The 69217-nt window shown below is 36.5% G+C and overlaps 11 protein-coding genes and 1 non-coding gene across 15 annotated transcripts in view; 7 read left to right on the top strand and 5 right to left on the bottom strand.

Moving 5' to 3' along the window:
• The first annotated feature begins 1916 nt into the window (after nt 1–1916).
• On the top strand, nt 1917–3203 carry LOC147534105 (putative F-box protein At5g62060). Its single transcript, XM_086650096.1, has one exon. It carries the CDS (start codon nt 1917–1919, stop codon nt 3201–3203), a length of 1287 nt encoding a protein of 428 aa, XP_086506222.1.
• A 4265-nt stretch (nt 3204–7468) lies between these two features.
• On the top strand, nt 7469–8398 carry LOC147534104 (putative F-box protein At1g46840). The gene has a single exon (XM_086650095.1). The coding sequence runs from the start codon at nt 7469–7471 to the stop codon at nt 8396–8398; it is 930 nt and encodes a 309-aa protein (XP_086506221.1).
• A 5043-nt stretch (nt 8399–13441) lies between these two features.
• LOC147534103 (putative F-box protein At2g02030) lies at nt 13442–14800 on the top strand. Its single transcript, XM_086650094.1, has one exon. It carries the CDS (start codon nt 13442–13444, stop codon nt 14798–14800), a length of 1359 nt encoding a protein of 452 aa, XP_086506220.1.
• A 1112-nt stretch (nt 14801–15912) lies between these two features.
• LOC147534102 (putative F-box protein At1g47730) lies at nt 15913–16925 on the top strand. The gene is made up of 2 exons (XM_086650093.1): nt 15913–16786; nt 16885–16925. Exons 1-2 carry the CDS (start codon nt 15913–15915, stop codon nt 16923–16925), a joined length of 915 nt encoding a protein of 304 aa, XP_086506219.1.
• Nucleotides 16926–18723: 1798 nt separating this feature from the next.
• Nucleotides 18724–20164, top strand: LOC147534101 (putative F-box protein At5g50220). The gene has a single exon (XM_086650737.1). The coding sequence runs from the start codon at nt 18796–18798 to the stop codon at nt 20035–20037; it is 1242 nt and encodes a 413-aa protein (XP_086506863.1). The 5' UTR covers nt 18724–18795; the 3' UTR covers nt 20038–20164.
• Nucleotides 20165–25179: 5015 nt separating this feature from the next.
• LOC147534100 (COBRA-like protein 8) lies at nt 25180–28497 on the top strand. Its single transcript, XM_086650745.1, has 2 exons — nt 25180–25967; nt 26813–28497. The coding sequence occupies exons 1-2, from the start codon at nt 25427–25429 to the stop codon at nt 28237–28239; spliced, it is 1968 nt and encodes a 655-aa protein (XP_086506871.1). The 5' UTR covers nt 25180–25426; the 3' UTR covers nt 28240–28497.
• Nucleotides 28498–28824: 327 nt separating this feature from the next.
• Nucleotides 28825–28898, bottom strand: TRNAT-AGU (transfer RNA threonine (anticodon AGU)). Its single transcript has one exon. It is a non-coding gene; the product is annotated as a tRNA-Thr (tRNA).
• Nucleotides 28899–29454: 556 nt separating this feature from the next.
• LOC147534098 (syntaxin-43-like) lies at nt 29455–34175 on the bottom strand. 2 transcript variants are annotated; one of them, XM_086648753.1, is made up of 9 exons: nt 34101–34175; nt 33670–34021; nt 32257–32533; nt 31691–31783; nt 30883–30957; nt 30645–30722; nt 30289–30354; nt 30132–30212; nt 29455–30047 (listed from the first exon to the last, which is right to left on the bottom strand). In XM_086648753.1, exons 2-9 carry the CDS (start codon nt 33864–33866, stop codon nt 29940–29942), a joined length of 975 nt encoding a protein of 324 aa, XP_086504879.1. In that variant the 5' UTR covers nt 33867–34021; nt 34101–34175; the 3' UTR covers nt 29455–29939. The 2 variants fall into 2 exon arrangements, with proteins under 2 accessions (XP_086504879.1, XP_086504878.1); XM_086648752.1 differs by lacking the exon at nt 34101–34175 and having other exon boundaries at nt 33670–34098.
• Nucleotides 34176–37674: 3499 nt separating this feature from the next.
• On the top strand, nt 37675–40765 carry LOC147534097 (protein DEHYDRATION-INDUCED 19 homolog 4-like). Its single transcript, XM_086650018.1, has 4 exons — nt 37675–38043; nt 38147–38295; nt 39752–40014; nt 40445–40765. The coding sequence occupies exons 1-4, from the start codon at nt 37983–37985 to the stop codon at nt 40554–40556; spliced, it is 585 nt and encodes a 194-aa protein (XP_086506144.1). The 5' UTR covers nt 37675–37982; the 3' UTR covers nt 40557–40765.
• Nucleotides 40766–43047: 2282 nt separating this feature from the next.
• Nucleotides 43048–46904, bottom strand: LOC147534096 (uncharacterized). 2 transcript variants are annotated; one of them, XR_015228023.1, is made up of 7 exons: nt 46302–46788; nt 45912–46138; nt 44418–44694; nt 44224–44309; nt 44048–44139; nt 43430–43794; nt 43048–43318 (listed from the first exon to the last, which is right to left on the bottom strand). XR_015228023.1 is itself a non-coding variant. In XM_086649476.1 (6 exons), the coding sequence occupies exons 1-6, from the start codon at nt 46641–46643 to the stop codon at nt 43559–43561; spliced, it is 1260 nt and encodes a 419-aa protein (XP_086505602.1). In that variant the 5' UTR covers nt 46644–46904; the 3' UTR covers nt 43048–43558. The 2 variants fall into 2 exon arrangements, 1 of the variants encoding a protein (XP_086505602.1); XM_086649476.1 differs by having other exon boundaries at nt 43048–43794; nt 46302–46904.
• Nucleotides 46905–56282: 9378 nt separating this feature from the next.
• Nucleotides 56283–64501, bottom strand: CHR18 (chromatin remodeling factor18). 2 transcript variants are annotated; one of them, XR_015227192.1, is made up of 24 exons: nt 64034–64391; nt 63867–63930; nt 63704–63795; nt 63551–63606; nt 63314–63389; nt 63119–63185; nt 62860–62926; nt 62636–62702; nt 62084–62167; nt 61929–61970; nt 61134–61289; nt 60665–60742; nt 59987–60055; nt 59821–59886; nt 59604–59732; nt 59455–59511; nt 59059–59148; nt 58831–58896; nt 58401–58469; nt 58228–58332; nt 57584–58114; nt 57391–57537; nt 57267–57303; nt 56283–56609 (listed from the first exon to the last, which is right to left on the bottom strand). XR_015227192.1 is itself a non-coding variant. In XM_086645269.1 (24 exons), exons 1-24 carry the CDS (start codon nt 64187–64189, stop codon nt 56445–56447), a joined length of 2043 nt encoding a protein of 680 aa, XP_086501395.1. In that variant the 5' UTR covers nt 64190–64501; the 3' UTR covers nt 56283–56444. The 2 variants fall into 2 exon arrangements, 1 of the variants encoding a protein (XP_086501395.1); XM_086645269.1 differs by having other exon boundaries at nt 57391–57449; nt 57989–58114; nt 64034–64501.
• A 4340-nt stretch (nt 64502–68841) lies between these two features.
• LOC147534094 (putative protein phosphatase 2C 34) overlaps nt 68842–69217 on the bottom strand; it is a 9345-nt gene continuing 8969 nt past the window's right edge. Inside the window, exon 5 of the mRNA XM_086650362.1 lies at nt 68842–69217. This exon is cut by the window's right edge and continues 30 nt beyond it. Coding sequence (XP_086506488.1) covers nt 69047–69217 — 171 coding nt within the window. The 3' untranslated portion in view covers nt 68842–69046.

Genomic DNA, 69217 nt, shown 5'->3' with positions numbered 1-69217 from the left:
TTCCATTACTTTTACGCTTCCGCAACAATCTACATCAGCTGGTATTCAGAGCTTTAAAAATCTGGGAACAAAAGATGAAATTTTTTTCATGGATACATCTCTCCTTGAGTGTTGGAAATTTTTTCCACGTTTAGATTGGGATCCCTTTCGAGATTCAAAACAATTTTATATTGATCGAAAATATCCAGAAAAAATTAATACCGTTTCTAAAATTCCTCTATTCGACGGTCAATATCATATAAATTTTTGGATTCAACATATGGAAGATTGGTTCATAAACCAAGATATCCACGACGAAGATAAGGTTTTTCTCATCGAACAACATATGTCCGAAAGAATCTATGAACAATTCAATGCAATGCAATGGGGACCCATTAATCAAGGGAAAAAATTCGTAGACGATTGGACTACATTGAAAAGCATCTTCAGGTATGTTTTTCTTCCTTTAGATGAATATTTTTCATATGTGGAGACAAAGATTGAATCAAGTAGACAGTTCTCCAATGTTACTTCGGTCACCGTGTTCGATAGTATTGAAGAAGAAGTTCTTGACAAAAAGAACAAAATTTTCTCAATAACTGAGGAAAAAGAAGAACAAAGTGAATTATCCGAAATTCTTTCGACTACCATGGTCGATACTGTTGAAGGAGATTTTCTTGATAAAATAAATCCTAGTTTTTCAATAATGGAGGAAGAAAATTTCGATGAGACAGATTAAGAAGAAGAAATTCAACTGACTAACACAAGCTCGAATAAGTTGTTTGATCCATATATGATTCCGGGAGACGAATTAGTTGTGTCGAATCATAAAATAATTTCTCCTCTATTGATTTCTTCATGGCTTTCAACTTCAAAGAATCATACAAACGAATCTTCATGGCCATCCATTGTTTTTCCAAGAACAAGACAGGTTGTATATGTGACCTCTTTCGTCAAACTAAAAGACGACGGGCGATGTCGCAATTTACTAGACGTATCTATGTTGGTATTGCTTTTGCGAGTATCTTGGCAATATATGTTTCACATTATAATTGGTGATATTGTTAATATTTTTCTTCTTCGGATTTTCGTCAATTTTCGTGAAAAGTGGGAACTAAGGATTGCCTTCAAACTCGTCGCCGAAGTTACCTTCAACATCGCTGATATATATCCTCATTACTTGGACGATCCGCTTTATGACAACACCAACTTGGGGGCAAGTTGTTCCGCAACGGGGGAGTATGATGGAGACCATCTTCCTATTGGGCCTCACGGCCATGGTGATAGTGGGCCTCACGGTCAAGAAGCTACATTAGCGTAGTTTCTATAATTAAGTATTTAGGGTTTCCATAATTATGAGTCTTAGCAATCAAGGAAAGTATTATTAGTAGTTATCTTATTTCCTTATTTGAGTCTATCTAGGAAAGTACAATCTCTATATAAGAGAAGTCTAGTCTGTCTTTGTTAACCAGATCAAAGAATATTATCAACCAAGTTTATTATTAATCAAGTTTATTGTTTATCGTTATTTTATCAGTTTTATTTCGTTAGTTTAGTTTATTAACAATGGTGGATTCCATTACTTTTACGCTTCCGCAACAATCTACATCACCACACATGTTCCACGTCGCCGAAAAAGAAATAAATATGTGTTAAGATTAACGTACGTCACACTTGTGAGAATAGTCCCATAGAAAAAAACGGTGACAGTAATCAAGAATAAAATGTCTAGGTATTTGAGTTGTACGACCGCAAATTTAACGCGTGTAATTTTAGAATGTTTAAGAACAAGGATAATTTGGTCACTAGATGGAACTAAAGCTAGGGTTTGGTGTCTCTCCGAGTCTATGTATGCCGGCCTGTTTTTCTACTGCCTTTTGTCTCTAAAGTCTAACACCTCCACCCTACACACACCCAATTTCATGTTCTCCCAAAACATGGAAAGCACACTGATAATTGGATGTCCACCAGCACCACCACCGCCACCACCACCAGCAACAATGCCAAAACTGGGGGATCTTGGTGTATTATGTGATATACTGAGCAGATGTTGTGTAAAATCATTGATGAGATTAAAGTGTGTATGCAAAGATTGGTGTTTCTTAATAGAACAAGACTCACACTTCATCAATCACTTACACTTTTCTCAATCAACAAAAAATCCATATCTTCTTCTTTATACAAGTCCTACATATTATGAGCATAAAACTAGTATCTTGTTCATCCATGGAGTAAGTTGTTCATCTTTTCAAACACTACCAATTTCACCAGGTTCATGTTATATGTTGACACCAATCAATGGTTTAACATGTTTTGGATACTATAACCTAGTTGATTTTGGTGTTAGTATCTTTAATATCAACACTCGAAAATCAACGCCAATTCTTGAAACATCACTACCAAACGAATTAAAAAATAATGAAGATCATGAAGATGAAGATGGCTTCTTCAGTGTTACTCATCCTCGGTATGGATTTGGGTACGACCCTGACTCTAAGGAACACAAAGTGGTATGCATATTGGACAGGGTTAGATACACTACTTCTCCTCCAAGGGTTGATAGAGTTTGTCTGGTCTTAACTGTAGGTGACAATAAATGGAGAAGTATCGTCGATGGTGCCCCTCTGAGTCACGATAGGCCTCGCAAAAATTCTGTCTATGTTAATGGTTCTATTTACTGGTCCATGAAGGACAATCTCATGGAACTAGTCTTATTGGTATTTCATGTGGGGAGTGAGAGATTCAGTTTAATCAAAATTCCTGCTAACATCCTCCCCCGTGTAAATACTAATGAAAGTCTAAATGATTTAGGCGTCCGATTATTAAATGTGGATCGTCGTCTAGCTCTAGTACACACAACCAGACATGAAAATAACAATGCGACAACTATCAAGATGTGGATAGTTGACGAAAAAGATAACTGGATTGAAGAGACTGTTTCAGTTATTATTGGAAAAGAAGAAGATCGGTTTCATTGTTTTCGAGTCATGAACGATAAAGTTGTGATAATTACAACCCCCAGAGGCAGAACTACCTTTGATAATAATCTCTTCTTCAACTTTTACTATTGCAACTGGGATAGAAATGCTACTTGCAGGAAGATTGAAATCACAAAAAGTACTATTGGTGGTAGGATTCCTATTACTAAATCTCATGGTTTATATAAGTTTACAACTTCAGTCCAGACCCTTTTCCCTCTTGATCAACATACAAGGATTCCTTAAATAACTCAAAGTTACTATTATGATGCTTACTTTTGATTTGAATATATATTAGTCACTTATAATGTTAATATATTTTAGGTTTTTGTGTAGATAGTCCATATGGAGATCATTCTTGTATCCAAAAGCCCTAAGTTGGAGAGGCCCCAAATTTGATTTTGGCCCTATATTTCTCTTGTTCTAGGCGTTACTGGTCCATACACTTTGTTCTGTTTTGGGTCATTGACTACGAAGTCGTTACAAAGGCATTGATACCCGATCAAGATGTGGCACGATAGCCGTCTGAAATTAAACATTCTAACTATTGGGCCTAGAGCCTATCTAAACTAGAGGCCTAAAGTCCATCAAAATAATTCATTTATAGCCAAGTTCAATAATCATGGCTTTGCACTTCCATGAGATTGAACATGAGACATTCGCGGAGTAAATGTACTACAAATTGGGCTACCAGTTGTTGACTCTAAAACACCGGGTTTCTGCTTTATTATTTTATATTGTGGTCAATTCCACTTCCGCTCCTAATTTATGAACCATTAGAAAATTTGGTCCTCACATTTGTTTACTATTTCGATTTCACTCACAAGACAAAGTTTTTATTAGTTATACGTAATAGTCAATATTGTGTTTTCCTTTACACTCTTCCTTTCAAAATTAGACAAGTAGTACCTTCATATTACTTTATCTTTCTCTAACCGGAAACTAGTCGTCGGTTGATGGTCAGTCGACCGTCATCGACGACTAGTTTAAGATCCGCCCTCCTTTTCTCCTTAAGCCCACCACTACCGTGCCGCCACTGCTATCTTATCCAACTCTATCTTTTTCTTTCCTCTCACCACCAACACCATCATCATCCTTTCCATCTTGTCCCCTTTTCTTTTTAACGAAACGAGAACGCAAGGGACTGAAGAGGAGCTCCTTCTTGATGGCGATGAACCTTGGAATTAGCCTGCCAGCCCGGATTTCATATCAGAGACTCTGCCTGACGCTTCAAGATTGACGCTTCTGTTAGGAAAAATAACCTAATTAACTTGTTTAGTAATATGAAGATAAACGATGCGAAAGTAAAAGTAGAGACACCAAGATTATTTAACGTGGCAAAAAACCCCTCCAAACTAGAAGGTAAAAAACCACGGGACCTAGTCCAGAAATCTTCCACTATAATTAAATAATGGGTTACACAATTCTTCAAGATGTGTAGAAACACTCTTGGACAACTCTTCACCAAACCTATGGTGGATAAACTGAACAAAGAAACAAAGAAATCAAATCTCTTACTCCTTAGGATTTGAACAAATCCTAGATTCCTAAAGGTTGAAGAAGATAACCACAAACTAAATTGCTTCACAAGATTAATAATCTTCTTTTCTTCAAACCAATATTCTGCTCTTTCAATCTCTCTTGAAAGAACCACTTCAGAAATCTCTCTTTCTCTTACTTCTCTTTGTTCTGGAAGTTGTTGTCATCTCTCATATCTCTCTCTAACCTGAGAAGATATATCTGAGAGGATTCTCTTGTAACTCTCCCAACTGGGAGGATACTCTCTAACCTGAAAGTATGATACTCTCTAACATGAAAGTATGAATATTTCTTCCCTTTCATTCCCTATTTATAATGATAAATAAGGAGGTATTCTACTAGAAATAGGATTCCTTTTTAGGCTAGAAATAGAAACTTCTATTTCTCCCTAAATAAGGAATAAGGGAAATCCTATTCTAACTAGGAATCCTTTTTATATAAGGAGGGACCCCAACAGCTTCAAGATCGTAGTTGTTTTTAACCAAAGATAGAGAAAAAAAAAATATCTTTTTGTCAAACCAGTTGCCCACCGATAGATAGCTGGCAATCGGTAGAGAAAAATTGTAACTCTTTGAGTATTTCTTTCTAATCTCCTGATCGGGACAACCATTAACCATACTACTTAAGCGTTCACTCGATTTTCTTCTTTCGTCTCCAAATAGCTTCGGTACTCTTATACAGGTAACTTCTCTCTTCTTCCTCGTCACTCAATTTTCTCTCTTTAACTAAGTAATGACTTCATAAATTGCATGTTTATGTTGTTTGATGTTAAAAGATACAAACACAAAAAACCACAAGTAATAAGGTCCCAAACAATCATCAACTAAATCTCGTCAAACTTAGATATATGAACTCAAATCTTTTTCTACAACAAAGTTAAATCTCATAAATAACTACTAACCTTTAGAAGTAAAGAACACAAGAACACCATTAAACTAAAGAGTCTTGTTCTATTAGATTATCTCTTTAAAATAGCATCTCCCTTGCAAAGAACCACCAAGAACACACTTTTCTTTTTTAGTTTCTCTCACTAGGTTTCTCTTGATCTACAAAAGAAGCTCTACATCGTTGTATTTAATGTAACTCCACCAACCCACTTTTCTTCTTCTTACCCATTTTTATTTTATGACTCCAATTTAGTCAAGCCCACACTTACTTATACTCCATGTTAAGCCCAAGCCCAAATTTGGTTTAGAGCCATTTTCAACATACTCCTTAAACCAAATTTCTATAGCTTCTCATACCTAACATCCACTTCAATCGTCTAAAGACATCAAGTTTCAAAGACTTCGTAAATATATCCGCTATTTGATCTTGAGACATGCAATACATCACTTCAATATCTCCTTCTTTAACATGCTCACGAATAAAATGATATCGTGTATCAATGTGCTTGCTTCTTTCGTGACAAACGAGATTCTTGGCTAAAATAGGAAGATTAAAATCACAACAAGTACTTTATCCTAGGAATTGTTTTTTTTTTTTAATTCCAAAACAATAATACGTGGGAATAAAATGAACTTCTTCAAATCAGAAAAGTAGGCTTGGAGAAATAATATCAATTCATACAAGCTAAATCTTCTGATCGATAATGTGGCCAAAGAAATAATTTCAATATATAGACTGAATTGTAGAGCGTCACTATTCCATATGATTTATTGGACCCAAATTTTTTTTTTTTTTAATTTAAAAAGACAAGTTATACTTTTTGGGGGATTTGTATTTTTTTTTGTTAAAAACTCAAATAATTATTTTGTTTAGTTAAAAACTCAATATTTCTTGCAAAGTTGTTGTAGGTGTTGCAAACCTTTCGCAAAGTGTTGCAAATTTAAAAATTTGTATTTACTATCTTACGTGTAAAAACTTCCATTGAATTCGTTTAAAACACCACAACCAAAATTTGGCAATGACCCCTAAATTGTCATTCACAACCTTGCCTACTACTATGGATGAGAGAGAGAGAGAGAGAGAGAGAGAGAAGAAGTGGTAGTGGTGGTCGGAATGGTGGTGGACAATAGTCGGAAATCGTGGTTGTGGTCGGAAGTTGTGGTGGTGAAGGTGACGAGAAGATGAAGATTATGAGGCAAAATTCAATAAAATGAAATTTTGAATTAAAAAATAAATATGTCTCCTAGGTCAATCATGATTAAGTTTTTATGCTCTGGGGATTTTTCTTGAAATTGCGGGGGTGTGAATTGACAAGAAGGGTGGTTAGGTCAGTGGCTGTAGTGATGTTATAAAGGCCAGGCCGGCCCGGGTTGGGCTCGGGACCGGCCCGTTCTGTACAGGCCCGGGTCGTACAGAAAACGGGCCTGGCCAACCCGAGTTCTATTACGAGTCTGGGTTGGGCCTATGGTTTGGGCCCGACGACCCGACCCGGATTCAACCCGGCCCGGCCTGGGTCTATACCCAATCCCGGGCTGGGGCCTTTGTATAGCCAACCCGGGTTGAGGCCCGGCCCAGGACACTTCAACCCGGGTTGGCTAGGCCCGACCCGGCCTTTTATGCATCACTAACTGGATGGAAGTAAAGCTAGGGTTGCGTGTCTCTCTTGAGTCTATATATGCCGACCTGTTTATTACACCCTTTTGTCTCTAACCCAAAGCACACCAACTTTCGTGTTCTTTTTTTCATTCTCTCAAAACATGGAGAGCAGAATGGTAATTAGATGTCCACCACCACCACCAACAATGCCAGAATTGGGAGATGGTGTATTGTGTGAGATACTGAGCAGATGTTATGTAAAATCGTTGATGCGATTCAAGTGTGTATGCAAATATTGGTGTTTCTTAATAAAGCAAGACTCATACTTCATTCATTCACACTTTTCTCAATCAATAAAACATCCATATCTTCTTCTTTATACAAACAATAACTATTTTCACGGTAAAACTAATATCTTCTTGTCCGTCCATGGAGTAAGTTGTTCATCGTCTTTTCAAACACAAACAATTTCACAAGATACAGGTTATATGTTGAAACCAATCAATGGTTTAACATGTTTTATATACCGTGACTCAGTTCATCATGGTTGTAGTATCTTTAATATCAACACTGGAGAATCAACACCAATATTTCTAAAAACATTGCTGAAAAATATTGTAGATGAAGATGGTTGCTATTATTCCCAGTATGGATTTGGATACGATCCGGAGTCCAAGGAACACAAAGTCCTATGCATATGGCATAAAGATAGATACAAGGCTTCTCCTCCCAGGTATGATAGAGTTTGTGAGGTCTTAACTATAGGTGACAATAAATGGAGAAGGATCGACGATGCCCCACTGAGTGGTTACTACGGAGCTTTGGATGATGCTTGGGAAGGTTCTGTTTATGTTAATGGTGCTATTTACTGGTCCATGAAATACAATCTCATGGAAGTCTTATTGGTATTTCACGTGGGGAGTGAGAGTTTCAGATTAATCCAAGTCCCAGCTGCTAATATCCTCCTCCCCCGCTCGATAATAAATAATAAACGTCTCTATGATTTAGGCGTTCGATTATTAAATGTGGATCATCGTCTAGCTCTAGTACACACAACCAGACACAACAATAACACGGTGACTATCAAGATGTGGATCGTTGACGAAAAACATAACTGGATTGAAGAGACTGTTTTAGTTATTATTGGTAGGAGAGAAGATCGGTTTCATTGTTTTCGAGTCATGAACGATAAAGTTGTGATAATTACAGCCCCAAGAGCCAAACCTGCCAGTGATAATCTCTTCTTCAATGTTTACTATTGCAACTGGGATAAAAATTCTACTTGCAGGAAGATCCAAATCACAACAAGTACTATTGGCTGTCGGATTCCTATTACTAAATATCATGGTTTCTATAATTTTACAACTTCAGTCGAGACCCTTCTCCCTCTTCAAAATCAACATACAAGTATTCCTTAAATAACTCAAGCTTACTGTATATTATGATGCTTACTTTTGATTTTATTGTATATTAGCTTCTTCTAATATTATTAATATACTAGGGTATAACTTGAGAGGGAGATTTTAATTAGTTATTATTTTATTGAGAGAGAGATTTTTATTAGTTATTATTTTGTTGTATTACATTTTTGTTTATTTTCTCTTAAATTAGTTATTATTTTATTGAGAGAGAAATATTTTAATTTCTTTTTTTAACCCTTGAAATTTATTTTGTTTCTTTTTTTCTTAAATTAGAATTTTTATTTCTAAGAAAGAAAAGATTATTATCTTTTAAATAGGTAACTTTATTTCTACGAAAGACTATATTTTAAATTTTGAGAAAGACTTCTAGACGATATCTTTTATTAAAAAAAGACGTTTGTCCCAGTCATCGTTTTCCCTTCTATTTTATTATATAGATTATAATTGAAATTTCTATTTTATTAAAAAAAGACTTCTAGGGTATATCCCGTGCCCTAGGGCACGGACACTTGTATCAATCAAATGTTACGAAATTTATTGTTATATTTTATTGAGAGAGAAATTTTTTTATTAGTTATTATTTTTTTGTTTCTTTTCTATTAAATTAGTTATTATATTATTGAGAGAGATATTTTAATTTCTTTTTAACCATTGAAATTTATTTTGTTTCTTTTTTTCTTAAATTAGAATTTTTATTTCTGAGAAAGAAAGGATTATTATTTTCTAAATAGGTAACTTTATTTCTACGAAGGACTATGTTTTAAATTTTGAGAAGGGCTTCTAGACAATATCTTTTATTAAGAAAAGATATTTATTTCTAAGAAAGAAACGATTATTATTTTTTAAATAGGTAATTTTATTTCTACGAATGACTATATTTTAAATTTTGAGAAGGACTTCTAGACAATATCCTTTATTAAAAAAAGATGTTTGTCCCAGTCATCGTTTTCCCTTCTATTTTATTATATAGATTATGATTGAAATTTATTTTGTTTCTTTTTTTCTTAAATTAGTTATTTTATTTCTAAGAAGAAAAAGATTATTGTTTTTTAAATAGGTAACTTTATTTCTAGGAAGGACTATATTTTAAATTTTTAGAAGGGCTTCTAGACAATATCCTTTATTTAAAAAAGGATGTTTGTCCCAGTCATCGTTTTCCCTTCTGTTTTATATAATAGATTCTAGGTTTTGTGTAGATAATTCATCTGGCTTGTATCCAACAACCCATAGCTAACTCTTATACTTCCCCATTTTTATTAGTATTCATAACCAATGAAGTATTAAAGACTTCACTTCATTCTCTCTATCAAATATTGTCTCCTTATCAAAATTATTATATCCATTGCTTCTAATTCTATATTGTGTGCAAGATAAAGACTAAAATTATATTTTGGATATCACACATCACACATGGTAAAGGTGAGAAACTTAATTTTCCACTTTCTTTCAAAATACTAACATTTGGTTACTTCATAAAAATGTTGTGTTTCCTTCCTTGAAAAAAAAGTTCGATTTTTTTTTTGGATTTCTTTTCACACGAGCATAATAAAAACCTAAGCGTTATGACTTTATCTTAAGAGTTAGTTTCTTTTGGCCAGCGCTTTGGGGAAAGCTAAATAGTTTCCGGGGTGTGAAATTTTAAAGGGAATATGTAAAATTTTTAAAATTTTCCGGGGAAATATATTTTATGGGGAAATTTTCCACCTCACTTCTCTCTCACCACCTCACCTCTCTCTCTTCTCCGACAAGGTCGCCGGTCGGAAATTTTTTCCGGCCGGCGACTTTTAAAACTAAAAAAAAAAAAAAAAAAACTTTTTGCTTTCTCCTCTCTCTCTCTCTAAAACTCTTTTTTCTTTTTTTTTCCTCTCTCTCTCTAGATCTAGAGAGAGAGAGAGATGAACAGATCCGTTCAAGGTCCCGGCCGAACCTTGAACAGATCTGTTCAAGGTCCCGGTCGAACCTTGAACAGACTTCCTCTCTCTCTCTAGATCTAGAGAGAGAGAGAGAGGGGAAGAAAAAGAACAAAAAAAAAAAGAAAAAAAAAAGAGTTCTTGAGTGAGAGAGGAGAGAGATTTTTTTTTTTTTTAAGTTTGAAGGTTGCCTGCCGGAATTTTTCCGACCGTCGAATTTTGCCAGAGAAGACAATGAGGTGGCGAGAAGGTGAGGTGGCAGAGAGAGTGAGGTGGTGAGAGAAAGGTGAGGTGGAGAGAGAGAGAGGTGAGATGGAGAGATAGTGAGGTGAGGTGGAGGGAAGTGAGGTGGAGGTTTTTATTTCCCTCTAACAACTTACAAAATAAAATTGTCAAACAAAGTTGACCAATTTTTGACCAAGTCTTCACACCCCGGAAACTATTTTGCTTTCCCCAAAGCGCTGGCCTTTCTTTTTGGGTTATTTCTCAATAGCCCCCAACTTTGTGACCAACTTCCTGCCTAGCCCCCTACTTTATCAAAAATATCCAGATGACCCCCTTTTTCAGATTCCGTTATAATATCGTTAACTAGTCATCATCTCTCTCTCCTCCATCTCCTCTCTCTACCACCTCATCTTCTCGCCACATCATCATCTTCACCGGCGAAGGTCGCCGACCGACCAATTTTCCGGCCAGCGACCTTCAAAAATTAAAAAAATAAAATAAAATATTTTCTCTCTCTTTTCTCTAAAAAAGAATTTTTCTTTTTAAAAAAACTCTCTCTAGATCTGGTTCACCAAATCTGGTCTGCGAACAGTTCGTTGAAGGTCTGTTCGCAGGCCTTTAATGGTCTATAAATTGAGATGCATTCTGAAAGTTCTGTTCCGGCGACCTTCAAAAAAGGAGTTACAGTAAAATCGAAACTGGAAGCATCACTCACTGGTTGAGCTACATTTGTATAAGTTGTGTGTATTCATAGAACTTATGGAACTTAGGGTTTTTTTCTTCTTCTGAAAGGTAAGGGAGGCACAATTTTTTATTCCATGAATGAATTGAATGAGTAATACTTTTAAAGTTAAGGTAGGAGTTGAACTTGTTAAACACAAATGAACCCACTAACCCGAACTCGAGAAAATGCGAAAGAATCTACATGGGTAGCAATAAAGATATAAACTTCAGTGTGATGATATTATCATATTGATCAGATTTGGCAATTGGGATTCCACATTATAAAGTTTTAGATGATTTAAGTTTCATAGTTTAATCTAAATAGAAAACTAAAAGACTATATAATAATATACAAAACTAAGAGATGAAATTTAACAAGAACATAAACACATTAAGAGTAAAATGGAGAAGAAGAAAAAGAATGAGAACTCATAGTTCTGGTTGAGTTTCTGAAGCGGCAATAGCAGCTCGAGAGCTAAAATCATGGAGACTAGGACCATTAGAGTTTCTGGTAGAGAGAGAAGGGGAGTGAATTTGTGAATCTCAATTTGAACCACCAGATCTAGAGAGAGAGATTTAAAAAAATATATTTTTTTTAGAGAGAGAGGACAGAGAAAACAATTTTTTTTTTTAATTTTTGAAGGTCGCTAGCCGGCGAAAACTAGCGACTTTCGCCGGAGAAGATGATGAGGTGGCGAGAAAATAAGGTGGCACTGAGAGGAGAGAGAGATGATGACTACTTAACGGTGTTATAACGGAATCTGAAAAAGGAGACCATCTGGGTATTTTTGATAAAGTAAGGAACTAGGCAGGAAGCTGGTCACAAAGGTGGGGGCTATTTGAGAATTTTCTTTTTATTGAATTCCAAAATAATACTACGTGGGAATAAAAACTTCTTCAAATCAGAAAAGCGATAGTTGATTCCTGGAGAAAAGCGATAATTGGTAATTTGGACAAAGAAATAATTCCAATATATAGACTGAATTGTAGAGCATCATTATTCCATAATATTTATTTAAACTTTTTAAAAAGACCAGTTATATATTTTTTGGTTAAAAGAATAATATTTGTATTTTTTTTGTTAAATACCAAAATATTTGTATTTTGTTTGGTTAAAAATCTAATCTTTTTTTTTTCAAAATTGGCACAAGGTGTTGCAAAGTTGTGGCAAAGTATTGAAAAGCTATCGCAATGTGTTGCAAAGTTGTCGCAAAGCTGTTGCAAGGTGTTGGAAATATAAAAGTACCTACGGAGATGAAGACTGAAAAAAATTGAATGATCCTTTTTCACCAAAACAAAAAAGTTATAGGGGGTTTTGACCAAATTTGTATCTGTAATTATTAAAAAAAATTATTTACTGTCTTGCGTGTAAAAAAAACTTCCATTGAATTCGTTCAAATCCCCAAATCAAAATTTGGTAATACGCTTAAATTGTCATTCACAACTCTGCGTACTACTATGGAAGTGTGGAGGAAAATCTAACTTCTTTTTCTTCTCCTCTTTCCTCTTTTCTCTTTTTGTGGTTAAAAGATATATTTTTTTGAAGAGCGTAAAATAGATTTCATTAATTGCAAAGTTGCAACTAGAAAGAGAGACAAAAGAAAAAAGAAAAAATAAATTATATGAAAATTAGAGCATCCCAACTAAAAACAAAGTTTGAAAAAGTGGTGGAAGTCTTCCATTATGGTCAGAAAATATGGAAATGGATCTAGGTCTTCAACCCTTATATCCAGAAGAGATTTCTCTTCGTTTGGGTTTCAGACGAAGAGATCTGGATTATCCTGACCAAATTCAAGCGAAGGGGAATCCCCTTCGCCCGAATAGAGGAAGAGAGATGAGATGAAAAGAAATTTTGTTTTAACCATGTCTTAGGGTGAATAACAGATAATCTTAAACAACTTTAGACATTCCTTTAGAATTTTCCTGGGAAAGAAGTACCAAGAATAGAATGTCAAACTCTTGTCCCAATTAGTATTGAGTTTGACCAACTACAAACTTAACATGTGTAATTAGAATATTTGAAGAGAAGGGTAGTTTAGTCACTATATGGAACGAAAACTAGGGTTTCGTGTCTCCATGAATCTATGCCAACCTGTTTTTTTACTGCCTTTTGTCTCTAAAGTCTAAAATCCCAACCCCACACACACCCCCACTGTCGTGTTCTTGTTTTTTCTCTCAAAACATGGAGAGCACAATGATAATTGGATATCCACCACAGCTGCCGCCACCACCACAGCTGCCGCCACCACCACAGCTGCCGCCACCACCACCACCACCACCACCACCACCACCAACAAGAACAAGAATGCCAGAAGTGGGGGACAATGGTGTATTGTGTGAGATACTGAGCAGATGTTGTGTAAAATCATTGATGAGATTAAAGTGTGTATGCAAAGATTGGTATTTCTTAATAGAGCAAGACTCACACTTCATTAACCACTTACACTTTTCTCAATCAAGAAAAAATCCATATCTTCTCCTTTATCCAAATCCTCACGATTTTATGAATAAAACTAGTATGATCTGGTCCATCCATGGTGTAAGTTCTCCATCTTCTCAAACACTGCAAATTCCACCAGGTACATGTTATATGTTGACACCAATCAATGGTTTAACATGTCTTGTATACATTAACGACCCAGTTCATTATGGTGTTAGTATCTTGAATCTTGACACTCGAGAATCAACACCAATTCTTGAAACAAATATGTCAAAAGAATTGAAAAATAATAAAGATGAAGATCATGAAGATGGTTTGTATTGTCCCCGGTTTGGATTTGGATACGATCCCGAGTCCAAGGAACACAAAGTCGTATGCATATGGGATAAAGATAAATACACTCGTCGAAGAGTGGCTGCTGCTGCTGCTCGTCCAAGAGTTTGTGAGGTCTTAACCGTAGGGGACAATAAATGGAGAAGGATCGACGATGCCCCACCCAGTGATTACTTCGGATCTTCCCGTAATCATGTTTATGCTAACGGTGCTATTTACTGGCCCACGGACTACAATCTCGTGGAAGTTTTATGGGTATTTCATGTGGGGAGTGAGAAATTCAGATTAATTCAAGTCCCTAATCTCCTCTCCCGTGTATCTGATTTACATATACATGACGATTATTTCCATGTTGGATTACTAAATGTGGATCATCGTCTAGCTCTAGTACACACAATTAGACACAACAATAACAGGATGACTATCAACATGTGGGTGGTTGATGAAAAAGATAACTGGACTGAAGAGACTGTTTCAGTTATTACCGACAGGAAAGAAGATCAATTTCATTGTTTTCGAGTCATTAACGATAAAGTTGTGATAATTACAACCTCCCCAAGAGGCAGAGACAGAGCTACCATTGATAATCACTTCAATCTTTACTATTGCGACTGGGATAAAAATTCTACTTGCAGGAAGATTGAAATCACAACAGATACTATTGGTATTCAGATTCCTATAACTAAAAGTTATTATTTCTATAAGTCTACCACTTTAATCGAAACCCTTTTCCCTATTCAGGATCAGCAGACAAGTTTTTTTAAATAACTGAAAGTTACTATTATGATGCTTACTTTTGATTTTATTATAGAGTTAATTTCTATTTGGCCCCCTACTTTGTGACCAGCTTTCTTCATGACCCCCAATTTTTAATAAATTTAAATATTGTTCCTCTTTTTGTTTAAATGTCCTAAGTACCCTTCCTATATATGTTTTTTCAAAACAAAATTATTTTCAAAAAAGAAATTCCACCTCACTTACACCTCACATCTCTCTCCACCTCACATATCTCTCCACCTCACCTCTAGAGAGAGAGAGAGAGTGAAAAAAAAATTCAGGTCTCCGGCCATTTTCCGGCTGGCGATCTGGTCGGAGAAGACAGAGAGAGGGGTGGGGAGAGAGAGAGGTGAGGTGGAGAGAGAGTGAGGTGAGGTAAGGTGGAGGGTTTTTTATTTTTATTTTGAAACATATTCCCTATAAAATATGTTTCCCAAAAAAATTTCAAAATTTTATATATTCCATTTAAAATTTCACACCCCGGAAACTATTTAGCTTTCCTCAAAGGACTGGCCCAAACTTAACATGTGTAATTAGAGTATTCGAGGAGAAGGGTAGTTTGGTCACTAGAGGGAAGTAAAGCTAGGGTTTCGTGTCTCCATAAATCTGTGCCGACCTTACTGCCTTTTGTTTCTGAAGTCCAAAACCCCCACCCCACAGGCCCACACACACACTGACACACCTACTTTCTTGTTCTTGTTTTTTCTCTCAAAACATTGGAGAGCACAATGATAATTGGATATCAACTACCACCACCACCACCACCACCAGCAACAACATTGCCGGAAGTGGGGGATAATGGTGTATTGTGTGAGATACTGAGCAGATGTTGTGTAAAATCATTGATGAGATTAAAGTGTGTATGCAAAGATTGGTGCTTCTTAATAGAACAAGACTCACACTTCATTAATCACTTACACTTTTCTCAATCAACAAAACATCCATATCTTCTTCTTTATAGAAACCCTAACTATAAGCTGAATAAAACTAGTATCTTCTGGTCCATCCATGGAGTAAGTTCTTCATCTTTTCAAACACTATCAATTTCACCAGGTACATGTTCTATGTTGACACCAATCAATGGTTTAACATGTTTTATATACATGAATGACCTAGTAGTTCATTATGGTGTTAGTATCTTTAATCTTGACACTCGAGAATCAACACCAATTCTTGAAACATCGCTACCAAAAGAATTGAAAAATAATAAATATGAAGATGACTATTGTTGCTATGGTCCCCGGTATGGATTTGGATACGATCCCGAGTCCAAGGAACACAAAGTCATATGCTTATGGGATATATTTAGATACCCGTTGGGTTCTCCTCCTAGGGTTGATAGAGTTTGTGTGGTCTTAACTGTAGGGGACAATAAATGGAGAAGGATCGACGTTGCCCCACCCAGTGTTTGCTACGGAACTTCCACTGATTATGTTTACGCTAATGGTTCTATTTACTGGCCCACGGACTACAATCTCATGCGAGTCTTATTGGTATTTCATGTGGGGAGTGAGAAATTCAGATTAATTCAAGTCCCTAATCTCCTTCCCCGTATATCTAATTTAAGTACATATGATTTAGGTGTTAGATTATTAAATGTGGATAATCGTCTAGCTTTAGTACACACAAACAGACATGAAAATAACATGGTGACAACTATCAACATGTGGATAGTTGACGAAAAAGATAACTGGATTGAAAAGACTGTTTCAGTTATTATTGGTAGGAAAGAAGATTGGTTTTATTGTTTTCGAGTCATGAACGATAAAGTTGTGATAATTACAACCCCCAGAGACAGAGATACCATTGATTATCACTTCAACTTTTACTTTTGCGACTGGGATAAAAATGCTACTTGCAAGAAGATTGAAATCACAACAGATACTATTGGTAGTCGGATTCATACTGAACGACATGATTTCTACTATATTACCACTTCAATCCAAACCCTTCTCCCTCTTCAGGATCGACAGACAAGTATTTTTTTAAATAAGTGAAAGTTACTATTATGACACTTTTGATTTTAATATATAGATTAGTTACTTATAATATTGTTATTACTATGTTTTGTGTAGATAATTCATCTGGCTGTTATCCAAGAATAATCCATAGCTAACTCTTGTTTACGATGAATGTGCTTATGACTTCATCTAGGAAAAACTTGCTCTGTATTCACCCCAATAATATTAGATTTATCTCTATTAATAAGCAGTCCTGTAAGAGATTCGAATTGTTGAAGAACCATATTAAGAGCTTGAACTTGTTCAATCTTAGGTTCCAGAAATATCACTGTATCACCCGTGAATGGGAGATGAGAAATCTCACTCCCCTGACAATTGACCATGAGCGTATGTAATCTATTGGATGTTATGGCTTCTTTCATTAGCCCAGAAAAGACCTCACCTACTAGAATGAAGACAAATGTAGAGAGGGATTGCCTTGTCGCATCCCTTTGAAGCTTTTGAAGAAAGCACTCTATTTCCCATTGATCAAGACTGAAAAATGAGTTGGATCCATGCCTTGTTTAACCCATCTTTTCCATCTCCAATTAGAACCCATATTCTCCGATACTTTGTCTATAGAAACCCAACGAACATTATTGAAGGCCTTCGCTATGTCGATGTTGAAGATCAGACCAGGGGATTTCAATTTAGTCATAGACTCTATCATCTCTGAGGCTATGAGAATTGATTCTAGAATCTGTCTATTGGGAACAAAAGCACCTTGTGTGTCTGATACGAGCTTGGAAAGAAAAGGTTTTAATCTATTGTAAAGTACCTTAATGAAGATCTTGTGGGTTGCATTATTGACACCAATCAATGGTTTAACATGTTTTATATAATTTGGCCTATTTCATCATAGTATTAATATCTTTAATATCAGCACTCGAGAATCAACATCAATTCCAAAAACATTGCTAACAAAAGAATTGAAAAATAATGAAGATGAAGTTGGTTTAATGTTCCTCGTCCGCGGTATGGATCTGGATACGATCCTGACTCTAAGGAACACAAAGTGGTATGCATATGGGGTAACCCTATATGCAAAGCCTCTCCTCCAGGGGTTAATAAAGTTTGTAATGTCTTTTTTATTTTTCTTGTTGAAAGGAGGTCTTAAGTGTAGGTGGCAATAAATGGAGAAGGATCGACGATGCCCTACCGAGTGGTTACTACGGACCTTCCGGAGATCCAGTATATGTTAATGGTGCTATTTACTGGTTCATGAACTACCATCTCATGGAAGTCTTATTAGCATTTCATGTGGGGAGTGAGAGATTCAGTTTAATCCAAGTCCCTAATATCCTCCCTCGTAAATCTAATGAAAATCTACATGATTTAGGCGTTCGATTATTGGATGTGGATCATTGTCTAGCTCTTGTACAAACAACCAGACGCGAAAATAAAACGGTCACGATCAAGATGTGGATAGTTGACAAAAACGGTAACTGGATTGAAGAGACTGTTTCAGTTATTATTATTGGTAGGAAAGGTCGTTTTCATTGTTTTCGAGTCATGAACGATAAAGTTGCGATAGTTACGACCACCACAGCCACAACTACAATTGATAATCTCCTCTTCAATATATAAAAAAGTTCATGTGTATTTTATGTAATTTAAGTAAGGGTAAAAGTGAACTTTTACAAATATTTTACATTCTTATTCTTATACGAACCAAACACCTAATTGGGAATATGTTAGGAATCAAATTCTCATTCCTGGTCAAACCAAACATCAAACTACATTAATTTGATTCTTTTTACGGGAATGTGATTCCTGGGAATCATTCCATTCCCACGCGCCAAACATGGCCTTAGAGTATTTGAGAAGAAGGGTAGTTTGGTCACTAAAGGGAAGTAAAGCTAGGGTTTCGTGTCTCTATAAATCTGTGCCAACCTGTTACTGCCTTTTGTCTGTGAAGCCTAAAACCCCCACCCCACACACACACTGCCACACCTACTTTCTTGTTCTTGTTTTTTCTCTCAAAACATGGAGAGCGCAATGATAATTGAATATTATCAACCACCGCTACCACCGCCGCCACCACCACCAGCAACAACAATGGCAGAAGTGGGGGATAATGGTGTATTGTGTGAGATACTGAGCAGATGTTGTGTAAAATCATTGATGAGATTAAAGTGTGTATGCAAAGATTGGCGTTTCTTAATAGAGCAAGACTTACACTTCATTCACTCACACTTTTCTCAATCAATAAAACATCCATATCTTCTTCTTTATACAAACCATAACCATCATCTGGGTCAAACTAATAGCTTCTTGTCCGTCCATGGATTAAGTTGTTCATCTTCTTTTCAAACAGAAACAATTTCACCTGCAGATAGAGGTTATATGTTGAAACCAGTCAATGGTTTAACATGTTTTATATACCGTAACTCAGGTCATCATGGTTGTAGTATCTTTAATATCAACACCAGAGAATCAACACCAATTCTAAAAATATCATTGAAAAATAATGAAGATAATCCCCACTATGAATTTGGATACTATGGATTTGGATACGATCCGGAGGCCAAGGAACACAAAGTCGTATGCATAAGGCTTGATAGAGTTTGTGAGGTCTTAACTGTAGGTGACAATAAATGGAGAAGGATAGATGATGCCCTACCCGGTGATCTCTACGGAACTTGGAAAGATTATGTTTATGTTAATGGTGCTATTTACTGGTCAATGAAATACAATATCATGGAAGTCTTATTGGTATTTCACGTGGGGAGTGAGAGATTCAGATTAATCCAACTCCCAGCTGATAATATCCTCCTCCCCCGCTCGATAATAAATAATAAACGTCTGTATGATTTAGGCGTTCCATTATTAAATGTGGATCATCGTCTTGCTCTAGTACACACAACCAGACACAACAATAACAAGGTGACTATCAAGATGTGGATCGTTGACGAAAAAGATAACTGGATTGAAGAGACTGTTTTAGTTATTATTGGTAGGAAAGAAGATCGGTTTCATTGTTTTCGAGTCATGAACGATAAAGTTGTGATAGTTACAAAATCAAGAGCCAAACCTGCCAGTGATAATCTCTTCTTCAATGTTTACTATTGCAACTGGGATAAAAATTCTACTTGCAGGAAGATCGAAATCACAACAAGTACTATTGGCGGTCGGATTCCTATTACTAAATATCACCATTTCTATAATTTTACAACTTCAGTCGAGACCCTTCTCCCTCTTCAAAATCAACATACAAGTATTCCTTAAATAACTCAAGCTTACTATATATTATGATGCTATATTTCAACAAAAAAAAAATATATTATGATGCTTACTTTTGATTTTATTGTATATTAGTTTCTTCTAATATTATTAATATATTCTAGGTTTTGTGTAGATAATTCATCTGGCTTGTATCCAACAACCCATAGCTAACTCTTATACTTCCCCATTTTTATTAGTATTCATAACCAATGAAGTATTAATTTTCATTCTCTTTACCAAATCTTTTTTATTTATCAAACTTATACCCATTTCTTCTAATTCTATATTGTGTGCAAGATAAAGGCCACAATTATATTTTGGATATCACACATCACACATGGTAAAGGTGAGAAACTTAATTTTCCACTTTCTTTCAAATTACTAATGTTTGATAACTTCATAAAAATATTGTGTTTCTTTTCTTGAAAAAAGTTTGATTTTTTCCTTCCATTTTTTTTCACATGAGCATAATAAAAACCTAAGAGTTGAGACTTTATCCTAGGAGTTAGTTTCTTCTTCTTAAATTCCAAAATAATACTACGTGGGAATAAAAACCTCTTCAAATTAGATAAGCGATACTTGGTTCCTCGAGAAACAATAGCGATTCCTATAAGCTAAGTCTTCTAATAGGTATGATGGCCAAAGAAATAATTCCAATATAAAGACTGAAATGTAGAGCATCATTATTCCATAATATTTATAAAAATTGGGTCGTGCTTAGTCTGTAATTGCTATAAAGGGGTCTTGGGAGATTTCATTGTATTTTTATAACAATTACGGGAGGCCCCTTGGTCTCCCTTAATCTCTCTGATTCCCCAGGGTGTAGGGAACCGTACTACCTGATGCAATGTCGAAGATACTGCCTTCATTGCGTGGATCCATGGTCTGCCTAGGATCATGTTGTGGACCGACAAAGAGTCCAACACCACGAATGTGGTCGGCAAGTTGAGTCCTCCAGCATAGACAGGTAGAGATACTTCCCCCAAGGTTTGCTTCTGTTCACCACTAAAGCCAATGAGTAAGGTCGATCGACGACATATGCTTGTCTCGTCTAAACCCATACCCTGTAAAGCATGTAGAAACAGTACATTAGCGGATGATCTATTATCAATTAAAATTCTCTTTACCAGAACGTTAGCAATTGTAAGAGATAGGACGAGAGCGTCAAGGAGGGTTGACGAGCCCTGTGACTTCGTTGTCTACGAAGCTGAGGATTTCATCAGTACAAGCTGGTGATGGAGCATCAGTTGCGGGGGTATGAGCTATCCTTGCGCTCCTCTTGCCGGTTGAATGGCTGACTCCGCTTACTTCCGAACCTCCAGTGATCATCGAGCATGTCCTTATTGGGATCGGCGGCTCTGGCTCCTTCATTTGTTCGTCCCTACGTGTCAGCCTCTTCTTTCCTTTGTATTTTAGCAGGCCCGCGAGGTGCCCTCTTTTTAGAGCTCTGCTACCTCCAATCGCAGGGTTATACAATCTCCAGTAGTATGTCCATGATCTGAATGAAACTCGCACCACTTGGAGTTGTCCCTTTTGTCGATTGGAGTTTTGATCTTACCTGGCCATCTCACGGTGTTGCCCATACCTTTCATTACAGATATTACTTCGCTGGGTTCAACATTGAGGTTGTACTCTAAAAGTCTTGCCCTGGGAGGAGCATGGACCTTCTCGTCAGGTCGTCTGGATGGAGGATCTAGAGGTCTCCTGTTTTCCCTTTGGTTTGGACGCCTTGCTGGGTATGGGTCTTTGTTGCCTCTGTGTTGCGGCCTGCGATCGGGTCCCCGGGATCGTCGATCGCTAGATTGGTCGTCATAGGGATACCCTTTGTTTCGGTGGGTCTTGTCTTCTTCCCACCTGATCTCCTACCAAGCTCTGGATAGTATGTCATCAAGGGTCGTACAGTTGAACTTGGTCAGCTCTTTGTACAACTCTCCGTCATGTAGGAGCCCCTTCCTGAAGGCATCCACAGCTATCTCGGTGTTGCAGTACGGGATCGACACCTTCTCCCTGTTGAATCTTCCCACGTACTCTCTAAGAGGCTCGCCAGATAATTTCTCTATCTTCTTGCTATTGGCGAACTGCTCAACAAAGGGATCAGTCAGTTGTGTGAAAGACGAAATACAGTTGTTAGGAATATTAGTGTACCACTGCAGGGCTGGGCCAACGAGGCTTGAGCCGAAGCTCTTACACATGCAGGCCTCTCTTAGGTCTCTTGGTATAGCAGCTGTAAACATATGTTGCTTGTAAGATGCAATGTGGTCAGCTGGGTCAGACGTACCATCTTACATCTTCATATTTGGGAAGGAAAACTTTCTGGACATTTCAACGAGAGTTATGTCATCTACGAATGGTGAATCGGCATAACTTTGGGGCAGATTCTTTTTAAATGGAGTCGGAACCCCAGGTATGCGTGTAAGTAAAGCATCTAGGTCTGCTAGCCTTTTAGCCAAGCTCTGCTCTAGAGAATTATTTCTAAGGGGGTACGGGTGTGTAGGGATGTAAGTCCCGTTAGCCTGCAACATAGGTACAATAAGTAAGCGAGGAAGAGCAGAGGAGTGAGGTGCAGCCGTGGTCTGCGTTGTTGGATGTTGGTTGTCATCCAGGTCTCGTTGAGTGACTGGTCGGCTTGAGGTACCGCCCACTTCTGTCCTGGTTGACTGCTCCGGAGCTGTTGAGCGGAGGATTGGTTGGTTCGCCATGCCCCTACTTCAGTGGTCCTTTCAGCCCGTTCTTCGAGATTCAGCTCTGTCTGTCTAGGGGCAACTGGTCCTCGAGGTGGTACGGCTACAGATAGCTCCGTGATCTTTTTTTTGTAGTAATTGATTCTCGACTCTGACCAGGATGTTCTCTTCTTCCAAGGCTCTGTACCGTTGCGTGTTCTCTTGCATTTGAGTTGTTAGCATTGCAAGTTGGGATGCTACGTCGAGTGGAGTGTTGGTCATCTCTTGTGCCATTTGGGTAAGCTCAGTAATTAATAGTCGGCCCCCTCATTCTAGCGCCAAATTGTGAGGGTAGGAAATCGCGGGTCAAAAAGTCAGCTGGACCGGGTCGTTGACCGGATGTCGAACCTTCACCTGTTAATAATTTTTGCGGACACCGACGACATCTTTGGGTTCAACCTGTGATAAAAGAGACAAGAACACACGCGACCGTGAGGTCTTAGGGGACACCAGGATGGTGCCGGCCTAAGGGGGCTCCGACGGTCAAGTCAGTAAGCTTGCAAGAGAAGTAAAGAGTACGTGAACGATGTCTTTGGAATGTTATCGTTGGTTGGATAATAGTCGGAGTTTAGGCACGGCTCGTAGAGTGGCCGGAGCTCGCTCTCTACGGGTTGACTGACTTATTGGAGAGAGGGTGTGTCAAAGTACTCGTGGATGAGACAACCCTGTCGAGATAAAGTGGTCCGCTTACTTCGTCAGGAGAGAGAAAGACGGGTCGTCCTCCTTTGATGAGTAGTTGTAGGAAAGATAAAGATAGGTCGTCCTCCTTTTGATGGTAAGTCGACCTCCTTTGATGAGTAGTCGTCAGGAGAGAGAAATATGTGTCGACCTCCTTTTAATCAATCGTATGTGGTTCAGTGGACACTTGATTAGCCGATCATAGGGAAGGGACAAGACAATGGTGGTGATGGAAGTGTTGTAGACGACTGATTGGTCCCTCTGTATGAGAGAGAAAATGAAGGGTAGTCTCACCGTCTTTCCTTGGTTATCAAGTCTTTAAGACAAAGAAAGATCACTCGTCTTCCGTGAGTAGGTGATCGTTTAGGAGAGAGAAGGATCACTCGTCTTCCTTGAGCAGGTCTTAGTCGACTGCCAGTGGTTTGGATGATCGATGTGAGTGAGGACGGAACTTTTTATCCAGAGCTGGATGCACTTCCGTACTTTGGCCTGCGAGCGAGGACGAACCTCTTTATCCGGAGCTGGAAGTGCTTACGTATTTCAGCCAGGTGAGGGTGGACCTCTTCCTTCGGGGCTGGAAGCGCTCCTTTGCTTTGGCATTGCTTCGAGGTGTCCGAAAATAAATAGGTCGGGTCCATTAGTCATTAGTTCATGCGCTTTGTCACTGAGTAAATTCATTAATCGTGAATTCATTGGGGCACTCTTGGTGACGTATTTTAGTCCTTACAATATTCAAGTTCTATAATCAAAGATTTACATTCCCAAGAGATCGAAAATGAGACCTTCACGGAGTAAATGTAGTGCAAATTGGGCTACCAGTTGTTGACTCTAAAACACAAAAAACCGGCCTCAGGTAACGATAAAACGTATACTTTTCGTATTTTAGCTAATTTAATTATAGAGCCTAATGAGTAAGTAAGCTGTAAGCATGGTTTGGGTAGTAACCCTAGAAAATGGCAAGATTCTGACAGGAACCGGTTTTCTGCTATACTATATTATTTTTATTATGGTCAATCCCACTTCGGCTACTAATTTATGACCCATTAGAAAATTTAGCCCTCACATTTGCTTATTATTTCAGTTAAGCTCACAAGACTATGTCCTGGTTAGTTAAATGTAACCGTCAATATTTTGTTTCCCTTTACACTCTTCCTTTCAAAAGTATTACCTTCATTTTCTTTTATCTTTCTCTAATCGGAAACTAGCCATCGACGACAGTCAGTCAACCAACAACCGACGACTAGTGTAAGATTCATTTTCTTTCCCCTTTTTCTCCTGAAGCCCACCACCACCGTGCCGCCACTACTACCATATCCAACTCTATCTCTTTTCTTCCTCTCACCACCAACACCATTATCATACTTTCCATCTTGTCTCATTTTCTCTAATGAAATTAAATCTTCGCCCTGGCCCACCGATATTTTTTTCTTCAAGTCAGTCGCCCACCGATAGCTAGCTGGCCATCGTCACAAGTTGGTTTTCCATCCGAAACAAATAAAAAGGACAAATTTCCTAAAAGTGAGATTAAAAAAATATTGACGGTTAAATTTAATTATAGAATCATAGTCGCTGGGACCAATTAAATTACGTCTCGGGCGTAGATTTAGAGAGAGAAAATTTTAAACTTTTTCTCTCTAGATATATGCCTGACACATCAGCCGGCCGGGATTTAGTCAGGAGATGTACCGGGCGTAGCATCATTAATAAGAGAAATAAGTAGACCAAATATTTTAGTTGGTAAAAAATTGGGACCAAATTGGAATTGACCCACTTATTCTCTACTCGACCTTCTTCTATAAGCAAAAGATTCTTGAGAAAGGAATGTTTTTCAAGAAATCCAGCTTTTGCTGAATTGTTGTTTGTCTCTCTAATCTTTTCTATCAGCGTTCTATACGCGGCTCCTCCCTTTTCCGATTCCCTTTTAAATCTCTCTCTCTCTCTCTCTCTCTATATCTTTCTTTCTCTTTCAGTGTTTCTCTCTCTAGAAACTAAACATGGGATTCAGACAAAAGTTTATTCTCCTCGTCTTCATCCTGTCACCCTTTCTCTCTCTACAAATCTGTTTCTCTCAACCCACACCCACAGCACCATCACCAGCCTCTGATACTTGTAATGGCGTCTTCTTATCTTACATTTACACCTCCGGTGAACGTCTTCCTCCTCTTAATTCATCAAACCAAGCTTATAAATTTCAATCTACTGCTACTATTCTCAATAATGGGGTTGATGATTTGAATGGTTGGAAATTCTTTGTGGGTTTCCAACATGAGGAAATTTTAGTCTCTGCTGGTGGTTCTGTTGTCTTAGCTGATGGAACTAGTCTTCCTGCTAAAGTTGGTAATGGTACTGTTTTTGCTGGTTTTCCTTCAACTAATCTAAAAAGTGCCATTGATACTGCTGGAGATTTGAGTCAGATGGAAGTTCAGATTCAATTAGTGGGTACCCAATTTGGGGTTAAGCCTCCTTCTATTCCTATGCCATCCAATATCTCTCTTGTCAATGATGGCTATTCTTGCCCTAAACCCACTATGCAAGGTATATATGATCAAATGTTTAATTTTATTATTTTTATCTTTTTCTTTTCCTTTATGTGGTTCTGTTTTAGGGTTTTAAAGATGGGTTTTTGAGAGTTAATTGTAGATTATATATTTTTTGAATTGTAATAGTATACTTTTGTTTTCATCCGTTTTATATGGTTGGGATTTTGAGGAACTCAAAGAAGAAAAGGTTTTTGGTGGTTTTTTAAGTGGATTCTTTAGAATTTGAGGGTTGGAATAGAATATATTCATTTTGGTTTTGGCCAGATAGCTAGGACAACAGTCATAGAAAACATACTGGTACTTTCAACTTGATAATTGGCTAAGTGGGCAGTTTTGTTTTCTATTGTTTTCTTGTAGGCAATGTTTTAAAAAACCTTTTTCCGCCTCAAGGCGGCTTGCTTCGGGAAAGCAAAGCACCAATTTTGATGCGTATGCCTTGAGGCGGAGATAAACTGTATAATTTTGATGTGTATGCCTCGAGGCGGAGATAGACTGTATGTCTATATCGCCTCAAGGCGTAAGCATCTACCGAATTTTACAATATGGCCTCTGGGCACCTTTTATATCATGTAATCCATTAACCAAAAAACAAACACATGAAATGATATCTGTATCTCAATGGTGATCTTGTAGGATCACAAAATGAGAATGAGAGAGAACGGAGATGTTTGTTCCACCTATGGATTATTTTACTCCTTTTATTTCCATGTGCTTGTAAAGAGCTTTACGAGGACTAACTATTGACAATAAAAGAGCTTACTGGTTGGTTTTAGTTAGAATCTTTCATCGTACTTCACGGAGTTAAATCATGTTTTTCTATTTATTTTGTAATTTCTGCAGGTAAGAATCAGATGCAAGTTTGTTGCATCAAGGACCCTAATTTTGTGGTAAACACCACTGAAGTAGAGTTCCTACCACGTCAAAAAGGAGATATCACGATCTCTTATGACGTTACCAGAACTTATTATACATATTATTGGGCTCAAGTTACTATGGCATTGCATAATCCACTTGGTCGACTCGATAATTGGAAGTTGAGTTGGGATTGGATGAGAGAAGAATTCATCGTCAGCATGAAAGGGGCTTATCCATCTATTGTAGATTCAACTGATTGCATCTATGGCCCTCAAGGAGTTTACTACCAGGAACTCGATTTCTCTAACGTTCTCAATTGTCAGAAAAGGCCCACAATCATTGATCTCCCTCTGACCTTAACAAATGACTCGATCCTTGGAATGATCCCTTTTTGTTGCAGGAATGGAACAATTTTACCACCTGAGATGAATCCGAACCAGTCTAAATCGGTATTCCAAATTCAAGTTCAGAAAATGCCTCCAGATCTCAACAGGACTCAACTTATTCCGCCACAAAACTGGAAGATCAGTGGCATAACAATGAACCCAGATTACCAATGCGGCCCACCAATTCGTGTTAGCCCAAGTCAGTTTCCGCAACAAAATGGGTTATCGGTTAACACAACTGCAGTTGCTAGTTGGCAAGTTGTCTGCAATATTACAAAACCGAAAGGATCAACCCCGAAATGTTGTGTTTCATTCTCAGCATATTATAACGATTCTGCTATTCCGTGCAAGACTTGTGCTTGTGGATGCCAGAAAAGCCCAAGTTCAACCTGTAGTGCCACTGCACCAGCTATGATTCTTCCACCTGATGCTCTTCTAGTTCCTTATGCTAACAGGACTGGTAAGGCTAAAGCTTGGGCTGAAATCAAACATAGATCAGTTCCGGACCCATTACCATGTCCTGATAACTGTGGGGTTAGCATAAACTGGCATGTGTACACAGATTATACCCAAGGTTGGACTGGAAGAGTCACCCTTTTCAACTGGGGTGAAACCAACTTTGCCGACTGGTTTGCTGCCATGGAATTCAAAAATGCTGCTCCTGGTTTTCAAGCAATGTATTCATTTAACGGTACTGTTCTGAATTCAACTGCAAATAATAATACAATTTTTATGCAAGGTCTTCCGGGTTTGAACTATCTTGTAGCAGAACAACCCGGAGATGACCCATCGAAGGATCTTTCAGTTCCGGGGAAGCAACAATCGGTTATCTCATTTACGAAGAAGATGACTCCTGGAATTGATATAGCTGGTGGAGATGGGTTTCCAACTAAGGTTTTCTTTAATGGGGAAGAATGTTCTCTTCCTTCTATTCTTCCTACAGGAGTTGGTAATAGAATAAGTTCTACTAGTAGTATTTGGGTCTTTGTTTGTGGTGTTTTGGCCTTCATTTTGATGCAACAATAACAAGAAATTGCTGACTTGTTTCAGTTTTGATGATGAAATGGGAGAAGACAGATCCAAGTATTTTGTTATCTGTTCTTTTCCATTAAAGATGAATACAGATATGTAACTTTTTGTTTTGTTAAATTTTAGGAATTAGATCTTTACAGACTTACACAGTATGAAATCAGTTGTCTACATTTTTACTTGTATATTGAATTCGAATCCCTACCAAATTTTTAATTTGATTGAATCAGTGTTTTTTTTTGTTGTTTGATTGAATCAGTGGTCTTTTTCTTTTCCCAAAAGAAGATTGTTGACATTAAGTTGGGTTTATAGGGTTTGAGAAAGTGTAAAGAATAAAAAAAAATGGAAATGCTTTCAATGAGAGTTGAACTCATGACCATTTTTACTTGTATATTGAATTCGAATCCCTACCAAATTTTTAATTTGATTGAATCAGTGTTTTTTTTTGTTGTTTGATTGAATCATTGTTTTTTTGTTGTTTGATTGAATCAGTGGTCTTTTTCTTTTCCCAAAAGAAGATTGTTGACATTAAGTTGGGTTTATAGGGTTTGAGAAAGTGTGAAGAATAAAAAAAAATGGAAATGCTTTCAATGAGAGTTGAACTCATGACCTCCCGCTTACTAAACGGGTGCTCTAACCAACTGAGCTATGAAAGCTGCTTGTATATTTATGATACAATAGTAATTCACATCCTAAATTGATTGATCAAATAAAATTTTATTGCTTGAAATCCTAAAACAATAGAAGTTTAAAGACACCAAGACTCTAAAACAAGTAAAATTTAGAAATTGTTAAAACTAGGAAAATAGAAAATCCTTGCCTAGGTCATCTTAAAAGCACTTTTTTTGGGGGTCCATCTATTGGAACCTACGGTCCCTTAGCAATGCGAGCACAACCACCTCGTCGATACACAATTTTCAATATATTATAAGCCGCGAGCACAACCACCTCGTCGATACACAATTTTCAATATATTGTAAGCCTTAATCAGAGGTCGTGTGCAAAAGTTACGACATTTTAGTGAAGAGGTGCCGCAATCCCACTTAGCATGCCATAAAATGTCCATGTTGTAGTGTTTGTTGCATCAGCTAGTCATACATTTAAGTAAAATCCGTCCGACCGTAGTAGCTTATAATATGTTGCCCCTTTTATTCCACAACAATAAATGAAAATTGAGAGAAAAGAACACATAAAAACCAGAAACTGCTAATATTTATTTGATGAAGTTAATATGCTTCTATTATTGGGTGACTTTTTCCATTTGATAAATTTGTATTCATAAAGCAATTGATACAGCTAGAAGAAAAATATCCCTACACATTATCCCCTTGGGACATAAAAAAAATAGGAAGGAAAAATACAACACCATCCATGCTTGTTTCAGAAGTATCAATCTTTTTCATATCAATATATTTTTTTTTCTTTAACCTAAATTTCGCACTCGCTTGATCTGGCGACTCAGACGGTTACTCCATTCTCACCTATAATGGCAATTTAGGATTCTTTTTTTCCTCTGTGAAGGCGACGAACAAGATTCAGTCCGAGGACATCTTTTCCAACTCTCTACTCTATCGCTCTTTGTAGAAATGATGAACTCGGTGCTTCCTTCTCGCCACCTTAAAGAATTTGTCCGTGTAAACGTTCACAGTGGCGGAAAAATGTTACCCAGAGATAATGATTTACGACTAAGGTGTAAGTCAGAAGAGAATAGTCTTGAGGATTAAGAGAACCAGCATGACAAAACACATGATCACCAGTACCGTGGCACACGTTACTATTCCTCCTTTCCTCTGTGCTCTATCTGCCTGCAAATCCAAAACCAAATAAAGATTAGGAGTTCATCGAAATTGTGTGCTAAACCGTATGCTTACAAAGAAGTAATAGTGGACCTTTTGAAGTTGTTTATAGCCTTGCTCGACAGTAGCTGAAACGTTTTGAATATTGTAGTCTATTCGATCAACGATTGTTCCCTGCTTAGAGATATATACGTTAGCCCTACAGAATCACAGAAGTGTGTTTAGTCTAGAAAGATAGGCAGCATCTAACCTGATCTATCACAAGGACTGAGAGATCCTTCATGATTTGAGCAAGCTCATTCACTGATTCCACAACCTAAAAAATAGGAACTCGGGTTTAGTAATGTAGGAATATAAGATACATCTTGGATCAGACAAGGTGATACTATTGTTGAATTCAATGTTTAAACAACGGTAAAGTGGTGGTTTAAACAACGGAAAAGGCTGTGTTTCTCAAATAACAGCAAAAAAAAGGTAATGGCAGAGGAGTGCTAAAAATGGCTGCTGTTCTGTTTTAACAGCAGTATTTAAAACACTGGTTGAAACTTGAAAAGGTTTGCCATTAAAATGGTTTCTAATCGATCCAATAAAGAGTGAACCATTTACCTGATTGATCTCCCTCTCTCGTTCTACAGTGAATGCTTCGCTTTTCTTTAATCTTGACATTTGGTACTCACTGAAACCCTGAGTTGAAAATCATATTGACCTCAGAAACAATTCACATGGACTCTGATATTGTAACGCGTAATAGTTATGCTTACTACATCGTAAAAGAAATGTCAACTGTGACAGTGAAGAAAACACAGAACTAAATTCAGAATCTGAAAGAAGATGAGTAGCTTACCATATCACTAAAATCATCATCTTCCACCTTAGATTTTCCATTCACATTCATCTCCAAGTCTACCCCATCTTGACCCTATACCACAAAGCATTAGAAAATCAGAAGCCGCGACATCCTAGTTAACTAAACATCAAATAGGTTGAAGGTAAAAATAGATAGGACTAATTACTAAATTATTTTAAAAAAGAAGTCCAAGACATGAGTCGGACTTCAGAGTCTCGAATCTTCAATGGCTCTCCCAATTAACCTCAACTACCAATTCGGTTGTTCTCCTCCGTTGACTCAAGTTGATCTTTCAGTTGATTTCCTTCATATGAGCAGCTTTGGTTTACGACGCCTTTAAGACCATACCATTCAAAACATTATTATGCTTGTCTTATGCATTTCAAGGATAACGGATCAGTAAATTGCCAACTGATCCGTTCTGGTTGTTGTTTCAGATGTGACACATTATGTGTTTTACTTTGAGTTTGATCATGCTAAGATCTACTTTTGTGTTGGTAAGCCTCTCCCAGGCAGTGGCGTGAATCCACTTGTCCAACAGATTTCTTGAGTGTCACGGGTTTATTTATGACACGAGACAACATGCCGCATGGGTCTATCTATGACTAAAGCCTCTTTCTTTTAGTCCTAAACCCGCGATTTGACTAGATCGTTATCTTTAAATTTTCATTTGCTTCTTCTTACGTCTTTTTCTTGTTATGTCCTACATTTCGTCTTATTTAGTACAATTGTACAAATATATTATAAGGGGGAGGGAGCATAAGATACGAAACAAAAAAAAAAAAAAGGAAAAGGTTAACCAAACCTCCTCTTTTTGCTGCCTTAGACGTTTCAAATAAGTGGACTGCTTCTTCCGGAGCTCCACCGAGAGGCTCTGAAGATCAGTCGCAAGAGAGCGCTGTACAAAAAACATAGAACTGTGGTCAGTGTAACCAGTGAAAGTTTCTATAGACACTTTCCTTCAGATGCTAGAGAGCTTAGCTTCGATAATTATCATTTAGATCACCAAGGATACATAATTGCTGACAAAAGATCCCAAAGAACTACTTTTACCACAAATTAGTACCATTGTACCAAAACTGAGAAGAGAAGACACGTGCACAAATGACCCAGTGAATCCTAATAAAAATCATCCTAGTTAGTTCATATTCTTTGCTAGTAAGAGAAATTAGAAGCTGGAGACTGCAACAAACATTGCAATTTTTTGACAGGCTAAACAACTAGGAACCAATTAAATGTCATTATCAATAAGACTTACAGTAACATAAAGATCTTCAGAAAGGGAATCTATATGAGTGTACTGAAATACAAGCTTTGATGGACTACTACTTCAACTCGTAAACCCAAAATGTAAGGGTTATTATCTCATACCTGCACATTTTTCCTAACATTTGAATCCTCGGACGAATCACTTGCAGAGAATTTCCGTAATCTCTTCTCGGATTTTCTTAATAGATCTGTTATCTCATGGGTAAGAACCTCGATTGCACGTTGATCCTCTTTACCGTCCCCAAAAGAGGGCATTAAAGCCTTTGCATGAGCCTTGACTAACTCTGACATTTTCACCCGTGCTCGTTGCATATTTGCAGCTATTTCTTCTGAAATATCTACCCAAACTGGAGGTAACCCCACTGTAAGTGCACCGCTACTGCAATTAGCAAACGACATTATCTATTAGAGTTTTATAATTTATAAATTAGCAGGAGCAAATTACTAGGAGTGTGCTTATATTTTTCTCGCTAAAGATGTCTAGAAACTTAAACCATTAAACTTTCAAACAGCAAAATTATTCTTCAACAGCATTCTGCGACTGGTTGTTGCATTAATATCAACTGACTAGTTAATAGTTATTAAACTAATATGTATCATCTGTAAAGCAGATCCCAATAGACCACTAGGTTGAAACAGGCGGGTGACTGGGTGACACGTTTACTATAAGGTAGTGAATGGAGTTAGTCTCGTTAATGTATTCTACAACTTTATTTTGGAATTTAAATGTAAGCCGCAACTTATATATTTGAAAGAGAATATATAGTATAGTATAGTATAGTATAACACTCTAATCCCAAGGCAAAGCAATGTCAATTTGCATCAAGAAGGATTTACGTGTTATTCTTTCTACTAGTTCATTCCTTTGTCGCTACCAATAATTGCAATAAGAAAAATCTTAATGTCACTTCACAATGGATGATAATGTTTATAAGCTAAATGTCACCTTTTTTTTATCTTTTCTAACTCCCTCTTTTCTTAACTCCCTTTTTCCTTCTTAGTAACTTCAAGCACATTAGCTTCGAAGACTAACGGACTTACAGATTTTGAGTGTCAATAAATCATTTCGAACAATTCGTATAAAATCAATTGAATGTTCACATTCACAAGTTTCTTTTCTAGGTCACTAAATAGATACACCTAATTTGCTCAAAAGCATCTATCCTTCTCAACTCCAACAATATAATGTGGCTCAAGATTTTGCAAATTTTTTTTTTCTGTCAGCTAACATTGCAGCAACCAGTATCTGCAATTAACCTAATTCCATGAAAGAAGTGTCTTCTATGACTAATAATTATCTGGAACTCAAAAAAATATTAACAGGTGATTGTGATCCCATAAACAAATCTGAAGAAACTAAGCCATCAATTAAGCAATTTTAATCACACAGAGTTCCTATTGGAATTTGAATTTAAACTAGAAATACAAAATCTTAATTTCAGAAGTTCTTATTTTGAATATAATGTACAAAATTTAGGGTTTCTGATTTCTAGAAAGGAATTCAAAAAAACCTACCTTGAACTACCTGGATCTTCGGTCCCAATACGAACATACGACCGATTCTGATTTAAAAACGAAGAGTTCACCATTTCGATGACCGGACCACCGGAGGTAGAAGAAGATGGCGACGATGAAGATATTGTAGGAACACGAACAGTTCTTAAAGCATCTCTGTACTTTCTGTACATAGGAGTTCGATTTCTCGTCGCCATTACAAATAATGAAATGAAAGTTTAGATCTTTTCTTTATACAACAGATCTGACAATGGTGATAGAGAAGAAAGTATGAATTTCTAGAGAGAGAGAGAGAGAGATCTAATTAGTTGAGTAATAATCTCTGAAGCTTTTAATTAGTTGGTTCATTCTCCTACCAAAAATTCCTTGTTGATTTTTTTTCCCCCCGATGAACAAATCTTGTATGCGCCAGCTGCCCTCAACATAAATACATGCCCCAACTGGGCAAAAGCTTAAACTCCTCCAACTACTAGGAAGGGGTTATTCAGACACTCATCTCCTATTGAGTGATAACAAGACGACCCTCTCAAAATAAAAATATGTTTCGGGTTCGTACACGATTTCAACTTTTCTGTCAAATATCGCGTAATTGTTTTGTGTGCTACTGAGTCAAATATAGGTCAATTTTGACCGATAAAAATCATCTAATTGATCCAGACGACACGTGTGAAATTCCTGAATATACACACGCGAGACCTTGACTAAACAAACAGAGACGTTAATTTATAAGAACTTCGTCACCTAAACTGGACATCGTCATGATTCTCCTAGACACCTCGAGCTCAATCGCGACTTAAAGGCCAACAAAAAGGAGATTCTAATCAAATCTACAACCTGGACCATCTAACGAGACGTTTGCATAAGTATGCTCCTCCACACCTTAAATTTTGTTGTGTCTGATAGAATTTTTTGTTGTATCCACTACGATCTGAAAGATTTTATTAACGCCCTTGCCACGTGGCATCCTTTAAGTGAAAGACACACCATTGTCATACAGGTCTACACAAGCAACACAGTTTGTCCTGAAAATGAATATGATATTTACCATTTGGTTATTTGACTTTCAATCTACAATATATATTGAATTGACTTGAGCATTAGAGTGCCTTGTAGGTGCACACCCCCTCCCACCATCTTTTCATAGGCAGCACAAAGGAATAGTAAATCGAAGGTTCAAGGAAGATTTTAGGAAAGTCATTTTCCGACATCATCATTTTGACGTTAAGGAAGAGGGTCACTTCAACAACCTCATACATTCGTATCCAAGAACCCAACAACCCCAAACACATTCGAGCCTCCGAATCGGTCATCACCATGTCCAGAGAACGATGAAGCGATCCATAAAAGTTGATTGACGAATCCAACAACCCCTTAGTGAGTTTTTCACCCGTCAAAGTAATCAAAATAAAAGTTAGTTGACAATTTTTTCAAACTTCAAAGTGTGTAGTGGATCGTATCTATTTTGATGTATCGTGTGGTACGAAATTTGCTAAAGTATTTACGTTAAAACCGAAGATCTTATTTAATTATGGTTTATTCAAAATAAAAATAAAAAACTAACCATTTAACTTTTTTTTTATGAAAAATACCACATGTGAAGGGGAATCAAGAAAAGATTCGAACAACAAGTAAAGATTAACGACAATGGGAGTTTGCACGCGACCTTCACCAGTGTGGAGAAGAAATAGTGGTAGGGGAATTAGGAGAAACAAAAAGTTTTGCCAACCAAAATTTTGTACACACAATTTTCTTATTTTCCTAAAGCTCTTAAAATAAGCTACTGCCGTAGAGAAAGAGGAAAAAATTTCAGGATGCAAATTTTGAAGTGAAATTTTGTTGGCTTCACCCCAAAATTTGCTTATTTCCCTAAAGTTCTTATATAGGCTAGCACTTCGAGAAATCAAGAAAATTTTTCAATGTACAAATTTCGGGAGGTAATACCCAAACCAGTACCTGATTCTAAACATGTGCATAGTCTTCTTACTAAACTTGGAGTGGTACCTCCTTGGCGATCCTTATTCCTTTGGAGGAAGGTGATGTATCTTACGAATCATTTTCAGGAATGCAATGTAAAACATGTGTATCGGGAGGTTAATGGAGTGGCTGATCTCCTTTCTAAAGCTAGATCAGATCATGACACCTTGGTTCTTAGTGATGCGGCTCTTGGTGATGATATCCTTCGCATCTTGGCTGAAGATAAGAAAGGTTATATAAGAAGAAGGATTAAGTGATTCTTTTTTTTTTTTGCTTTTGGCTTATGTTCCTTAGATTGTATAGCCGTGTAAGGCCTCTGTAGTACAAGGCCTCTTTTCCTTTCTTGTTTGTTATGTTGGGCTCTGGCTGGCTTTAAAGTCTGCTGATCTTTGCAAATAAAAAAAAACAAATTTAGAAAATACAAAAACAATAAACAAAAATGATGTGGCTCAACTCTATCAAAAGAAAAGACGATCTTGATGTGTACTTGTGTGTTTGTGGTAATTGGATTGCATAGATAGTATAAAAAAGGCGCATCATCTATAGCCGCACCCCAAATTGCTCTTGGGGCCTCAGTCGATAGATCTCCATTGACTCGCAACACCTGTAGGCGTCTTATTCGCATTGACCAGTCCAATGATGTCGGATCAAGCCCTAGATCGCCCTCATGTAACTTCACCATTTTTTAGTACTCTCCACCTTCTCCATTGTTCATTTTAATCAGTCAGTCGTGAGTGCCTGATTCTATGACTTCCCGATTGAACGACGACTATGAAATTTGGTTTACGACCTGTTGAGAGATGAAGACCAATGATGCATAGTCCTACCAAGAAAAGGTTGATCTAATGCATCTTGTACTATTCTTTCTGATTGATCATCTAATGCACTTGTTGCTTCATTAAACATAAAGATGTTTGGATCTCTCACAAGGGCCCCCGGAATTGCAATTCTTCATCAAACAGAAGGGGTACAGACAGGGCCGGCCCTGAGGGGCAAGCGAGCAAAGCCTCGCTTCGGGCCCCCAGGGCCAAAGGGCCTCACGGAAGGTAAAAAGTTAAGAATCGAAGGGGCCCCGATTTTTTGTATCTTTATACAAACAATGATCAAACTTGACAAGAAATAAACATTAGCTCAATTGGTAGAAAACATTTTTAGCAGTCCAAACAACCCATGTTCGATCTCAAGCATAAGTAAGTTTTTTCTTATTAATTTTTCTTTTCTACTTTAGTTGATTTCTACAACCACCACAACTACTAAACCTCCACATTGTACCTCCACTACTACACTCACGGTTATTAAACCTCTATCACTATCTCTACCATCACCACCACCATTAAACTGTAGATTTAGAAAAAAAATTACTTCGGTTGACACTTCTACTACCACAACAATTACTAAACCTCCACTACCACCACCACAATCACTAAACCTCTACCGTTGTAGCTCCACTACCACCACCATCACAACCACGACTACTACCATTACTAAACCTCAACAACACAACTACCACCATTATAAAACCTCCAGGACCACAATCACAATCAAACCACAATCAACACTATTCCCTTAAACACAAAAAAAGAAGGTTGAAACTTATTGAATTTTTTTTTGGAGAATCATTATCTAATATATATTTTTTCGGTTTTAAAAAATACTAAACAATATATTGATTCACCGAATTCTGAATTCGCTGAACCACTTAATTGTGAGGTTGTTCATAGACCGACAAGGACTCTCCATGAACTCATGTCGATTTACGAGTAACTCAACCAAATCATTCAATTCAGAGTACAAATTAATTGTGAACACAAGTTTCATGTTTAAATCTCACATTATGTGCAAAAAAAACACAAAAAGTTCTGATGTACAAATTTTTTTCTTGTGAAACGCGTATAGGCCCCATTTTTAAAACTCGCTTCGGGCCTCCGAAATCTCAGGACCGGCCCTGGGTACAGAGGTAGGCTCCAAAGAGGAATTTTTGGGTGCGCCTACAAAGACACCCTAAAAAGAAAATGGTTTTAGACTTTTAGTGCACGTGTATAAGAAGGACATTTTGTTGGTTATCTGATAAGTGCCCGACTGATAGAGATAAGGTTTCTTTCTTTTTAGTACTTTCTCTCTCTACAGAAAAATAGGCAATAACTCGTCGCTACTCCCCCGGTCGGGAAGGAAGGTCTCTCTTCGCTTCCTTCTATATTTAACCTCATTTTTAGCTTCTATTTATAGGGCTTTTCGATCACTCTCATTTCTAGGGTTTCAATTAGTACTATCAATAACCCCCTTTGAAATTTAGGTCTTCTTCTTAATTTACTTATACTTTTTCATTTCTACATAACCAAATGGATTCTGATTCATGGACTGATTTACTCTCTACTTCAAAGCCATATCAATCTCGAAACGGTAATTTCAGAAGAAAAAAAAGTTTTGATTTTTTTTGTTTTTGTGAAAGATATGATCTATTAATTTGGGTATTATTTATTCTAAATGGGTTTTATATTTGTAGATTTATACTTGGGTTTCGAAGATATAGAGAATGATGAAGATTATTCACAGGGAGATCCTAATCACTATCCATTCTATTCAGAGGATTTTGATATTATTGAGCTGTGTTCTTACATAGACGAAGAGCTTCCTGCTCAGGCAAAAAATGAGGTATTTTTTACTTGTAATCTGTTTCTTAACATTTTAGGTTTTCTTTTGCATATCTTTCTCAAAATAAAATTATGGATTTGGGTTTTCTGTTTTAGCTTCATGTGTTCTATTTTTTTGGTTTGGGGAGGTTTTTTAGATTATTGTTGATTGTAGAGGGTCTATCAAATATGAAATATATATCGTATGTTATCTGTTTTAGATCAAACTGTAGCTTTAGAGTCTGTAACTATATTAATTTCAATGCTAAAATGCTGATTTTAGAATTCATCTATGCTTAAAAATTCAAACTAGTGAACTTTATTTAGGATAGTTGTCAATATCAAATGAGAAGGGTAAAGGTTGTGTTGGAGAACATATTGACACTTGAAAGTATTCGGTTGGATTTTATTAGGGTGATACGTCTTGTGTCTCTTACGAGTTTAGATAGTGAGGGCACTTCTTCTCTTCTTGCATTCTTAACTCTTTTTCATTTCTTTTTTCTGACATGGACTTCAAGAGTCATTACATTCAATATGGCATGGAAACATCATAAATAAATACATAAAAGAGATAAGCCCTATGACTACAATCATAAAAGACATCTTGGGCCGTAAAGGCCATATAACGATTCTTAAAGCTATCCTAAGGCATGAAAGCCCATTCCTACCTTTACTTTATTTATACCCCTTAACACGAGTTAATAAATGATGGGTTCCACCTCCATCGTGAATCAAACCTGTAACCTTCGAGTTTTCAGAGTAGATGCACATCCTCGAGTGTTATTAAGGGGTATAAATAAAGTAAAGGTAGGAATGGGCTTTCATGCCCTAGGATAGCTTTAATCGCTATATGGCCTTTACGGCCCAGAAGTCTTTTATTATTGTAGTCATAAGGCGTATCCCGTTTATGCATTTATTCATTATGTTTCCATGTCATATTGAATGTCATGACTCTTGAAGTCCATGTCAAAAAAGAAAAGAAACAGAGTTACGGATTCAAGAAGAGAAGTGCACTCACTATCTAAACTCGAAAGAAACACAAGACATATCACACTAATAAAATACTCTGTCGATGTGTTTCAATGCAACCTCTACCCTTATCATTTGATATTGGCAACTATCCTAAATAAAGGAAGTTAGATTTAGCGGTTTCAAACTCATTTTGAGTCGTTCCATTGTAAAAACAGTAGATGGAAATTTATTGTGGGGACTTCTTGTTCCTGTCTGATACTATGTTGTGTAGTTCCTATCTACTTGTATGTTGATGGAGGGAAAATCGAACTCCCTCTTTCTTATGCTTCATATATTTCATATTCATTTTAGACAAACTGAAGTTCCCTTCTTTTATTCTTCAAACATTTTGTGTGCATGATTCCATGTTCATGTTGAACTTCACCACAGAAATTTGTAACGTATGCAACAATGAGTAGATGCTAATCATGTTCTGATATGGGATCCTTAATATATCTTAAATGCAGTGCTGGAGAAGGTTTCGTAAAGGTGGATCACGTTCAACTCTTTCTCTACTAAAAAAACAGCTACATGAAGGGAACCTCCAGTCCCATCTTGGAGGTTCTTCTGAACTATTTTCTTCATCCAACACAGAACCTGATCCACTGCTATCACAGTTTTTCCACAATTTGCCTACAACTGAAGAACCTTCAAGTTCAATTGCACCGTCTTACATTTCTGCTGAGTTGGAATTAGTCGATGAAGCGTCAGAGGAACAAGTGATTGAAAGGTATAATTTCTGCTGCTTATTTGAACAACTCAGCCGTTACACGCCACCATAGAATCTTATCGGATTTCATTATAGGTTACACCAATTTTTATAAGCACAACTACTATACTAGAAAAAATTGATATTTTTCCTCTTTACATTCTTTTGTTGTTTGAGATACATCATTTTTGACCACTTGGTGCTATAAACGTTTTCTTTTCTCAATAATGTTATGTTATTATAAACTAAACTAAAAATAAGCTGAAAATGTTGTGAGCGTTTTGTGATTGTTTTCTCGGTTTTCTACTTTTTTTTTCGATAATACCATTTTTAGACAAAAGAACTCGACCCCTTCTTCATTATTACATAATAGTGACATTTTCCTTTTTATGTGGATTCAAAACTAGGTTGCATAGAAACAACTCTTATTCTCTTTATTTCTTTATGACAGAAATGTACAACAACCATCTTACCTTTCTAAGAAGGACAAAGAAGAGAAGGAAAGCAGGTCTGAATTTGTACAGGGATTGTTGCTGTCAACCATGTTTGATGACATCTTATGAAACAAAAAGATATGCAGTTTTAGGCCTGAGAGTGATTTATCAATTATGATTATGAAGAGTTAAAACAAAATCCAATCCAGAAGACATAGTGTAGAGCATATAAGACAGTTTGTTTTTGTAAGTTCTGTAATTTCTGTTTACATAACTCTATTGTCTATGACTTATAGAGGGTACAATTTTTTCCCACCTTAAGTTTGCCTTTTCTCCCATTATTCATTCACTCCCCCTTTCTTGCACAATTTTTGGCCTCTTTCCTCGTGTGATATACTTACACACGAGTTAGCATGCATGAAGTACTGCTTAAAAGTGGCCCGGTTCAAAAATCATTCCTATGCAATGTTCGGAATCTTTCATAAAATGTACTTAGAATTGATTTACGGCGGAATTGATCAATGGAACCTCTTCAAAGTACACATGCATGCAAACTCATCAACCATTTGTACAGAAGTATCATTGTAAGTGCTTTCAATCACCAATACATAGAGCAGTCGCGACCCTTTGTCCTGGACAATTTAGCCGTGTGTGACGCCCCAAACTTTAACAGTTAACGTTGTGTCCCACTTTTGGCGCCCCAGACCCAAACCCAGTCCCACTTTTGGCGCCCCAGACCCAAACCCACAGGTACAGGATTTTGTTCTGGAAAAACAAATCCACGAACCTACTCAAAAGACCTCGTCACTTACCGAACTTAGGCGTCCTATAACTCCGACACTCTCGCGAACAATGTGGGACTATAACAATCCTCCACCCTCGGCTAAGAGGATGCCCCAAGCCTTAGCCGTTACCAATATGGTCTCCACTTTTGGCACCCACATATCACTTACCAAGCTAAGGCGTACTCTTATTGCCCAGACTGTGGACACTCTCGCGAGCAATGTGAGGCTAAAGAGGGCGTCCCGAGCCTTAACAGTTATCAATATTGTCTTTACTTTCCGCACCCCATTGTAATAGTCTCACATAGCTTGCTAGAGTGTCCGAATCCTAGGCTATAGGTGTATGCCTAAGCTGAGCAAGTGACAAAGTCTTTTGGACGGGCTCGTGGAATGTTTTCCAAGAACAAAAGCCCGTACTTGTAGGCTTCTGCCTGGGTGCCAAAAGCGAGAACAATGTCGCTAACTCTTAAGGCTTGTGGGCTTGTATACGAGGAGTCAAAGGCTTGGACAATATCGTTAACTGCTAAAACTTGGGGAATGACACCATATTACCTCCTTTCTGGTTAATCGATGGTAGTCTGTTCAGCTTCCAAACTCATAGTGGCAACTAAAACACGAGGGTGCGTCGTGGTGGTTAAACATGGTCAAAAGTGAATGTACTAGTAAAGTGAATGTACTAGTAAAGTAATCGTTGATAGTCTCTCAGTTAAGCAGTGCTATGTTCGATTAATTATCCATGAGGAGCAGCCTGGGGACCGTTTTGACTTTAAGTCTCTGTGGAATAGCATCATCCCCCTAGAGTCAGTTTTTTTGGTTTGGGTAGCAGTCTTAGGTAAGCTCCCAACGGTAGACATCCTCAAAAAGAAAGGGATGCTCATGCCCAATAGATGCGACAGATGTTCCTTAGCTGAAGAGACAATCAGCCATTTGTTCATTCACTATGGGGAAGCTCTTGGATCGGTTAATTTAGCTTGGTGCCCCAGCCTCCATCCCCCAAGCCATGGAGCAATGGGAGTTCGTCCCAGTCAAGAAGACGAAGAGAGAGTTATGGTGTCTAGTTCCTTTGGCTATCTGCTTTTCAATTTGGAAGGCCAGAAATGATGGAATCTTTAGAGATTCTAGTGCGAGATATAAAGGGAGAGGGAGGAAGTGTTAGGAGTGTTATTTGCTTGGAGTAGACACTTAGGCTGTGCGAGATTGTATTCTTATTTTGACTTCGTGACGAATTGGGGGAGCATCATAGGTTGAGATTTGTTAGTTGTGCTCCCCTTTCTTTCTCTTTGTATATTCTTGTGCTCTTTTTCTTTCTATATATTCAATCAAGTTTTCAAAAAAAAAAAATAAATAATTGCAAAACATAATTGAGGTGTCCAGAAAGTCAAAGGCCCGCCTAGGCTAGTGAGTCGCAAAGTCGAGAGAGGAATCAACTCGCCTTGGTGCAAGCCCCCTGGTTTCCCCATGTTGCAAAAGGGCTCGACTTGCCCTTTTAGGGTTCACAAGTTATTGTTGAAGCTTGCTTTGGTACGAGGATCAATGGTCCAATTTGGAGACCTAGTATACATCTAGGAGTGTCTACAAGTACCATATATCCCTAAGACCCTAACCAACAAGCTTGCACTCAATAGTAAGTTTGCTTGTGGAACCCCGTTATCACTAGCTTGAAAGCGAGTTTTCTTGTTGATGTTGGTCGAGCCCATTCAAGGTCAAAACGATATCGTTTGTATCCACGACTTCCTTGTTGGTACATTTGCTCGACGCGGAAATAATAATAACATGAAGGAGAAAAAAAAACAAACAGAACCATTAAGAATCCTACAGAAAAACAAGTTGATGAAGCATTTGAATGGGCAAAACAGGTTTTAGATAACCTAATTTAATACCCCTCTATAGGTGTTACATAAAATCCACATACTACAATAATTTATAACATCTATGAAAGTCTCATATGGTGGCCTTCAACCCTAACAGCCTGGTTGATTGCCACATTCTATAAGCAAACAGTATTCAAAGGAGAGGGTTTCAGAATGGCTTTTTTTGTCTGAGAACAAGCATCTACTTAGAAGCATACTAAAAAACAAGTTTCTTCAACCTTTTTCAGACGATCTATGCCTTGAATAAAAAACAAGAGACAAAAAGTTATCACCGCCTTCACATGTAAAGCTCTAGAGCTCTCATTAGACATATAGTCATAAAGAGAAGAGGTGTAGTAGTTAAACTAACCTTTGATTTGCAGGTTACTGTATCGAAGATAAGCTGGTTCTACCGAGAGCCCCAAAACTTCGGTGTTTTTTTTCTTTTTATTGCCATATGCATGGAGAGAAAATGTCTAACCCAGTTGCGGAAGGTCTTTCACCTTCTATATGTGCCGTGAGTAACAAAGAATTGGTAATCCGGGTGATCTACATTAACACACTGCAGCCATTTTTCAGCAGCTTGCAATAACGAGTTCACTTGTTGATGCTCGTATACTCCGTTTGGTGTCCAAATTGAACCCTTGAACTTATAAGATGCAAGCCCAAATGCAGGTATAGATAGCTTCTCGCACACACTTGCACCCAAACCTTCTGTCTGTCCATTCCCAGTACCTTCAGCAAGAATATGAAAATGCAACAAGATCTCAGTATCTTCTGTAACCAAAGGAGGGTTCTGTAAACCTGGAGAGAAAGAGAGAAAGAAGAGAGACTGCTCTCTTCCGAAAGGCTAGATTTTGGAAATATGGGTGGGTGTTTTCTACTTTTCTTCATTACCTTCTCTACAGTCTTTTCAATCAGATATTGTTTTTGAGTAATTTCGATTTAGCAAAAGAGATTTGCGAGAAAAGAAAGAGAGAGAACATACGTCTAAAAGGTGTTGACAGTGAATGGAAGGTTAGAAAGCAAGCGTCCAGATCCTGTAAGGTTGGACCAGTAGGAATCCTGTATATTGGGTACCTGAAAGAACGTTCCAACGCATCATAGAGTTCATTATAAAGATGAAATATTTAGAACTAAATAAGCAATATGAATCTAGCATACCAAGCCACAGATATCCAACTTGAAGGTAATATATCGCAGCTCCTGTATGTTTTAAGCTCAGGAAATCGAGACGCAAGAACAGAAATCTGTGTAAGAATATGTTGTCAGAAAGGTTACTATATTGACAAAAAAATGTACTATTTCACACTTGATTTACCAGATGATTCCACAACCGCACACGAGAAAGAACTTACCTTATCAGCTAATGGTTCCCGGCTATATGGAGTTTCTCGCTCCAAGTATTGAAATTTTAGATGAAACTTCAGATGAGACGGAGGGTTGGAAACATCTTGTTCATTAGATAAACACGCAAGAGGTTTCTCTCTCAGTGATAATCTACCATCGTCCACATTGTTCTGCTTACACCATTGCCTGTCTGAAGAATGCTTGGAGCACCTTTCCACATCGTCACTACTACCATCACTGCTTGATTCCCTGGAGGAATCAGCATCACTGTCCTCCCCAGGTCGCCTGACATCGAAAATTTAATGGAAGTCTACCAAATAAGACGACTAAATCGAAAATGGCAACCCCAACACATACTTTACTTATTACATTACTGAGATAACATGCCCCATGTGATATGATATCATACCATGTGGCCTGCAACAGTGTATCAAACTTAACCTCATTTTGAAACGTATCACGTATGTAATGGGTTGGAAAAGGCTAACCACAACCAATATTTCTGTAAATTTTCAATAATTCGAGCCTGAGGGTACGAATGAAACTATTGAGTTTCAGGTACACGTCTCTTATAGGCTTGTAAGCACGACTACTGGTTGCCTTATCAGTTATTGGTAGGATCGCTAGGAATACTTTATGAAGCGGCTTTAAACTGATGAAATCGTATTTAGGCCAAAATGCTTGATGTTAAAACTTACATACTTAGAAAAATATTACCACCAACCCATACCCTCAGCCAACTAGAAGCCCATTAGTTGGAGCTTAGATGGCTAAGCATGTCAATCAAAATCAGAAGATTCCCAATTACACCTGTAGTACTGAAGAACGATAGTGATTCATGGAAAAGGAATACCAAAACATTAAGGAATTTATGATTATCAGTACGCAACGAAATCGCTGACAAGAGGAAGTTCAGTTAATAGTAGCAAGAATGCAAATAAGCAAATTCTTAGTAACAAAGGTCCCAATGCGGCAACCTCTGAAATATGAAAGGAAGGGGGGAAATCAAACAACGTTACTTAAAAAGAAGCGGCGTGTGTACAACCGTACAAGGAAGACTAGAACTGATTTGCAACAAGATTGTTTACGCAAACAAAAGTACTCAAGTACTCAAGTTAATGTAATGCAAGGATCATTTTATAGGTATGTGAGGTTATTGGATTTGTATAAAAAATCACTAAAGCGACAAAGGATAATCCAAAACGAAATGAAGCCCTAATACGATAAAAAAAATAGCTCTTAAATTTGATGGGAAGACTTTGTAATATCATAACAGTCATTACTTGTGATTTCAGAAGACCTAATATCAAGCACATTGGATACCAAAAGAATAAATCAACGACCTTTCCAGGAGAACATATAAATATCATACTGTGTAACTATAAACCAGCAGCAAGCATAGCAGTACACTGTAATCCTAAAATAACCATGCAAGCATAATTCAACTGCAACAAAAACCCGTAAATAGAAAACACAAATCAGATTGAACAACTAAATCTCACCTTGACCTAGAAGTGGGTTTGGATGAATCCACATACAACTCAATAGCCGACAAGTAGGGTACATAATACTGGACGACGGAGTCACTCCCATTCAACACAAGAGGAACTCCAGCTCCATAAGCACTCCACTCCTTGAATGATTCCCAAAGATCCCCAAGATTGAAGTAAGGATTCTCTCCTGTATATGTATCTAAATGAATTCCATCTTTCCGTCCCCTCGAACTCATCTAAACGAAAAATTCCCCACACATGCCCAATTAAACAAACCAATTCGAGAAACAAAGTAAACCTTTAGAAACAAAACAAAAAGGAAAAAAAAAAAAACTTCACAAACAAGTCAAAAATCAATAATCAGTAAAAGGAGAAGCAAAAGGAACAATTTTTAAGTACCTTTGAGAAATACTGAGCAGGAACAAACGGAGTAGTTGATTCTAAAAACCGATCTAAGTTAGTAGAATTCGTTAATCTTGGCGGTAACGAAGAACTAATTGAAGTTTTAGACGATTCAATTTCATCGCATTCCGTTCGATTATTACCGGCTTCTTCAGTCGTCTCTTTCAACTCCACCATCTGTCTTTGAAGTTGTTCTTTTTGTTGCTGGATTTGTTTCTGCTGCTGCTGCTGCTGCTTCTGTTGCTCTAACAATTTTTGCTGGTGTCTTCGCATGGCAGGTGGATTGTAAAATCGATCTCCACTATGACTACGAGCAAATGAAACTCCAGAACCAGACATTTTTTTTTTTTTGCAAAATTTACAGTCAAATCGACGAATTCAAAGAGAAATCAGTAAAGATCAGAGAAAGGAAATATCCACGATCGAAAGTATAAATGTCTTTGTTGTTATCCGAGATTGAATTTTTTGGTAAAGAAAAAAAAAACTAAGTGATTCGTCAATAATTTAGGTTTCTAGGGTTTAGGGAGTCATGAGATCTTAAACTGTCGAATAAACAAAGATCAAGAAGAGAGGGAGAGAGAGAGAGGGGGAATAAGATAAGAAATTTTTACTCAAAAGTCCAAAAAATGACCCTATAACTAGGATTTGGCCCACCATAGATTATTATAAGTTGCAAAATCCATTTTTTCAAAAATAATCCTAATCCAATCCAATTTCGGATCCCTAGGTCACTTTTCCCATCTCTAGGAAGCCCTTACTTTAAATAATCTCTCTTATACCCTTATATATATATGTAAGAGAAGATGCCTGGGTTTTTTCCTTCCATTTATATCTCTTTCCCTCCTCAAAACTTTCTCTTTCCCTCCTCAAAACTTTCCATCCATTTTCTCTCTCCTATATCTGCTCTCTCCTCCATAAGAGAAAGAAATATTTCCTTCCATTTCTCTCTCTCATCTGTATCTCTCTAACAACTACTAAGCTACACGGATCCGGAAATATTTACAGGTTTGAGTTTCCTTATCTTCATCCCTTCATCTTCATCATAAGCCCTCATCTTCATCTTCTTTGCATTTTGCTTAAAACAACATAAACCCTCATCTTCATCTTCATCTTCATTTTCTTTGCACTTTGCTTAAAACATCATAAACACTCATCTTCATCTTCTTCTGTAAATTTTTCGTTTTCTTAAAACATCATAAAACTTTCTTCTTTATTTTTTCGAAACATAAAAGTTTCTTTCTTCTTCTGTATTTTTTTTTCATCTTCATGATCTTTATCATCAACACCATGATTTGTTCCATGAACCTTCTTTAGTTTTTAGAGAGTTTGTGTTCATCTTCATCATCATTATCATTATCATCAACACCATGTTTTGTTCAACCATGTTTTGTTCATTGAACCTTCTTTGTTCTTCATCTTCATTTCTATCTGAAATTTCGTTTGGTTTTTACACTCATATTTTCTGACACAACAAGTTATGTCCTAAGAAAAACCCAATATGTTTTCTGTTTTCATAATTTTCATGTGTTCTGTTTTCATAAATTTCATGAAACATATTGTCACTTCCACAAACACAAATTCCTTTGTTTAGAGTATTTTCGGAAGTATATACTCATGTTTTCACCCTGTTGTGATTTCATGTTATTTGTTTTTCATATATTATTTCATGAACATATTTCCACTTCCACTAACACAAATCGTTTTGTTCAGATTATTTTATATTTACAGAAGTATATATTGTTGTGTTTATAGGTAGTAAATATTGTCTCCGTTTTTCACATAAAAATTCTTCCTTTTAAGAACATTACATTTGAATCATGATGCATAAAATTTGTTTTTGTCAGTTTGTTAGGAGTATTTTCTGTTTTCGGAAGTATATACTCATGTTTTCACCTTGTTGTGATTTCATGTTATCTGTTTTCATATATTTTTTGTTCAGATTATTTTATGTTTACGGAAGCATATATTGTTTTGTTTATAGGTAGTAAATACTGTTTGCGTTTTCTTTAAATTTTGTGTATCTGAAATTTCGTTTGGTTTTTACACTCATATTTTGTGACACAACAAGTTATGTCCTAAGAAAAACCCAATATGTTTTATGTTTTCATAATTTTCATCTGTTCAGTTTTCATAAATTTCATGAAACATATTTTCACTTCCACAAACACAAATTCATTTGTTTAGAGTATTTTCTGTTTTCGGAAGTATATACTCATGTTTTCACCTTGTTGTGCTTTCATGTTATCTGTTTTCATATATTTCATGAACATATTTCCACTTCCACTAACACAAATCGTTTTGTTCAAATTATTTTATGTTTACGGAAGCATATATTGTTGTGTTTACAGATAGTAAATATTGTCTGCGTGTTTCACATAAAAACTCTCCCTTTTAAGAACATTACATTTGAATCATGATGCATAAAATTTGTTTTTGTCTGTTTGTTAGGATTTGTCTTCGAACCAATGCATTTTCAGAAACATAAAGTTATGTATTCTCAGAATATATATTAATTTGAAGATATTTTTTCTACAACACTTGCATATGGAGGTTGACCTACAACCAGATCTGGCACCATTGAGGGACCGACCACTAGTATCTGAATCTTGGGGCCCTGTGTTTACTCATATTGGTCAAATATTTGATGGAGGAGTGAAAGCCTTTCATTTTGATAAAACTTTCTTGTTCATCTGTATGTTTTCATTAATGTTTCATGTTTTTCAGATTTCATGTTTTATTTTACTTCTTTGCAGGTTTGGAGAAAGAAATTGATGTGCTAAAAGCAAATTAGTTAATTTCGGAAATAATTTCTTTTTGGATGTCAACAAATTCAGATATGTTTCCATTTGAATGAGCCAATTTCTTTTTAGATGTAAACATATTCAGATATGTTCTAAAATACCTAAAATGTGTTACTTGCATACGAAACTTTGTCTACATTAGCCAACATATGTCCTGTTGTGCATGAAGCATATTTTAATATGTTCAGATAATAAGACATATATTTTGTGAAATATTTTACTTTGTTCAGATAATAAAATCGTTTATATGTTCTTCAAGGTTAAGGAGGAGTTGGAACCAGAGAGTGAAGAAGAGACAAGATTGTTACAATGCAGTGAAAAGTTGGTTCTTCAAGTGAATATGGAAGACAAATTATCCTTTGTGATTGTCCACAATATTTTGTTATGAATATTATCTATTTTGCCTTCTACCTAATTTTTAGATGTTTTAACTTTTATTTCTGAACTCCCTAAAATTTAGTTTTGTGTTCGAGTATATTATTATAACATAAAAAATATTTCCCACTTCAAAGATTTGTTTGAACAAATCTTTGTTTGTTCTCAATAATTTATTTATTTCCGAACAAATTCATATATGCTCCAAGGAAATTTACAACCTCAGAAATATTCCGAACAAATTAGTTTTTGCATGAAGAAAATTTACAACTTCAAAATAGAAATAGATTTATCTAAACAAATCTAGATATGCTCTAAGCAACTATTAATTTGCTCCACCAAATATTAAGTTTCTTCGACAAGTTTTATATTGTCTTCCATATTCACTTGAAGAACCAACTTTTCACTGAATTGTAACAATCTTGTCTCTTGTTCACTCTCTGCTTCCAGCTCCTCCTTAACCTTGAAGAACATATAAACGATTCTATTATCTGAAGAAAGTAAAATATTTCACAAAATATAGGTCCTATTATCTGAACATACTAAAATATGCTTCATGCACAACGGGACATATGTTGGCTAATGCAGACAAAGTTTCATATGCAAGTAACACATTTTAGGTATTTCAAAACATATCTAAATATGTTTACATCCAAAAATAAATTGGCTCACACAAATGGAAACATATCTGAATTTGTTGACATACAAAAATAAATAGCCTCATCCAAATGGAAGCATATCTGACTATGTTGACATCCAAAAATATATAGCCTCATCCAAATGGAAACATATCTGACTCTATTGACATCCAAAAATAAATAGCCTCATCCAAAATGGAAACATATCTGAATATGTTTACATGAAAAACGAAATTGACTCATCCAAAATAAAAACATATCTGAATTTATTGACATCAAAAAAGAAAGTGTTTCCGAAATTACCCGATTTGCCTTAGATGAAGCAGATGTCATAGTTGGATTTTTAGTGATTTTCTTTGATGTTACCATAGCGTAAAAACTTCTGAATAATCAAAAATGTTGATTACATATCAATGAATGTAAACGGCAAATCAACCATGATCAAAAATCATACTTAAATGTAAAGAAGAAAACAAACAAGTGTTCCAAACACTAAAAATCTTCAATAGAACCCTAAAATATCAATCTGTAAAATATGTTGTTTCCACTAAATATAGAACATAAAATCAATCTATCTATCAAATATATATGCTCCAAGCAAAGATTAAGTTGTTCCTGCTTTTCCGAAATTGCAAGTAGCACCAGCAGATCATACGAGCTCATTTTTTATCTATTGTTTACATTTTCCAAACTTTGTTTTTTTCAAAATATCGATACAGATGAACATATGTTAAATTGTTCACAAAAATATCTACAACATGACACCTTAATCCTCCAATCCTCTAACATATGTTAGATTGTGATGTCCCTTTTTTCTTATCTACTTCAACGATGACTTTCTCTTTAATGTCGATCTTTTTTCACCCTCGCACAACAACAGATTTGTCCTTGCAGCAGACAAATAATCAATTGTCTACATTAAAAAACATTAAACATATAGTAACATACAAGTTATGAACATTTAACTATATGCAAACAACTCATTTTGACTGCTGAAAACATATTTCTTCAACAACAAACATATTTACTGATGTTTCAAATAATAACAGGTTTTATCAACCAAGACTTCTCTTACCTCTTCCGTAGCATTCCGGTAGATATATAAACACATCAAAGTATAGAGACAACACATGTTGATATGTTTAGAACAAATGAAATTATGTTTTTTAGAAAAATTATATGTTTTCAAAGTTAAAGTTTACTCATCTGATAAACATAATTTAGGGATATGTACACTGAATTTTTACGGGTAAAACAAAACATATTTTAGTATGTTTAGAGCATATGAGTATATGCTCGGAAAAAACATAACTATGTTTGTTTTAGTTACCTGATTTGCTCCTAAAAATATAAGTTACATTTAAACTGTATTGATGGGTCCTTATTCTTGTTGTCTTTCGCAATTGCTTTATCTTTTCTGCCTCTAGCAGCAGCAGATGTCTCCTTGCATCAGACAAATAACCAAATATCAGTACAATTAGAATCATCAAACAAACAATAACAGACAAGATATGAACATTTAACTATATGCAAACAATCAATTTTGTATGTCTAAACCACATATCTTTCAACAAAAAAACATATTTACAAATGTTTCAGACAATAAGAATGTTGTATAGACAAAGAGGTCCAATGCAACAGAGAACAAAATTTTTTTTACCCAGTAAAACACCCAAAATTCACCAACAAACCCCTGAATGTCTGAGACAGAACCCAAAATTCACCAACAAACCCCTGAATGTCTAGGTTAAAAACCAAAATAACTACAACAAAACCATAAATGTTTGAAACAGAACTCAAAATATCTTCAACATGTGAACTTGTTTACAAATGTATTGTGGTTTTGAAAAACAAACCCTCAAGTTTTGAAAACAAAGAATAGGAATAAATCTAACATAAAGTAACACAAAAACCAGAAATGTTTAAACCAGGATCTTTTATATGTAGATCTGAAGAACAAACCATCCAAAATGAACAAAATTTGTTAAAACATATCAAATGTGTTCTGAGAAGACCTAAATGTTTCTACATATTAAATATTTCTGAAGAAAAAAATCTATATTGTTAAAAACACATCAAAACATGATGAAGATCTTAAGAAACATGATGAAGATCTTAAGAAACATGATGAAGATCTTAAGACAAAAAAACACATCAAAATCTTTGATTTTGTTGAACATGATGAAGATCTTAAGAAACACCCACATAAAATTGTTGTGTATTCAACAGTAACTCTTTCTTTTTCTCCTAAAAATCGAGTAACAAAACCAAAACCCTAACAAAAGATTTTAGATACCCTAGTTTTTTCAAGATCGAACCGATGAAAAATCGAGTAACAAAACCAAAACCCTAAAAATCGAGTAACAAAACCAAGATCGAACCGATGAAAAAAGCTTTTTCAAACCGGAACCCTAACAAAAGATTTTAGATACCCTTAGTTTCTCTAGATTTCAGACGAATTTTTGATAGAGATGATGGAGATTAAAGCTCAAAAACGATTTGCAATGAGAGATAAGATGGTTTTTGGTTTTTTAGAGAGAGAAAATGAGAAGATGAAATGAAACGTTTATGTTCGGCTATGAGAGAGTAAAAGGCATGCGTCTGACTTTATGGGGCTGCTTCCTCTTTTTGGGCGGGAAAGATTTCGAAAATTTGGGCCAGGACGCTATAGTCTTTTCTTTTTATAAATGTGGGTAGTGGGGTAATTTTACTAAGTGGGTTTTTTTCTCATTATTATTTACCACTGGGCCAGATCCTCTCTTGACTCCAACATTTTGGGCCTTATAATAAACGCCTCATAAGATAATTCTAGAGAGAGAAAGTAAAGAGAGAGAGAGAGAGAAAATTTGATTTTCTTCGTTCTTGGAAAACGCAAGAGAGAGAGAGATTGGTGATGATAAAATAGCAGACGAAAGACCAAAGAAAATGTTCACCTTCTCTCCTTCATGGGGTGGAACTAGTAAAGAACTACTAAACCCATAAACTACGGACGGACATAACTACCCTCGCTCTTTTTAATAAATTCCATTCATCTTTTTGTTCTATAGATTGAGTCATTGAGTGATTGACCTTACAATCTAAGGGCAAGTCCAATGTGGGGCTCGGGCTCCCAATTTTGGGAGCCCGAGATTTTTAGGAGTCCCGGGGTTTTTTTCAATTCCAACGTCGGACTCCTAACAGGGGCTCCCAAATCAAAATTATGCACGTGTGTAATGTACGTGTGCGGACTTTTAATTTCAATTTTCAATTATAAATTATTAATTTTAAATATAAAATTGAAATTTAATATTATGTTAGAGAGAGAGAAGGAATTTTGAAAATATAAAAAAAATTAAAAAAAGAAAAAATTAGAGAAATAATTGGAAAAACAAATTTAAAACAATTTATATTTTTTGAAAAAAAATTAGTTTAAAAAAAAATTAAAAAGAAGTGGGCCCACCCCCAACGGCCATATTTGGGGCCGGGAGCCCCCCAGTCTGGGCTCCCATTTGGGAGCCAGGGAACATGGGGCTCCCTGCCCCACCGGGAGCCCAGCCCCGGGGCTCTCGGGTTAGAGCATGTGGGCTGGGGCTCCCAAATTTCCCACATTGGAGTTGCTCTAATAGATCCTTGTCTATATAGATATAGATTTCTCACAAGAGAGAATTGTGCATCATATTCCTCCACTAGTGACTATGCTATAACCTAAAGTCAATTTAGGTAAGTAATAGTTATATTATGTAAAAGAGTAGGGATAAAACTCGAACAAGTGAAGAAAGTATAACAAAAAGGGTGCGTCTAAAGGCGACTCTCCAAATTGTTATAGGGGCCTTCCATTGTTGTTTGACCGGTCAACACCTGACACCTACAGGCGCCCCCCACTCGGACTGATCAGTCTGAGGCTTAAAGCTTTGCCTCGGACTCGCCAATCCGAAATAGGCAGTTGTTATGGCGGTGGTTTATGAGCTTATTGCACTTTTTGAAAGTTAGTTTCATACTGATTTTTAGATTCACATAGAAGGCTTCATGAAAAATCAAGGCATCCTTCAAGAACACATCATGCTTGTTTAAACAACATTTGTCTGCAAAAATCTATGAAGAATACGAAGCTATGCAATGGACAGTGGTTGATCAAGGGTAAGCCCTACATAGATGTTGTGATACAATGAAAATCAACTTATGGGTGTCTTTCTTCGTCATGAACTCACGATTACCATACAACCTATGTCGATTTCCTTGTCCCCTTTCTTCATTCCAAAAATCCAGGTAGGCCCTTTGCCGTAAGGAAATCGTGTCCACTCGTGACTTCAGGCGCACAAGGTTTCACTATTCATCCGTACTAACTGGTGTGTCACGTCGTCCACAACCTCTTCCCCTACCTACTTTCCGCGTTCCTAGTATTACTTCCCTTCGTGTAGCCTCTATTAGACTTAGAAGCCCATACATTCAAAGCCCTTTTCCTAATGGTCTGACGGCTCTGATGAAAATTTCAAGAAAAGTTTGTGCATCGACACACTCCAAATAAAAAAGCACAAGTTCAACATGAACAAGAAGTGCAAACATGGACGAAACAAGTAAAGAAGATGAACAACAACTAACCAAACTTGAATCATGTAGAAACACTTTGTGTGCCTTAGAATACCTATTACGAGGGACAAGTCAAGGGGTTTTCAAGTACAGAAGAAGGGTAGTTAAGCATGTCGCCCCAATCAATCATATGGAAGTGATTAGTTATAGTATATCTACAGAATGATTTGTCTGTGACCAATCAAAGTTCCATATTTGGAAAGATGAATGGAGGATATAGTGAGTAGGAAAAGTCGGGAGTAATTTTACACTCTCACGATATCTAATTTGCACCAGTTTGTGATTGGCTAAAACTAGGTAATTGAAGTGGGCAAGTAACCAAACCAATCAATTTGAGGGCCTATTGTTGAAGAGGATGCCTCAAGTGAAAACAAATCTATAATTTTTGTTGAAAAGAAAATAAATGTTGATGTCTGAGTTATTTCAATCCATTGACGTTCACCTATTCTTTTTGTCTTGTTTATTAGAAAATGTGATACGTAATTAATTGAAGGATGAGTTAAATGGAATTTTCATACTTAGGTCTACATTTACATGGATGAAGGCATAAAGATCGCGAAGTTGACCATGTCGCTGGACAGTGAATGAGACCTTAATGAGATAGCAATTCAAACTTCTATTGCTTCTAGTCTAGCATCAATGGGATTTGAAACTAGGGCGACTACCTTACTTGAGAATTTTAGGGTAAAACATGTCCAGGAGAGACTAATAGAGCAGCGTACTATTTCGTTAGTTGCACATAGACTAACACGTTCATAAATGAGTTGAATAGATTTTTGGTGGTGGAAGATAGAGAATTCGTTAGTTGCACATAGACTAACACGTTCATAAATGAGTTGAATAGATTTTTGGTGGTGGAAGATAGAGAATTCAGTAGAGTTGCTATGTTTTCGGCTTTTTTTTGCGTGTAAGAAATGGGCCATCTCCCGGTATACCGTTTCAGAAATGCAACTTAAGTAATGTCTTTATAAGAAGCATAGGGGTTCCGATCAGATACATGCGACGGGAGTGTGAGAAAAATGCGTTAAGAATAATGTTCTTGAGGTTTTAAGTGTCATATAATCATCAAACGATTTAGCTTGATATACTACTAGTGCATCACTCTGGTCGATGTCTTGATCTTAAAGCTGTAGTTTGTTCAAATCCAATTGGGGAATGAATGGAATGTTGAAATTCAAAGTGTACAAGCTATTGTGAAGTTGAGTGAAAGCTTAAATTAAGTTATTTCTGTTCACACACTCAGTATCTTTTAGCTCTTGCATTGTTAGGTCAAGAATCCAAATTATAATTTGGTACCAAATGTTTCCGAAAATTGAAAAATAACTGCCGTCGTCAGAAGGTCCCAAAATGTTTGTCACAAATGTACCAAGAATCAGTCACTCAGATGTGTCAAGCATCACGAGTCAAACAAAAACAAGCATACTGAAATTTGACTACAGTCGATTCGGACTTGAGTTAGAAAATAAACCGAAGTAGTTGTAGAGCTATCTTGTTTGTATAATCAAAGACAAAAAAGAACACCGATAAATCCAAAACCTAACGAACAATGCTACACCGTTAGTCTACCTGACAAGATGTCTCGATAATTTGAGTCACAGTTGCTCGACAAAAAGAAAAGAACCTATGATTCAACAATTAATATCGGTTAATCGTTTCAAAATACTTACTTCAATACCGATTAGAAGGAAATGTAGTTTTAGAACAAAAAGAGGCACTACAGTGGCACAGTAAGTGATAAATACATATATACGATTTGGTATCTAGGAATACCTTAGTTTTTGACGTATATGTTCTGAGTCAGATATTTCATTACTTGGTTGTGACTGACAGCGTTTCACAAAACAATCAAGCGTTGTTTGCTTTGAAGGGCTACTTCTCGGTCGGCTGTCTGAGACTTCCAAGGTGTTCTCGTGACCATCGAGCATCTATGTTATTTCACACCAAAACCCCATTAGTAACAAGAAACCACAAAATCCAAATACAATATTATAAAATGCCTAAAGATAATCTAATGCTTGGCAGCGAAAAAGAAACTTCCATGCTTCGGACCAATATTTGAGTAACGTAAAGCAGAAAAGTAAAGATCCACAATAATGAGAGCAGAGATGGGCTCCAATGAATTTTTCCTTCAAAAATGAAAGAAAAACAACTAGCTGAAATGGTGTATTTTTTTAGGATTATTTTACATTACGAATACATCATTAATATAATAGGTATACGGGAAAAATGTCTCTTATCATGGAAAGAAAAAACAGAATATTCAGCTAATGAGAATAAAATTACATGTGTGGGGGGGCCGTTGCCGAAAATATCATTATTTGTAACAACCCCTTCTTTAACACTGTCTAGACTCTAGAGTCTAGACCTTGTAGAAAAGGTGTATTTGAGCTAAATAATGACGCATATCAGATCCAGAAGCAAGTGAGTTTCCCCAAATTTAGGGGAATAACGGACCGAGTCAGAGTCTTATGCAAACTCTTAAGCAAATATAAAATACTAATGAATTTTCTGTAAAACAAACCAACAGATCTTTCCTAGGAAAAGATAAATCATAATACAAAAAACAATATAAAGTAAATCACCTGGCCCAAGTTCTCCAATTTGCTCTGAACGACGTCCCTGGAGGATCACAGGTTAGGTCTCATCAGGTATCTCCACAACAAAAAAAAAAACATGACTAATTTAGCACAATCTATGTGAGCTTACCAGATTATGTCATCGACTGTGTCATTTGCTAGCAGGAAATACACATTAACCGATGAGACCTGCCATTTAAGTACATACAAAAATGTGACTAATACATGTGAGAACCATGAGGTGGTAGATCTGTTCCACAAATTATCAAATAACACGCTATGTTGGTTAAAACCTTTATGAACTATTTCTAGTGAGACCACACAAAAAAAAAATGAAACTGCAGTAGATTAACAATGCATGTACGAGGCAGTAAGAGTGTGTTCAGTTTCAAGAGATGGTCTAAGCCATACAATATACAATATTTCCAATTTTCGCGGTGGTTCATACTTTATTAATAATTAATAACACTGGCCAACATTCAGAACTGCAGTACACACCCAATTCCCATGGATACTCTTCTGTTAAATAGTCTTTGCCGAAACATTCTGTGTATTGTGTACTGCAGTTATTGTCGAGAGTATAGAAATTAAATGCTCGATCCAAAAGTAAAGCATCTTAAGTAAAAAGAAAAGGATCCAGTAAGTAACTAAATCAAAAAGAAACTTATGTATTACATATATAATTATATATACATATATATACATGATATATGTATATTTCACGTAACCTGGCCGATACGGTGAGCACGATCTTCCGCTTGAATTATATCCCCTGGAGTCCATGAGAGTTCTGCAAAGATGACTGTACTTGCAGCCGTCAAAGTTAAGCCAACACCTCCAGCTTTGATTGACAACTACAATGGAGATACACTTGACCCTTAGAAAATATAACACACTGGAATGATATTACTTTGAGAAATAAAGAAAGACAATCCAAAAAGAACAGAAAGGTATCTAAGAGATATACCACAGCCGCTTTAATATCGTCCTTCTCTTGGAAATCTGTCACCAAAGCATGCCTTGAAGCTGCCGGAGTACCACCATCAATGCGAATACAACCAACTTTCTTCTTCTGCAGAGTTATAATTGCATATGAGAATGCATAGATCTTGATATGACTCAATGAAAACACAATTTTACCTGAAGGTATTGATGTATAGCATCAATCATAGGCTGATGGTGCGCAAAAATTAGAAACTTGCAGTCTGCCTGCAACAACGAATAGAGAATGTTAAAATAGCTCCTAACGGATGGAAGGACTTGTATGTACACAAGACATGCATATGACCAAGAACTTCATTAACTTCAGAGTCGGACTCATTTCGAACATTTTATAGCAACAAATCCAGAACAACCCCTTTCAAAAACAATTTCCTTGGCAAGTCATCAAATTGCTAAGCCCAATCAGGAGACTTCTACGCTACATCCATTTTCTATGAAACCTATTCATCTCACTTAAGTCCTAGAGCCAACTATTATTTGATAGTGTGAATAGATATTATCTCCAAGCCATTTTAAAGAAAAAAAATGTGTTTATCATTTCATCGAACAAAAACAAAAGCTAAATTACCTCAACAACAGTTCCCAAGTAATCTAAAACAGCGGGAATCTTAGCTTCTGCAGAATCAGTATAGATCTGGAATTCAATTACAAAACAATAAAACGGTTTAACGAAACATTAGTTCAACAACGGAAGAGATAACGAAATACGGCAACGGAACATATCTGAATAACCCACTTAGGACCATTATCTAAGACGCAGTTAACCTCAATGAGAAGAAACCACAAATAAAAATACCTTATTAATGAGATTCTTCTGTGAGAATTTGAGTTTCTCAGCTTCCTCCTCAGATTGGCAGGCACTGATTTTACTTTTTACGATTTCCAACTAAGTTACAAGTAAGAAACACAGTAATAAGATAAGCTTTGAAATAATGATACTGGAAAGATATCTTACGGGGTACTCAATTGAGATGTCCCCATAAAAAGTTCAAACAAGACAAAGAGGTCCCAAACAAAGACAAGTTTGTCAAACTGTAACAAATACCCAGCAGTTGTGCATGACTGCATTATGCATCAGAAGTCAGAACCAGCTCCAGGTACAATTTCCTCATAATTCGCTACCGAGTTCGCATAAGACTCGAAAAAAAGAAGAAGTTCTTGACGAAAATAAACTTTGAATGATATCTCTTACCTCACGAAATAGAGCATTAATTTGTCTCATGTCATTTTCAGCCAAATCTAGGAAAACCTAAAAGATAGAAGAAGTATTATAAAAGTAGGCTTGCAAACCCTTATTCAGGGAGCAGGACACCCCACATAATTGACCTAGAAAAACGCTACCTGTTGTCTGCGCTTAACAGGAAGCTCGGAAAGTACATCTTTCTTAAGCCTACGGATCATCACTGTTGCCTTCATCAAATTGTGCAGCTCTTCGTGATTACTTGCACCTTGGTATGCTCCGAAGATACTCTGGGAGAATAATATTCAATTGCGTAAAAGATTCTCATCCTGAAATAGTAACCAGTGGAACCTTCAAAGAAAATATATTTAAACTTACACCCTTGCAGTATCGATTTCCATAATCATGGACATTCTTGTATACATCAGGATACAACGCTTCCAGCTGAGTTGCAAAAAGAAATATTCAATTTTAGTGGATAGTCATATATTTGTTTAGTAGCATTGAGAAGTCAAACTGGTACAAAAAATACAGTTGAAGTCACCTGTTTGAATAATTCAATAGGCCGTGATAAAGCAGGAGTCCCACTGAGCAAAATCACATATTGAGCTTTCTAAAATGTTTAAAAGCTGTTAAAATTCCCCATACCAATCCAAAACACATAATACGAAAATAGAGAAAGCATGTACAGCTTAATATTAGCATTGGCAGACCATTGACATTTCAGATGAATGTATATATGATCTTCAGGCATATGGTTTATTCTAACTTAAATACTATCAACCTTCTATGTCTATATTGGTTTTCATGAAGTCACTCTCCAATACATCAAGAGTAGGTTCTGACACAAATCTCTGCTTCTGTTTTTTCAGAGCCAACTACTGAAACCTTGACGGATTCTCCAATTATGTCCAATATTTTCTCTTGGACGCTAGGTCAGATTTTAACATCATAGTGCGATAAACTACGGCGAAGGAAGCCTTGAGATGCCTTTGTTTTCCCCTTATCTTAAATTCAGAATGATGCATAGTGATGTTAACTAGACTTTCACTAATGCGGAACTGCTGACGAAATTTTAAAGTCGGGATAAGTTCTCATTAGCTTATCTAGAAAAAAGTAATTCATCAAAGCGTAAATCCTGGCAACATTAGTTTCCTATTAGTGATTATGTTTCTGTCTTTATGAATATATACGAGAACTGCATGCTTGTTAGTTATGAGACCTGTAGAACGGGAATGGATGCAGTTGTCCTCTTTGCTTGAGCATTCTTCAAGAAGTGCGACTCGTCTGCAATCACAATCTGAATAGAGAAACTGTTATTGCAAATTAAGGATGGACAATAATATATAACATCTAAGCAGTTTTGTTTGAGATCGGGCTCTGGTGTAGCCCAACTCTCACTGTCTCACATACACATATTTTTCGCCTTCTATTTCTTTGTTGCTTTCTTCAGTTTCTTGTATCTTTTTTATATATTGCATTTATTATAATATGAGTTCATATGTTAATATGGTGCATTGCTAGCCGACTCCTTCGAACAAAAGATCCTATAGACTCCACATATATTTAATATTTCAAATTGAAGACCATCCACGATAAGCATGCACAAGGATATGCACAAGAATAGACTAAAGAAAAGCAAAGAAAAATCAGATGTTATTTAAAAAAAAAATCGGACATTTTGTACTTGCCTTAAAGTTTGATGCAATAAGTTTGTGCTGCAATTTAGGTACAACGTCATAAGAGATTATGTTGAATACACCATCGAGGGGGATGGTTCCTTTAGTATTCGAGGGTACTATTGTGAACCCTGCCTTGTTTGACCCAGAACACTGGGATAAGACCACCTGCAAACACCATCTTCACAATTAATTCCCTGGAAAACATACCTAGCCCCCATTTCAATTCCATAACCACCAGAGAGTTATACTATCTTCGCAATGTTAACTGAGAAAGCTTCAGGCTATCTAATTTATGTAGGACTACTATTTGCCCACAGGAAGATGGGGTAAGAATAAAGAACTCGTTTCAAAGCCCTTTGACTTCAGAATATACCTTGAAAAAGTTGGTTTTGTTTTACTTACTACTTTTAACAGCAAACAATATACAGATATATGTGACAAGTGGTAATGGGATCTCATATGCTCATATCTTACCGTACACACAAAGCTATACTAAATGGTTAGTGCAAATCAAATATATCGAATACTGAAAATGCACAGAGCAAAGAGAATGTCGTACCAAGAGGTAAAAGAAGAAAGAAGTCGAAGAAAGTACTAAATTCTAATCATGGCGTAAATAAATCTCAAGAACAAGGGAAACAGGAATATAGAAAAGTTAACAACATTCATCAACCAAAAGATCAGAAACACAATGAAGTAACAATTGAAGGAATAATGTAGAAGCATGAAGCAAGAAGGATCAGGGAATGTAAATGGAAATCCAATAAGATACAATGAAGAACCAAAAGGCTACAGAAGAATCACCAGTATGTCATGTGAAGGAATATTAAGCCATTGTTGAATCATCTGTAAAAGAAGAACACTAAAGGCACTTATACCATATATTGTAAGATGAAGTCATATACTAATTGTTCGGCAACTACAAAAGAATTAGAAATATTGTAAATGTGAATACATACAGAAGCCCAGTGTAGACGCAAGGAAGATGGACTGATAATAAGAACAGGCCAAGAGTCACGGAAGCATGCTGCAAATGCTATTGCCTGCAAAATTGAATCACAGCAGCATATCCTCAAAACTAGAAATAGCTATCAAAATTATCAACGATTATACATCCCAATGTCTACTTAGTACTTATTGCAGATTTAAAGGTTGAATACCATAGTATAGTTGCTCTAATAAAGTCGTATTGCTAATCAAACTTTTCTGAACGAAGGAACACCAAAGTGAAACAACTAAAGAGGTTCCAAGAGAATAATTCAAATGATTGGCCAATAGCCATCATCTGCAAAACAACGAACTACCATGTTGAAGAAGATAAAGTCCTTACAATTTAAGCTGCTTCGAGCGCAGATAAGGAGAAAATAGTAAAAGCTCTTGTTTAAACAGAATCAAGTCATTCCATCGGCACATATTAGTACAAACAAAAGAGTTTTGAGCAGTCTGTGTTCTTTAAAGAAATCCAATGAAAGCAAAAGTAGTGAATGGATATTATTATATGAATTCCCTACCTGCAGAGTTTTCCCGAGGCCCATCTCATCAGCTAAGAGAACACGCCCACCATGCTGCAACACAAATCTAAAAGCGACACAAAGCAAAGAAAAAATGCGTAAGATAACAAGCTAGAAAGTTTAAGAGTCTCAACTATCAGTGAAATAAACCAATAGAGTCTACACAAAGTCCAAAATTAAGTTACATAGTTGAACTAAACAAGCCAAAAAGCTATACCACCTACCTAACTCCATCTCGCTGAAATGGAAGGAGCTTTGTCTCAATGCAACTTGGCATCCTGTCGTACAAATCTTGTGGGACTCTTTTGGTGTCAGTATCAATGTTTTGAATAAGATAAAATAATGAAGCAAATTATGAAAACAGCATCCAACCAGATAGGGATTATTTACATCAAACTATTAACAGATGACAAAACTACATAATGTACATGCAGCTACGAACGAAGTTAAGAAGAAAAATGCATATGATAGAGCGAAGTTTACCTCGTAGGTCTGGAACACTTGAGGCAGCAGAGATAGCTCGCTGTACCAATTTATCTAACTTCTCTACCTGACGAATATTTATCCAAAAGGAACCTGATTTTAGGGTCGAACTGGGGAACCTTAGAGAACTACCCAGGAATGAAACTTCATGGATTTTTAAAAATAAAATCATATCAAGCAAGATTTTGTGTGGACCTCAACACTGATACCACTTATTTCACTTAAAACTTTTTCTGCAGATGACAAAGATGACATCGGGAACATCCACAATCTGCATTTTCCATCAAGAAAATTGTCAAACCAAATAAATATCCTAACAATCTCTTGCACTAACCTATTCCCATATCACATAATTAGAAACACAAATGAAAGTAAATTTCAAAATGAACATTAGTATTCCAAACATTTGTGCATAAAAGGAGAGGACTTTACTTTTCTTTGGCATGCCAAGTAGCTTTAGGGATATTACGCATAGCACTAACAATTATCTAGGACAATAAAAGGGAAAAACAAGGTTAGGTCATTATTAGCAAGAAACTAACTTTCTATCAAATTAAGAAAAGTGGGTTAAAATGTATATCTTACTTGATGATATTGAAACTTTGCAGCAATATTTCCACTAGCATGAAGAAAAAGCTTAAGAGATGTCTTTGGCAGCTCCTTCACATTTTCTCTCTCTTCAAAACACAAGAAACCCTAATTATCTCATTGTAGATAAATAATTATAGAAAGAGAAGGTGGGAATTACCAGTTTGGACTGAAGCTAAAGACTGATGTGAAGTTGTTGGTGGTTTAGGGGATGAATTTTGCACCTTAATCACAATCAAGCAACATCAGTGAGCATACTTCAGAAAGAAAAAGATCAAACTGAACCTAGAAATTGTTAGAAACACTGAAAGAAAGAAGAAGCATTACCTTATTGAAATTGAAGTAAGAATCTTGAGAAGAAGAACTGATTGAAGCGGTAGAAGAGGAAGATTTTCTCTCTGCTATTTTTCTTAGAGCGTCTCTTTCTAGGGTTTCGAGTTGATCTGCACTGAAATCCCAGTCGTCGTCGTCGTCGAACTCCATTTGGTGGATAGTTTGAATTTCTTGTTGTTTTTCTAGGTTTCGCGGGAAGAGTTCTTCTCGAAGCAAATGAGACACTTTTATTTTTTTTGGGGTTCGATTTAAACCTTTTTTTGTAGTTGTTGAGTTTGGGACAAAATGATTGATTAGATTGCTATTCACTCCCCTTATCTAACTCAATAGATTGAACGTGTGTTATAGAGTTGTGGAGGTCCTGCATTTCGCCTTGTCATGAGAACCCCCAGTACGGTTCGAGCTCATGGGGCGGTCATGGTTGTGTGACAGACTCTTTCTTCTTATCAGATGTTAAGTCTTTAGTAGGGGTGGGAATCGGGCGGGCTCGGTCGAGCTCGGGCTACCAAGTGCCGGGCTCGGGCGGATCGGGCTCGCATAAGCCGAGCCCGAGGTAGTGAGACGGGCGGATCGGGCCGGGCTAATCAAAGACTTGAAGTGCCCGTAGCCCGTCCGAGCCCGGCTACCCGAACGGGTTTCAACGGGCTCGGGTCGGGCGGGCTCGGGTTTTATGGAATTATTAAAAAAATAAAAAAAATAATAATTTAATAATAAAACAATAATTTAATTAAAAAACAATAATTAATTAAAATACCAACCATTATATATATGATTATCAGATTATAACATAATCAAAATTACATAATCACCCATTTTAATAACAAAAAATACATTTCCCTCCAACATTTTAATAACAAAAAGTCCAAAATATAAACAAAAAGTTACATTTCTCTCCGTCATTCATTAATCGAGCAATTGAACTTGAGAAATGCTAGGACTAGGAATTGGTTCGGGAAACCCGTCGTTTAACGGATCAAACTCCTTCAAAGTAACATTGAGCTCATGTTTCCACCAATCCTTAAGACAAACACAACACTCTAACATTTCCGGAGTTAGGCTACTCCGATAGTCCCCCAAAATTCTTTTACCTAAAGAGAAAGCCGACTCGGAAGCAACAGTCGAAACCGGGACAGCAAGAACATCACGTGCTATTCGGGACAAAATCGGATACCTCTTCTCATTCTCACTCCACCAACCCAAAACATCGAACTTTTCAATATTATCGACCGCAGGATCTGGCTCAGACTCGTATCTAGATATTTCTTCGGAAGCGGTAGCTATAGGATCCTTTCGAACTCTCTTAATGCTTCTCCAAAAAGCACCACGCCTAGACGGTCCATCGAGCTCACTCTCGGGTTGATCAACAGTAGACGACGAAGAAACGGTAGGCACACTCAAATCAGCCGTATACTCTTTAAACAATTCACGTAAGTTGCCGATCATGGTGATAGATTTCTCAGAAGAACACTTGATAACATGAGCCGAAGTATCGAAACAATTCTCAAGTTCGCGTAAGAGCATATCAACTTTCATTTTGATCCTTGGATCTAAAATACATGCAACACCAAACAATACGGGAGTTTCACCCCAATACTTGCAAAATTTAGCCTCCATCGAATGAATAATGCCCGCAAACATAGGAGATTTCGAATTTCGAGAAACACCACAAAAGTTGCACTTGGCCATTTTAACGATCTTGCCTCCATTTTTAGGGTCAGAAGCATCATGAAAGGAATAAAAGTTCCAAACCTTAGATGTTCTATCTCTCGAACAGGTTGATTTTCCAGTCAGCACATCTACTTCGCCTGCGGGAGAACCAACAGGAGCAGACACACCAGGAACAGGAGGATCAGCAGTACCAGCAGGAGATATTTCTCCATGAGCACCAGTCTGACTCTCCGTCAAATTAACCTAAGTAGAACCACAGCCAACATAGAAAGTCATTCTACTAAGCTGAGTTCAGGTGAAGAGATCTAAGATAACGAAATTCATCATCGGTTTGTAGGAACATCAATATTCGTTCGGACATTCAATTTCTAACCAGCTTCCTTGAATCACCCATTTTGGTTACAGTGTTCTAACAACAAAGAAGTGTCCACAATTGGGAGAACCATTTAGGTTCTTCATCAATTCAGTCCTTCTAAGTGTTTAAACAACGCACCAAAACTGGAATGACAAGTGATCCAGTCTGAAATCTTGAGTCCTACAGAGAAGGTAAGAAACATAGAAGTCAGAAATAGACAAGTTTAAGAACTTAGAAGATAGAAAAAGAGAGAAGAGAAAAGAATTGTTTTGTAAAAACAGAGAGAAGAAAAGTAGTTTAAGAAAAGAAGTTGTTAAAAAAAAAGAAAAAGAGAATAGTTTTAAAAAAAGAAGAAAAAGAGAATAGAAGTAGTTTTAAACAGAGAGAAGAGAAAATTAGGTAATTGTTTTATAAAAAGAATTGTTTTTAAAAAACAGAGAGAAGGGAAGTAGTTTAAGAAAAACAGTTGTAAAAAAAAAAGAAAAAGAGAATAGTTTTAAAAAAAGAAGAAAAAGAGTAGAGAAGTAGTTTTAAACAGAGATAAGAGAAAATTAGGTAATTGTTTTTTAAAAAGAATTGTTTTGGAAAAATAGAGAGAAGAGAAGTAGTTTAAGAAAAAAAGTTGTTAAAAAAAAGGAAAAGAGTATAGTTTTAGAAAAAAGAAGAAAAGGAGAATAGTTTTAAAAATAGAAGAAATGAAGGCAAGATCATCATGTTGGCTCAGATCTCATGAAGTCTGACTGAGTTGTTTGAAAAAAGAGAATACTTTAATCTATGATCAAGTCTCACTAAGTTGTTTAAAAAAAGAGATTCGTTTAGAAGTTAGAACTATTATTAATTACCTAATGGTTCTGAAACAGAACACTCGGATCTGTTTAATCAGACAGATCGATAGTCAGATGACTCAGATCTGTCTGATTAAACAGATCAAACTCAAATGTTTGTGTTCTGTTTCAGAACTATAAAAAAAATTATCTAATATCTATGATCTATCATCATTCATCAATGTATATTACCTAATGGTTCTGAAACAGAACACTCGGATCTGTTTAATCAGACAGATCGATAGTCAGATGACTCAGATCTGTCTGATTAAACAGATCAAACTCAAATGTTTTTGTTCTGTTTCAGAACTATAAAAAAAATTATCTAATATCTATGATCTATCATCATTCATCAATGTATATTACCTAATGGTTCTGAAACAGAACACTCATTTGAGTTTGATCTGTTGAATCAAATGAGTGTTCTGTTTCAGAACAAAAAAAAAAAAAAAATTCCACTAATTTTTGTCTGTACATCTTACATCGACTTCAAGCCATCAACCAAAAAAAAAAAAAAATTACAACAGGAACAGACCCTAATCCGATCTATTTGATCAGACAGATCAAAGGTTTAGAACTCTGATCTGTCTGATCAATAGATCTGTTAACATTTTAAGATTAAACTAACTATCTAAGATCTAATTACAACATAATATAACTTTTCACAAATCAAAAACAAATAACAACATCATAACAGAAAATAAAAATAAAAAACCTATCTAAGATGAGTTCGAAGGCTTAACCGCTTCATTTGATCTTAAAGATCATCAGCGTATACCATTAACCGAACATCATCAGAACTCAGAAGTGATCGCCTTTCTCCAAAGTCCAAACTCGAAACCCACATCATGCAGAAGTAGAAACATATGAAGACTAAAAGTAGATAGAAGAAAAGGAATTACTAACCATTTTTAGATCCTTACTGCTCGATTTTGCTTTAGGTTTTCGATTTTTGTAGATCCTTACTAATAACTAACCAGTAGCTTTAGGTTTTCGTTTAGGTTTTTCGTTTAGGTACTAGGGTTACTAACAAACAAGCCGAACCATTTAGGTTTTCGTGAGATTTAGGGTTTAGGTTGAAGTTTCTGGTGTGGTAGGAGAGAGAGAGAGGCGGAGAAGGAGAGAGAGGCGGAGAAGGAGAGAAGGGTTAGGGTTCGGCTGTGAGGGGTTTTATAGGCTATTCGTTTTAATCCAACGGCTGAGATGTGATTTGAAGGGGCGCCCTATCTCAGCCGTTGGATTATAAAATGACACGCGGAATTACACGGGTACCCTCTCGGGCTAACTGTCGGGCTTTAGTGTCGGGCTCTGTCGTCGGGCTTATTGTCGGGCTATTCATCGGGCCGGGACTCGGACGGGCTTAACGGGCCGGGACTCGGAATTGAGAACCTGTCCGAGTCCCGGCCCTATTAGCCCGATATATCGGGCCGGGTTAGCCCGGCTCGGGGCTGCTTCGGTCTCGGTCTCTCACGGTTTGGGCCGAACGGGCCGGATCGCGGGTTTCCGGACCGTTTTCCCAACCCTAGTCTTTAGTATAAGTATGTAAAGTTCTACGATAAAAGTATTAGTAGTTTATTTTCTCCGTAAGTGTATACATTTGATTCATGTGAGTTTACCTCAATTAACTCTCTATTGTCTATTATTTGTAGATAGATTGTTTCAATTGAAGATACAATAGTATTTGATTGAAGTTCATAATTTTATTTGTTCATTTTCATATATATTGCTACTTTTAAATGTTATTTTTGTTTTTGTATTGATTTCATTTTTGTGTTGAGTACAATGTGATTGGAAAGAATACATTTGGAACAAAGTTGACAATATCTTTAACAAAGTAAGGCTCTATGAGCAGATAAGCATTTAGAAAGTTATAACGATACTTCTCTTGTTGAAGAGTTATAACGATACTTGTCAGGACTTTGAAATAATGATACAAGCAGATGGAGTGAAGCTAATTTACGGAAAAACGATAGGTATTTCTATTACAAACATCCATTATTAAACACATGGCTAGGGTTCTTCGAGCACACTAGAAGTTGAGGGGAATTACAAAATTTGCCCTCTATTGACCTTGATAGTTGTTTTTTCAAGTATTAAAAGAACATGTACAATGAAGATAATAAGTAGCAAATGATAGAGGATATAAAAAGAAAATGCATCCTATAAAGAGTCAATCTTTTGAGAGGTTGTTGAAGTATGAAAAAATAGACAAATAGCTGAAATATCATCTACACCAACGCTCCATCTTTTCCGTTTCCATGCACGTCTGGCGCATTCAACTAGTCGTTTGGCTGCTTTTGCCCTAAGAGATGTTGAATAAACAATCTCCAC

The sequence above is a fragment of the Eschscholzia californica genome, unplaced genomic scaffold, assembly GCF_041429995.1.
Source record: "Eschscholzia californica isolate CP2 unplaced genomic scaffold, dmEscCali1.0.p SCAF_6, whole genome shotgun sequence".
Lineage (NCBI taxonomy): Eukaryota > Viridiplantae > Streptophyta > Magnoliopsida > Ranunculales > Papaveraceae > Eschscholzia > Eschscholzia californica.
Note: the sequence above shows the minus strand (reverse complement) of the source record. Positions and strands in the feature narration are given on the sequence as shown.

What these genes read in the sequence shown, in the direction of transcription:
- CHR18 (XM_086645269.1), bottom strand. Translation starts at nt 64,189, where the DNA reads ATGGAGTTCGACGACGACGACGACTGGGATTTCAGTGCAGATCAACTC. An exon ending in CATCCATTCCCGTTCTACAG is followed by an intron (nt 60,056 to 60,664) that starts GTCTCATAACTA and finishes TAAACATTTTAG; the next exon opens with AAAGCTCAATATGTGATTTT. An exon ending in ACAGTCGATGACATAATCTG is followed by an intron (nt 57,304 to 57,390) that starts GTAAGCTCACAT and finishes GTGATCCTCCAG; the next exon opens with GGACGTCGTTCAGAGCAAAT.
- LOC147534100 (XM_086650745.1), top strand. Translation starts at nt 25,427, where the DNA reads ATGGGATTCAGACAAAAGTTTATTCTCCTCGTCTTCATCCTGTCACCC. An exon ending in CCCTAAACCCACTATGCAAG is followed by an intron (nt 25,968 to 26,812) that starts GTATATATGATC and finishes TAATTTCTGCAG; the next exon opens with GTAAGAATCAGATGCAAGTT.
- LOC147534104 (XM_086650095.1), top strand. Translation starts at nt 7,469, where the DNA reads ATGTTGAAACCAATCAATGGTTTAACATGTTTTATATACCGTGACTCA.
- LOC147534105 (XM_086650096.1), top strand. Translation starts at nt 1,917, where the DNA reads ATGGAAAGCACACTGATAATTGGATGTCCACCAGCACCACCACCGCCA.
- LOC147534102 (XM_086650093.1), top strand. Translation starts at nt 15,913, where the DNA reads ATGAATGACCTAGTAGTTCATTATGGTGTTAGTATCTTTAATCTTGAC. An exon ending in TCTTCAGGATCGACAGACAA is followed by an intron (nt 16,787 to 16,884) that starts GTATTTTTTTAA and finishes TGTTTTGTGTAG; the next exon opens with ATAATTCATCTGGCTGTTAT.
- LOC147534097 (XM_086650018.1), top strand. Translation starts at nt 37,983, where the DNA reads ATGGATTCTGATTCATGGACTGATTTACTCTCTACTTCAAAGCCATAT. An exon ending in GCCATATCAATCTCGAAACG is followed by an intron (nt 38,044 to 38,146) that starts GTAATTTCAGAA and finishes TTATATTTGTAG; the next exon opens with ATTTATACTTGGGTTTCGAA. An exon ending in CTGCTCAGGCAAAAAATGAG is followed by an intron (nt 38,296 to 39,751) that starts GTATTTTTTACT and finishes TCTTAAATGCAG; the next exon opens with TGCTGGAGAAGGTTTCGTAA.
- LOC147534098 (XM_086648753.1), bottom strand. Translation starts at nt 33,866, where the DNA reads ATGGCGACGAGAAATCGAACTCCTATGTACAGAAAGTACAGAGATGCT. An exon ending in ATGATGATTTTAGTGATATG is followed by an intron (nt 30,723 to 30,882) that starts GTAAGCTACTCA and finishes TTTTCAACTCAG; the next exon opens with GGTTTCAGTGAGTACCAAAT. An exon ending in CAGTCCTTGTGATAGATCAG is followed by an intron (nt 30,213 to 30,288) that starts GTTAGATGCTGC and finishes ATCTCTAAGCAG; the next exon opens with GGAACAATCGTTGATCGAAT.
- LOC147534103 (XM_086650094.1), top strand. Translation starts at nt 13,442, where the DNA reads ATGGAGAGCACAATGATAATTGGATATCCACCACAGCTGCCGCCACCA.
- LOC147534101 (XM_086650737.1), top strand. Translation starts at nt 18,796, where the DNA reads ATGGAGAGCGCAATGATAATTGAATATTATCAACCACCGCTACCACCG.
- LOC147534096 (XM_086649476.1), bottom strand. Translation starts at nt 46,643, where the DNA reads ATGTCTGGTTCTGGAGTTTCATTTGCTCGTAGTCATAGTGGAGATCGA. An exon ending in GGGAACCATTAGCTGATAAG is followed by an intron (nt 44,310 to 44,417) that starts GTAAGTTCTTTC and finishes ATTCTTACACAG; the next exon opens with ATTTCTGTTCTTGCGTCTCG. An exon ending in ACTGTCAACACCTTTTAGAC is followed by an intron (nt 43,795 to 44,047) that starts GTATGTTCTCTC and finishes TTCTTGCTGAAG; the next exon opens with GTACTGGGAATGGACAGACA.